The sequence below is a fragment of the Calonectris borealis genome, chromosome 5 (assembly GCF_964195595.1).
Source record: "Calonectris borealis chromosome 5, bCalBor7.hap1.2, whole genome shotgun sequence".
NCBI lineage: Eukaryota > Metazoa > Chordata > Aves > Procellariiformes > Procellariidae > Calonectris > Calonectris borealis.
Genome location: NC_134316.1, coordinates 38100614 through 38172290, shown reverse-complemented (window position 1 = coordinate 38172290; position 71677 = coordinate 38100614). Strand labels below are relative to the sequence as shown.

The following is a 71677-nucleotide window of genomic DNA, read 5'->3' as shown; positions in this document are numbered from 1 at the left end:
GGCAAACAACTAGTGAAAAGATGCAGGTAGATGAGTCGATGTCCGTGCTGCCCCCCCCCGCTGACAGCAGTCCTGTAACCCAGCTGGCAATTCCTAGGTGCGGACGTTGCTGCGCAGTTCTTGTGTCCCTTTTTTGTCATCCATGAATATTGACACTGTGACACCCAACTCCTTTCTTTCCAAGGGAGTAAAATATGGTGCTGTCGTGTTCCCTGAGGCTGGCGGATAGTTGTATGAAAATTAAGGCAACTGGATATGCCCTGAGGAGTTGTGCACAAGCAAATCAGGCGTCCCCGGGGAACAATCCACCTATATTTCACTGTTTGTGTTGATCTCCTCCCACCTGCTGGATGACAGAGGGAGAGAAAATGATCTGCAGAAAATTCTTACAGTGTCAGAACAGCTCCTCTGAGACTTTTGCCCATGTTGATATCTGGGTATCCAAAGGTAATAATTTGGAAAAAAGTACAGGTTCCCAGGCTGAGTAACAAACACAAACTCTGTCACTGAAGGGAGCTAATACAGGTTTCTCTGTGACACTGAATAATTTCCAACAATCTTATCTGGAAGCAACCTCCACCAGCTAGCCCTTATTCAGACCCCAGAGCTGGCTAAGCATACGGTCTTTTAGCTCGATCATCTGAGGCAAATGTAATAGCTCTGCAGAGCTGTCTGTCATCCACACAGAGCAGGAGGTCAAGGGGTGCACTGATGTACGCTTCATACCTGCACCCTGCATGCCATTGAGTTTGAAAGACCAAAACATGCTGGAATTATCTCAACAAATTTCAGTCCCTGCCTCCAGGGCTTTATGGGCACTGGGATCTGAAAAATGAAGCTTTGCTGGATATCACATTTCAGGACCAAGACCAATCCAATTTACAGTGGCTCCGATATCCACTCAAACTTGCAGCCTTAGGTTTATCTCAGCAAAGCTTTTTGAGCAAAGTTTTTTTTCAGGTTGCTTTATACTTACCTACCGTGGTTGGAATGTGTCATATGATACTGGAGTTTTTCCTTTAAAATAGGCACCAAACCCATTTCAAGAAAGGGTTCTTTTGTTCACTTTAAAAGATATAAAGACTTCTTTTAAAGAATGTGAACACGTTGGTTGCACAACTTCACAATGCACAGAAAATTATGGAATTCTATATAACAGTAGAATATTAGAACTCAAAGCAAATAGACCTATTTGGGGTCATCATACAGTCTTCATTGTTGTGAATGATGTTGTCTAGGGGAGCAGAGTCGTGGGATGGAAATTAGGTCAAAGTTTCAAGGATAGTAAGTGTAAAAAGTTTGTAAAAAAGATTTTACAAAAGATTGTAAAAAGTTCTCTTGAAAAGCTGAAAAGAAAAATCGCTTGGCCTTGTCACTCTGTGTATCTTCAGACAGCTTCAGATAGGAAACTTTCCTTGAATCCAGGGACTTTCCTGTAAGGTGAGGAAAATATTTATAGTAACATAAAAAAAAGACCAAATGCAAAACCACATGTGTGAATGATCATCATTAGCCATTGGTATTTATGGTGGGCAGAGCTGCATGTGTCATCTTGTTTATTTTTTTATTCTAGGGAGGTACATGGGTCTTGATGCTTTCTGCAAGTCATTCTTCAGGCCTGCATTAAAAAAAAAAGCCAGCCCTATACATTCAGATGGTCACACTGTTATGCCAATGTTTTTAAGATTTCTGTGTAAGGTCTCTTATTACTTCCTCTTTGATGTTTGTGTGTCTGTCTATATGTTCATGAACAGTTCCTAACAATGGATCAAATAAGCAGTCCTATAACTGATGGTGGAAGTTTTATCATCAGAAAATACACTGTTGCCGTGAGACATGCAACTGCAGCTATTTGAGATATAAGGTCAGGTATGCCAAGACCTCACTTCTTTTTGAGGAGTTGTATAGTCTTAAACAGAGCTACTTTTGGTACGGAAAGTCTTGGGAGGCTTTGAAAGTGTTGATGCAAATGCAGAAGATGGCTTATTTGTATGTGTGAGAGTTGCTCTATTTCATACATGGTCACTGACTCCCCAGTGAGTAAATGATACACATTTTTCTCTCCAGCTGAGTGTCAAATTGGAATGAATTATACCACCTGACCACTTATACACAAGTTTTATGTCTAGCGTGCACCATTTGTGTTGAATTTATGACACTGCTGAATTTTCCAGAACTTCTTACAGCAGTTTTGTGTGCTTACACTGGGCTATGTTTGGTTAATAGTCTTTAATTTCTTGAGTGTGACTTTTTTTACTCATACAGAGTGGCTCAGATTTAACATACAGGACTACTTTACACTTCAAAAAAAAAATCACATTTCACAGAAAGAGTCTTGAACTGCATTGGGCTTGATATGAAATGTTCCTCTCCTCTGTAGCCCCAGAATAGAAGCAGCTTGGCATTCTGAGACTGGTACAAAGTGGTATTGTTAAACAGAAGCTAATTAGGATGGGATTTCATGTTGCTAAGAGCTAAGTCTTTGGTATGCAACAGAGCCAAACAGCAAGGGCAAAGTGTAACTATTTAAGGCTGAAGTTTGCTATTTAAAGGAAAATGTTCATCTTTGCCCAAACGTTAGCTGCAGTCAGGAAAGTGTTTCTGTACCAACGACAAGATGACGGGCTGTCACGATTCCACTCAGTCAGTCCAGATCAAATGTGCTCAGGATATAAGCCAAGAGATTATTTTTTCCAACATGCCAGCATCAAAAGCACCATCTGTGATCGATTTTATGATAATGGAGTAAACAGCTACTGGAAATTCAGGGCAGTTCCCAGAGATTTTGGTCTCTGGGAGGAATGAATATGAGGTTGCAGGGGTAGCACAGCTGCTGCTACCCAAAACCTGCTCTTATGTTTGAAAGACATGGCCCAGTCACAAACCCGTGTGAGCATAACCTCTTGCAAGCAGGGGGATTTTGCCTGATCCTGTGCAGGAAAATTGGTGGAAGATGTCCTGAATCTTCTCTCCTTTTGTGCCTACATGCTTACAATTCACAGAGTATTTTTTATGACAGCAGGCTTACCTTAAATATAAATCTAGTCTGTCTAAGCCCAGATGGGGCACTGATTTCAGACAAGACTATGGAAATCTGGAATCAGTATTCTGCATTTCTGTATGGCTGCAAAGTGCTTTGCAGAGGGAATGTAAAGCTAGCAGTACAGGCTCAAAAGCTCTCCTAGTTTTAAAAGCAAAAGCAACCCTTTTTTGCATTAATGGTGGCATTACTTTTGCTCATTAGAAGAATCACATTATAATTTTGATCCAGCAGAAAAATATTTTGTTAAAGTTCTTAATTTATAAAAGGCTTAATATAAGGCTTTTGATTTCTGTGATGTCTTCTGAGATGCTAAATAATCTTTGGGCAAACATGGTAATGACTCTAATGTTAATTTGTCCTTATGAGAAAAAATCAAGGCTGAGAGGAGACAAGAGGCTTGAATTTTGACCTGTTGTAAGGGTGGGAGTGGGTCCAGCTTTAACAAAAATCAGAAAAAAGTCTTAAGGTCCTTAGTGGATTTGCACCAAAGAGAAAACTGGTTCTTTGAACTAATGCCTGAACTGAACACAGTTAAGGTATGCAACCGTTGCCCTAGGAACACCTTTTCCAACTCCCCTGCACAGTCCCATATGTTTTGCCTGGTAAAACAATCCAATGCTTATTGATTTTTAGGAATAACTGCCCAGGTGCCCCCTGAGTCAGGATTATATGATAGCATGTGCATCCACTGTCTCAGAGACATGGTGTGGGGCTGAGTCTCAGCACCCCTCCAACAGAAAGCCCATAACGAATCTATGGCCATTCATACCCCCTTTCCCCTCTGACTCCTCAGAGCTGTACCACCACGATGATCCCTAGGAACAGCCTGGGTGTAGCTCACATTTGTCTGATCCAAGGTTTCTATTTATTTCAGCTGAAGAAAAATCTCTATTAGCTGTAATTAGCAGAGGGCCTAAACAGTGCAAATGCACAGTTGTGTTTATGTCTGTCAGAGGCAATGACTGACTTTCCCGCTGGGAAGTTTGTTTCCCTGATAAGACAGGACTTGCTAAACTGTAAAGAGACAAATTGAGAGTCGCCGAGTGTTTAGGCCAGGACCTGGACGCAATGCCAAGGAAGCAGAAGGCCTCACCTCGTTACCCTTCCCTTTGTGAGCCAGCTCAGGCTTCATGGCTTATGAGGACACTTCATTGGATGCAATTAAGTGTTGCGCGGTGGAACTTTTCTGTTTAAAACGAGGCCTCCATAGAGCTTCGTGCTGTGAAATCTTTCCGAAAATATTCCCAGATAAATCCTTCATGCTTGTAGGAATTTGAAAACCAATTTAAAAGAGTGTGGGTTAGCGATGTTATGCTTCAGAAGAATGACAGAGGGCTGAGCCTGGCAACCAACCCCTCCAGAAGGTGTGTCCCACTGACTCTGCACCCAATTGTCCCTATATGTAGCCCATTTGCCCATCGGAAAATGTACACACAGAAAAGTTAAACCAGGCAAAGGCATCGCCCGTTCTTAGGACACCGTTTTTGGGGAGTTTCCTCCACATCTCCAAGCCTCGAACAAAACACCCGAGGGAGAAACCCGCCCGCCGCGCCGCCGCCAGCCACCAGGTGGCGCCAGAGCACAGCGCCGGGGGGCGGCGGGGCGCGGCGCGCGCGGCCGCCGGCCGTTACCAACCGCCGGGGCGGGCGGGCGGCCTCGGCCTGCCTGGGCCGCGCGCGTCCGCGCTGAAGTCCTCCGGCAATAAAGAACATCAGAACGGCCTTGTGTATTTTTTCATATTATTGTGATTTTATATAATACATTTATTACTGTGACATATTAGACATTATGCAATTATACAGATAATATGTATGCATGGGTAGGTACACTATTACATCTATATGCATACATAAATATATAGTATTATCAGTGTATTTTATAAAAACTACAAATGTAAAGACATTTCTGACCAAAAGAAAACCCCAAAGGGAAAGGTGGAATTGAAACACCCCCATTTAAATACCCGGAGAAAGCCCCTGCTGGTGGGGCAGGGTTGCCCATGGCTGCCTAGGGAGGGTGACCGAGCAGCCAGGGAGGTGGCTGAAGTCTCTCCAGCGCAGAGGGGGCCCGGGGCGCCCGCTCACCCCCTCGGTGGCTCCCCAGCTGAGCTTCCCATACTTCTTGTCCTCCTCCTCCCTCCGCTCCAGAAAAAAGCCCCAGGGTTTCATTCACCCGCTGTCACCACCATCGTGACGCCAAGTGCAAATCCCCCTCCTTCTCTTGCTCCTCGGCTGGGGTTTCCAGAATGGCCGGAGAACTCGCGCTTCCCAGCCGACTGAGCATTTGCAGGCTGAGTTCTGACCTCCTACTGTGTGCAATTAACACTCATTAAACAAATAATTAAAAATTAGCCATGACATCCTTTGCAGAAGGTCCTAACTCAGTTTTGTGTTGGAGCTGCTCGAGCTGTTTTAATTAGCTATCCGTCTAGTGCTGTTCTGCGTCCTGGCAAGGGTTTCTGAGGGCGCGAGGAGACACAGTACATCTCTACACCAGGACTGAGGTTACATGGCTGCCCTAGGGCAGGGGAGGCAACCACTGACAGAGAGAGAGGCCGGGCAGCGACCTCAGCTTCAGAAGCTCCTTTGAGGGCTCACAGGACTCTGGGCAAGGGAGCACAGCATGAGGAAATGGGTGGGAGTCTCTCGTATGGCAGCCGTCAGCGCAATGAAATCCAAGCGCCATTGAAATCTACAGCCAAAGTGACAGATTTCTCTTACAAGGATTTTTGCTTCAGGCAGTGCCTAGAGTGAAAGACAAGTTCTAGATCAATCCCTGAGCCTCCCAGGGAGTGCTCACTGATAGGAAATTAGAAAATCAAAAAAATTTAAGATGACATTTTCAAAATTGGCACCTTTTTCTGGTCACCCTGTTGCAGGCGCCCTGAGACTGGTTTTCAGAGATACCCAACCCTTGAATTTCCCGGCATCTTTGAAAGCGAGCCAAGAACATTTTGCCCAGAGGCGGAGGCACTCAAAATTAGGTTTCCTTTTTAAGATGCTCGTTGGCTGTGTTTGAAAGCCATCTTATCCTTTATCAATTTTACCCCTCCCCTCCTCCAGAATTTTCTGGAAATCTTAAACTGCATCGCAAAAATTACGCAGATCAGAAAAGCCACCCTCCGCCCATTCCCTCCATGTCCTTTCATCCTGGCAGCTGTGCTGCTTGGCAATTGTTGCTGCATGCAAGGGGGTGGGTGGGTATCAGGCAGGCAGGCACCTCCAAACTGCATGGGGAGGAGTGGTGAATGACGCTTGCCGCTTTGGTAATGGAGAAGAGGGCAGGGTGAGACATTCAGGGCAGTGGGTAAAGTCTTAGTGACACTAAGATAAGTGTCACTAAGACACTTAGTGATACTGTGGTGGAAAGACTGTGAATTTGTTCCTTGCACATGGATAGTTTCCCTCTATGACCAAGATAAAAGGTTTGAGATTTTGCCGATGTGCTTTCAGATGTGACGGAAGAGAGGCAGTGTGCACGTTATCTCTGCATGTCACACCTCTGTGTGCGCTTGCATGCTGGGCCACATGGTGGCACACCCTGGGTTCCTCATCAGCGCTTCCGTCTAACCCCATCCAGTCGAAGTACTATCCGACACGCTTGCTTAGGCTGCCCGCTGACATCATTTGCCAGTGCTGTCTATTAAAACCAATTTGCAATATCATTTGAACCTGCCTATGGCAGCTTGTAACACCTACAAGTGGGACTTACTGCTTTTTGCTGCTACTAGCCCTTTGGGAACGGTACAGCAATGCTCTCCTTGCCAACTTGGCGGAGGGGAAACCCAAGGACTGACCCCGGCACTCAGTTAACAGTATAAAAGCGGGGTTGTCCCCCTCTCCCCAGCCACAGGCACTATCACATCCTATTATTTGTCTTCCAAAAGAGATCTGTGCTTTTTCTGCTGTTTTTGTGGATCACCATGGAAACTGGCAGGAACAGAGGCATGCCAGGGAGGCTCAGCAACTGCTGCTCTCAGAGTACTTTGGGGATCTTACCTGCGGAGAGACGGAGCCCCCTCCAAGGCTGCTCACCTGCAGGTGACCCCTCCTGGGAGAAGCAGGCAGAGGGATCTCTGTGGGGGCTCTCGACATTTCCACCCCCCATGTGGGAGTGAAATAATTCCTCCCTTTACGCAATGCCTTGACAAGCCTGAAAGATCCCAGAGCAGAGATCACAAACATCTGGGAGCTGTGTGCCTGGCTCCGGTGTGAGACCAGGAAAGGAGCCAAAAACCTCTCCAGCTAACGTAGCCTCCTTCCTGCACTCCCATGGAGGACAGCCCACCTGCTGGTTCCAGAAATGGAGGCTCTGTGAGTAGGAGTCCTACGGCAGGGATCCGTCTTCTTCTCCACACCCCATCCTGACATCTGGCAGCTGTAGGCCTGACTTCAGTGCAAGACTGGGAAGGCAGCCAAAACCCATCCCACAGACTAGCCCCATCTCTTACTAGTATTTTCTCTCCTCCACTCCCAGCCAGAACAGGCCACCCTCCCAGTTGTGGAGAGGCAGGGATCCTCCATCAGAGCACAGCATTTTGTGCAGCCTCTCCTGCTCTGACCACAGTGCTGCCCCAGGTGCCCATGCCGAAGTTCCCAGATCAGCACCCAAACAGAGGGCAAGCTGGGACCTACTTTACTGAAAGTATTGTTTTAACAATTCTGGAATGGAATTTCCCCCCAGCTCTACCATAGGGGTACAGCAGGGACAAGGACAACCCCTTCTCCTAGCCTACCCAAACCTCTCCCATCCAACAACTCTTTTCACAGCTCTAGTGGGGATCAGACATGAGTTCGCTCCCCATGATCCCTTGTGGTCTGAGGTTTTTTGCTGAGAAACTGTTTGCAGTGATGGGTGGATGCAAAACTATAATCAACAATAGCAGTAGTAGAGGTCTATGCTATACCGTGGAGCTCCTCTGGCAACCTGCAGCATACAATATTGCCTCCTCAGTGCTCACTCCTAGTAAATATGTCCCTCAGACTGGGCTGAGATGACCAGTCTGTCCATATAGCTGTCACTGCTGCTGCTTGTCAGAGGGTAGCAAGTTTTTATTTCTATTACTTGGCCTGAATTCAAACCAGTAATCTATAATCTGTTCCCTGCTCCCCACATGTTTGCATCTCTTTCCCTGGTGCAGCTTTTTGCACAGTGCTTCCAGAACCAGCTCTGTAAATAGGTATTTGCCTGGCATTTCACAGGAAACCTAAGGAAGCAAAATGACCATAGGCTGCTGCCTGTTTTGCCTGTGCTACACTCCTGGAGGCCAGACCTGCTGCTGCTGTTCAAGGAGGGGTCGAGGGATACGGACTCTCCCTTGCAGCAGCAGAACTGTGGCCATCCCTCACATGACTGGGGCTGCAGGAGCAGCAGGTCCAGCTCTCCAGGGCTCTCTCCCTGAATCCTTTCAGCACCTTGTCCGAGCTCCACCCCTCCTCTTTCTATGCCGCCTTTTCCTCGGCAGGAGCAGCCAGGCCCCTCATCCTTAGGGCAGCAACATTTGGTTTTGCAAGTGCTGTTGAGCCAGCTCTGTCTGCATAGTTGCAGCATCTGGACTCGATACAGTTTACCTGTGAGATACGTCATGTATGGCATCACTTGCACAGCAGTTACCGCTGTAGCCTTGTGGACTCAGAAAAAGATTCAAAGCGTGCTGTGGTATGTGGAAACCTTATGGGCTGCATACCAGCCAATGTCAGACACAGAAAGACCACACAAAACAAATACGCTTGCAAGGACTGTTTTCCTCCTCCTCAGCCTGGAGACTCCCACATGCTGTCCTCCTTTCTTCTCCCCTCTGGAACAGGGGTTTAACAGGCACACACAAGCATGCTGATAACAACCCCAAATTTACTTTTTAAGCTCCAGTTGCCTAATCTATGATCTAGATAAATCTATAAGAAAACAAGCACTAGAAAACGCTAATTATAGTGAGAGATGTTAAATCTGTGTATTTTGTAGAAGAGAATTTTTTTGTCACAGACTACTTTAATGACAGTTGATGGCTTCTTAATCTAGCAGAAAAAGACCTAATGCAATCTGGTACTTGGAAGCTGAAATTGGAGAAATCCAGAGATAAAACATGGTGTAAGCTATTAATACAGAGAATAATACTGGTGTTACCAGGATGACTCCCTAAGGAAAATGGGAATTCTCCATTGTTTTGCTCTGTGCCAGTCAAGACTATATACAAAACATATGCTCTCGCTCAAGTTCTGGCTTGAATAGTACATATGAGTGTCTTTATGTCGTGTGTGTGAAATGTGATGAGATGACCATAACACGATCAAAACCAGCTGACAAAGTACTGGAGGGCAATGCTTTCCTGGCCCTCCCACTGGGTCCTCCCACGAGCAACTGGTTTATGCACTGAGGTGATCCACAGCTGCCAGTCTCTTATTTACTGTTGCATGAACTTGTCATTGCTGACTAGAAGAGAAGCAAGGCAGGGATTTGCAGGTCTGTGTTGTGTCTGTCGGCACACTGCATGCCCAGGAGAAACAGAGTAAGGGAACTAGGCACAAAGGCAATTTTCAACATCTTTAAGCCTCTAACATAGGTGGAATTTAAAGAACTACGATATGAAGCCTAAGTTCCCTGTGGAGAGAGACAAGTACCTCAAACAGGTGTTTCAAGGCATTGTCTTGGTTTTGTGCCAGATTTTTCTCACATAGGATTGAGCCTTCAGGGGGCTCTGACACATGGACTTGGTCTGGCTGGTGTCCTTGCCCCTTTGGTAAGTTTTCAGCAGCACTGTCTCTGGAACGTAATGCTTTCTCCCACCTGCAGAACTATGATAACTTTGCTTATTAGAGACAGCGTTTCTTCTAGTCTCATCTTCTGACACCTTGTTCTCGTGTATCTTTTCGTCCTTCTATTTAGGTATCTTGGATATGGTGCTCTTAACAAAGCAGCCTTTGCTTGTGTTGCGATAACGATAGTCTAACAGTGCCAAGCTAGTTCTCTTGGATCTGCCAAAGAGTTTGTTTTGTCAATAAGATATTTGCTGTTTATAGTAAATTTTATTTTTTGCTGAATGATTTGTCTGCAAATTGTGAAGACCTGATATAGAGTGCTTGAGCAGACATATTAAAGATAACTGCCAAGGGAAATCACTTGGGAACTGTGAGATACTACTGGCTGTTCTTACAACCTTCTCCCTCTGAAGTCAAAACTATTTTTCTATTTGCATTATTTAATAGAAGCCACATTTTTAATTAAAAATTTTTAAATAATAATTTTGTTAAATAATTTAACAGAAGCAACAGAAGACACAAGGAGGCACAACTTTGCACAATATATGCATTAAAGAAATGGCAGCACATAGTTGTGTGAGTGCTGATGTGGTTCTGAGCCTCCAGGGGTTAAAGCAAGGTGCGTGCAGGCAATTCTTGGGGAGGTACTTTGTATAAAGTTCAGTGGCTGAGGAATGTCCTGGCAGTCAAGCTTCATTGCCTGGGAAAAACACAAGGCCAGATAGACATTTCAGTTAGTGATACAATCCTGTTGGCTTTGCTGGTGCAAATGAGAGAACTTGACCAGTGCCTTTAAAGGAAGAATAAAAATACCTCATAAAATTCAGATTAAGAAATATTGTGGTTGCATGCTGTGGCTGAAAGGAGTTAGGAATAGGATGGGGAGCATGAAGGGAATAGCTCCTTTTCCCATTTTGCTTTTGGCCAGCCTCAGTTCAGGAGGGGACTCTAAAGCATGAAGCTACCTTTTGCCCTCTGAAATACCTACAGGGAGCCACAAATCCTGTTGGTTCTCGTTACTTATTACAATTCCTTGATCATTGGGAGTAACGATTAATACAGGCACACACACAACATACAGATTGTAGGCAATTGGAGTCCCTTCCACTGGGAATTGCTGGAGAAATCTTGTTGGGTGACACTGTCACAACAGCCAGCTCCATCTCTGCCTGTATTCCTGTCTGTCCCTGCTCAGCTGGCTGAATGGGAGAGCTCCTCGCCAGATGCCTGTTTCTTTTCAGTTCTTTGCCTGTCTCCATTTGGCTCTCTGGCCATCTCTGCATAGTGCTATCCTGCTCTCTGCCTGAACCACTCCGCAATACATGCTTTGTCTTTTAGCTAGAAAGGAACAGGCAGCTTCATTCAGCCAAGTTCCCATGAAACTGGAAACGGATGAGAAATCTAAAGCGAAACAATCTTTAAGGAACTGCAAGGTCCACAGAGTCTTTGGAAATCTGACTACTTATTTGGATAATAAGGTATAGATTTCAGAGTCTGCCCTTAGTCACTCCAGTGTCCAAATCTTGACCTTATGTTTTTAGTTATATTTCAATATTTTACTCACTTAATCACATCACATCAGTCGTCTTATTAGTGTGTCGTAAGTGATGTGCTACCCATTGTTTCTCTGCTGAGACACCAGTGCAAGCACACTATCATGTGAGGAAGGAGTTTACAACAAAAGTTTAATAAACAGCAGATCTTGGACCAGACAATATCTGTGAGCCAGATAACCACACTTAAGATTTTGTTTAACCATGCCTAGTGAATAGTGTTGCTTACAGTACTAAGAGATAATTTTGTTCAGTTCTTCTGCCTCCTTCCTCCATAGATTGTTTTAAGCCTCTTTATTTCAGACTGCCCCGTTTTGCGTGGGCAGTCTCAACAAGAGCCAAAGCACTGTTTCAGAGCATTCATGGATCTCATAATCACTCAGTCTTTTTGGTGCAGCCCTTACCCAACAAGCCGCACTCACCTTCTAGAGGAGATGAGCCCACCTTTCATGGCGGCAAAGCAGGCCATGTCAAAGGCACATGCAAATCGGCCAGAGAGATACACGTCAGCATGACTGTCATTATCCCCACTGAGAGCTTCATGGAGAAATTTTTAAAGTATCTTTGACGAAAGTAATGTGCCTGATGATGGAGTAAGTAACAAGTAGTTGCTAAACCTGAACCAGAATGAATGGCCTTTCGCTTTGAAACACTCTGGTCTAAGGCCCAAAGCCCTGGGGACGTTTGGTCGGGCGGCCCCTCTGTCTCCCGTCCCTTTCGCTTCCATGTGCCCGCCCGGCGCAGCTCAATGTTAGGAGACAGCGCGGGCGCAGCCAGCCCGGGGGTGGCAGCGAGAGGGCAGCAGCGGGCAGCGGCACAAGGCTGCGCGCGCAGGCTCGCGCCCGGCGGCCAGCCTTCCTCGGCAGCGAGGTTGCCAGCTGTTTGAGTAACGCGGGTAATAGGTATTCATGTAAGTCAATATATATTCATATAAGGGAATGCTGCATGTAAAGTATCTCAGTAAGCGGTGGCCCTGTCCCTGAATAAAATATTTTGTGTGCTGGCAGCTATCATTAGAAATGCTTGAAGCCCCAGACCTGTTTGTTTGAGCCGTTTCACGTGAGAGATGGCCCAAGTATGTGGGCAGGATGGTGTCCGCTGGTCAGGAGAGCCATTATTACACTAATTTGGTTTTCATCTCTATCCCGGCACCAAACCCGTGCCCTGGGGCTGCCTGCTGCCTACAACCGGTGAAGGGTGCTCCAGCTGGAGCCAGGGGTGCTCCACCAGCCCCTCAGGGCTGCGGCGGGAGATGAGGGCAGCATGGCGCTGTGGATGCCAGCTCCTGCCAGGCTGCTCCTCAGAAAACACCGCTGTGCCTCAGGGCCGGGGATGGTTTGGGAACCTCAGCTCCGAAGCCTGGGAGATGACTGCAAGGGGGATCCCAGGCGACAAAGGCCCGACACTAACGCTCGCCCGTTTGGCAGGCCCGAGGAAGAAGCCTGTAGGTGCCAGGAGCTCTGCCCAGAGGGTCCTCCAGCGCCGTTCGGTTTGTGCCCAAAGGCGCTTGCCAGAACAAGATGGCTGCCCGGCGCAGGAGGAGCAGGAGCGCTCCCGCCTGAGGGGGCAGCGGGCAGGCGCTGCGGGCGGCCGCGGGGAGCCCGGCCCGGGCTTCCCCGTCAGGACCGGCCCGTTCTCCGCGCTCGGCCTCAGTGGAAGCCCCCGAGGGTGCAGGATGGGCGGGGAGGGGGATGTCTCCACCAGGGGCAGAGCGCGGCTGTGGCTCCTCTCCTCCCGCTCTGCCCCGGCACCCGGGGCAGGGCGCTGCCCGCCCCACCTGCCGCGCTGCCGAGCCCGAGAAGGGGTTAAAAGCCCGGGGCGGGTGATGTCAGTTCCTGCGCTCCTCGGGAGGGCTGGCTCTGATATTTGAGCCGGGCTCTCCCGCTCGAAGGAAAACGGAGAGAGAATGGGAAAGTGCTGAATGGGACAGAAGCCGTGCCGGGCACCTGCCTGCCACTCGGCGCCGCGCAGCCGCCTGCGGCGAGGGCCGGCACCGCCGCGCTCCCCGCGGCCGCGCGGGCTCAGGAGCCTCCGGACGCCGCCGGCTGCGCCTGTCAGTGCCCCGCTCCGCCGGGGCGAGACCCCCGCGCCGGCCAAGGTGAGCGCGGGCGGGGAGGCGCGGCGGCGGCCCGGGCCCCCTCCTCGCTGCCGGGGGAGGTGTCTGCCGGCCGCGAGCCCTCGGGCGGGGAGAGGGCGGTCGGGGGCTTTGGAGGGCTGGTCTGTGCGGGGTTGGCTATCATAGCCTTTCTCCCCTGTTTTCTTTCTTCAAGGTGACGGTAAGGGGACTGACTGGAGCGTTCTAGGGGTGACGTTGTGTCATCTCTGTTAACTGAGGTTGCTGCTTAAAATGAGTAGGTTTGCCTTCGGGTTTGGGACTTTGGTCTCTGAAGCTGCATGGAGGAGCTGGGCGGGAGGAACGGCGACAGGAGGGGGAAAATGCAGCCCAAGAGTAAATATATGCAAGTGCTGCGGTCTCTCCCGTCTTCCTGGTCAGCCTAGGTGTGCGGAGCAAGACCTCTGGAGGCAGAACGGCAAAACCAGGAGCCTCTTCCTGCCTTCTGGCACTTTTACTAGTCAAGCCACCTGCACTGATGGAGAGGGAAATTTTTTTTTTTTTCTTTTGGCCCTCGCCAAACCTTGCTCTTCCCACAGCTTATCACGTTATTTTTTTTCCCCATGCTCTGTGCATCCTAGACCACACTCGTGAATGGGAAATGACCACGTGGCTGAACAATTCCAATGGCCTCAGGGTTAAAAAGCTGAGGGGTGAAACTAGTTGTGAAGTGGAAAATGAGGTGACTGGGGGCAGGAAATTGATTAATAGTGTGGGGTTTCCACACTGACTTTTGACCATCACCCATACTGCTGACCCTCTTGGTGTTGATGCAGTGACATGGGAGGAAATCTCTCTCCCTTCATGTGTTACATCTATCACGTTTCTACTGATTCCTTTTGTAGTAGGATGGTAGCTGAAAGTTAGACCAGTATTCAGCTCCGGTGTTCAGGCAGGGTCTGGTGCATTTTACTGGCAGGTGCTAAGAACTGCACTCCTTCTGTGCTGACTGAATCCCCTATAACAGCCTGGGTAAACCGATACCTGAGCTGAGGAAACACTCATGTTTGAAATACAGAAATACTGTTTCACTTGTCTGCATTGTTTGCACTGAATGAACAAAGCTGCAAACACTTTACTTACATTTATATCTGCACCTGAAAGTCTTCATGTTGATTAATTGCTTTTTATTCTCAGAAGGCTTTTCAGGTGGAAATATACAAAGTCTCTGAAGTGTTTTGAATTCTAGTCTGGATCCACCAACATCTGGGACATCAGCTGATTCTGGTCTAAAACCAAAAAAAGCCCATGACATTCTGGTATAAATTTTAGCTTCATCAGAATTGCAACTGGATATGGGCACTCTAAGTAAATATATTCATATTTATTTTGGATATAGCATTTAGTGTCAGAACTGTCTCCGATGTTGATCAAAACTTACAGATATAGTCAAAACTAGAAGTCTCATGTCTGCATTTAACAGTTGTTTCAGTCATTTCCCACCCCCCCATGAAGTTCTGAGGACTTTGTAGCTCCTGTTATCTTCACTAGAAGTTGTTTGATACTTAACACTGAAAATCAAGCTGTTCTTTAAGAAGCATCTGTATGCATTTAAGAATGAAGTTTTGAAAATCTCAGCTTGTTTGAACGAAGTGGCTGCCTCCTATTTTCCAAGTTCCTAAAGTAAGAATACTGCACCTGAAAGTATCTGGTTCCCAACTTCTTCATATGCCAAAGGGAAAAAAGAACCAGTTTTATATAACCATATACATATGGTTTATATAACATATAAATTCTTTATCTGATATGAAAAGTACCAATGTCTGGGGGAGGAATCAAAGAATTTAGTGGATTAAGATGGTTAAGAATTACAAAAAAATGGTGTATGAAATGGCAGGTCCAGTAGCAAGGATTTAAAGTCAGTCTGTCAAAGTAAAGTTGATATTGTGATTCATAAAGTACAGATGAACTGCTTACATGTAGGTGAATGGGGGAGAAGAAATGATGCATGTAAATGAGAATTCGGAATAAATTTGAAGTTATAAATAAAGTTGTAATTTAGGGGTAAATGTGAGACACTGTGATACAATATCTTTCTCTGAAAAAGGGGAAGGTTTTTCCTAGAGAGAGGAAAAGCAGTAATTCTGATCTCTGGCCTTCAGAAATCATTTGATACAGTGACACATGGGGAAGTTATTACCTTAAGTGGGGGAGATGGGGATTGATAGAAGAATGATAAGAGAGACAAAGAAATGACAAAAGAGAATGTGACAACACCGTGCTGAAGGGGGGGCTGTTAGAAGGTAGGTATTTTACTGGAAGAGTTGACTGACCTAGGGGATTAGTAAGGATATGATAAACTCTAATGACACAACATAAAATCGCACATTAGAAGTAGTAATAAAGTGGGCACAAAACCTGGGAGAGCACTACTTAGAAACAGCAGAGGAGGAAAAGATCTGGATCTCTTCAACCATAGGGTAACCATGGGCCTGTTAAATTTTGCAATGGACTGTAGTACAGAGATCCTTGATCTTGTGGAGATCTGGCACAGACCTGTGCTTCATTAATCTGTTCCAGTATCATTGTAATGGGCCCCCTGCACTCCCACATCTGGCATTTGCAAAAGCAAGGCCAGCTGAGATTCCTCTGCTCCAGTTGTGTTGGCTTGTCTGTGAATGTCAACCACCAGTGTAATGTGGCTGTAAAAAAGGCAAATGCAATCAGGTGAGGTATTCCCTGGGAAAGTGGAAAGTACTACATGCCTTTACACAGTGCTTTGGTGAGGCTGCACATTGCCTTCCAGATGCAGTTGTGGTCACCCATGTCTGTGAAGGGGAGTGAGAGAAATAAAACCCAACTCTTTTATATGATGTGCACTAAAGCTGGAACAGGTGCAGAGGGAGAGTGGTGAGCTTTTCTTATCAGACTAAAAGAGCCCCTTATCTCTAGCCTTGCAAAATGAGGTCTTTAAGGAGAAGCTTTTGATATCTATAAATATACCAAGAGGTAAATATGAGGGAGGGAAAAACTAGCTAAGCTGAAGGGCAATATTCTACAAGAATGAACAGCTACGAGCTGGTTATGATTACATTTATGCTGGTAATTAGAAGGTGGCTCATTAGAGGGGTGAGGTTCTAGAACAACAGGAATAGTGGGAGCAAAACTGCCTGCACGGTTCTAGGGAAGGGCTGCAGTCATTTATGAAAGGGATTGTATGATGCAGTTGTCTACAGTGAGAAGGAATGAGACTTAATGATTCAGGACATCTATCCCAGTCTTACACTTCCTATTCAGAACAGGGTATTTTAGTTCAAGAAGTTATTTACTTCAGAAGTTATGGACTATCTGAGGAAATTACTTTTGCTCTGGCATAAGCTGTGTGGTAAATCAGACTCATTTTACTTTGTGCCATTAGAGGTTATCCCATTAATTCATATGTCTTCTTTGGACTTAAACTCTATCAATAAAGACTAAAAATCTCTTTATGCCTATATGAAATTTCATTTGAGAGTTGAAGTATTATGTCCAGAACAGAGTTAGCTGTAAACAAACCTACGGTGTTGTAGGATTCTTCCATGACTAGTGCACTCTTCTGGCTTCAGAAGGACCGATTGCACTAACTTAGAGGGAAACCCCACAATTTGAAGTATGCCAAAAGTACCCTGGTTAAATGCCTGGCAAGGAGCTATGCTAGAGATTAGATCGATGTGCTGGACTGGCCTGTGGAAAAAGATGGCTTCTCTATTTCGGTAAAGCCGTGGGTGAGCTGCTTGTAGAATGCTGGTCTTCCTTCCTATCGCAGAGTGTTTTCAGTGATGCGGTACCAAACATGAGTGTGCCTTTTCCTTGTTTTACTTAAACCTACCTTCTGACCTGGAATAGTATTTCCCAAATAATTGGAAAGGCAGGCAATTCTGCCTGGAAAGTCTGGAAGACTTTCTATTACTGAACAAAGCAACCTGTATATAAAATAACTTACAGCTAATATAACAGCAGGGATATAGCTGGATAGAGTGGCTTGCTGTATTATTTATACTTAGAGTAGCTTGGATCTCAGGTCTCTTACATGCAAAATATGAGTGAGATGTCCCAGCAAGTGGGTACAACTAGAGGGACATCTTAAGATTTCCCACCCTGCAAAGGCAGATGTAAAGGCAATGAGGCTGAGTGACTTCACCGCTCTCTCCCAAGTCTTGTCCTGTTTCTTTGGTCCCAGTTCAGCAAAGCACCAAGTTTGCCTGTGAGCAGGTGAGAAGTCCCTTTAATAAGCATGGATTTCAGTGTTTTGATGAACTAGTAACAGGTCTGGCTTTGTAAACATTTGTTATTGTAGGGTTATACAGCTGGCTGCTGCACACACTGAGCTGTTATTATAACCTGCTTGTGAGTGCTCACAAATGCCTGAATTTGATTAAGGACACTCATATCTTTTAAAATAAGCACAAAGTATCTGAAATGTCTAAACAATCACTGAGTAAGAAAATAAAACAACTTCAAAACCAACAGCTGTTTCCACTTCGTGGAATTGTGTATATCTCTCGATGTCTAGAAAGACTTCAGTAGACCTCCATGTTTTGTCTTCAGCCCTAGCTTATTCCTGGGATCTCTTTATGTTTTGACAGAGTGATTGTTTAGATACTGTGGTACAGCTACTCTTTCACTCTTCTTCTAGACTGACTGTATCAAGTAGTTAGGGATTGGGAACACTGTTGCTTCGTACATCACATCCTCTTAACACAGTCTGTATGAGATAAGGCACTGGTGCCCCAAGTTAATCACGGGTGTGTGACCTGAGTTACCTTTAAGAGTCACTTTTAGTGACTTGAGAGTTTATAGCCATACTGGTACAAAAGAGGCAGGAGTAAAAATACTCCTAGTCTGTAAGGTAGATGCTGAGCAAGGCTGTAAGGGTGGCAGTAAGACTGTGGAATATACAGTATGATGCATTAGTAAATTATTTACTCACTCTAAAGGTAAAAGTTTATCTGAATATTTATCTGTTATCCATTAAAAGTGAGCTCTGGCAGAGGGCAATATCAATAACTTGGGATAGTACCATTTCATCTTCTGCTTGCAGAAGAAATGGCCTTTGTTACCAGTCCTGCAAGATGGGCCAAGGAAGAGTAGGCACAATAGGTGAAAAGTTTACTGGTCTAAAATACATATTTTTCCCTCCTCTTCTGTAGGATTTTTAAATCACCTCAGACGACATCCCAAGTGGATGATTAACTTCACAATGGCAGAACTCACTGTGGAGAATGGCAGCTGTATGGACTGGCAAAAGCGATGCCTTGCGTTGGAGTCCCAGCTCTTCAAATTCCGCTTACAGGCAAGCAAGATCCGAGAACTGTTAGCTGAGAAGGTGAGGCAGTGGTGGCTTCTGCTTCACACTGAGTTATGGCATGAAAGCAAAAAATCCCTAAATGCTGAGCCATCCAATAAAACTGTTACTTGCAGTGGGGAATCTTTCTTGATTACAGTATGTCGTTGCAGTCTGCTTATCACTTGAGATACAGAGATGGGCCTGTCAGAGTGGTGTAAAGTGGCATTAATGAAAATAAGAATTTGGCCTTGTTGACTGGAAAATCGCTAGGTATTCAGATTCTACTGGAAAACACTCTGCCAGCAAGATTCTGGATATCTGAAGTGACTGAGGCAGCTGCAGAGCAAAGATGGATATTTTGGATAAGAACAGCAGGATTAGGACTTGGCTGGCAATAGAAAAGCTTACAGGAGTGCAAATCATGCTGTAATACTAAAAGGCTGGACAGGGGTACATGTACTGCCATAGTGTTAGAATAACACTGCATATCCTGTCAAAACATTCTGGGGATACTGAAGAGCAGGACTGAGATACTTTGAGATCTGGATGTTAGAAACTTGCATGGCATCTGTCTGGTTTTTAGAGGCATCTCCTACTAATCTCTTTCAAGTGCACTAAGTGAACTCATTTGCAATCCTAGGGGAGAGGACTGGCAAAGATTTGAGGGTTTTGTTGGTTGTTGTTTTTTTTTTTTGTTTGTTTCTAACATGATGTGGATTTTTGGTGTTTTTTCTTTACCTTAAATCAAGTTATTTTTCAATTTGAATTAAAGCTTTTTCACTAACCTCTAATTTGCATAAAATCCAAGTTCGTAGGTTGCTGTGGGGTTCCTTCTTTGTTTCAAAATGTGGCTTACATTATCACAGTCCAGTCCAAGATTGCTCAGATGTTCAATGACTATTGGAAAGTGAGAACAGTTTCTTTCAGTCAGTTTGCTAATGAAGTTGAAATCTTTACAACTGACTGCAGTTTACTGCAAATGCTTTTAAGCTGTACCTGATGACAGATATGTTCTAAACTTGCTTTTGCTCCATTTTCTATTATGTAACTTTTATGTATATATTCTTGTTTCTTGGTTTTGGGTGTTAAAACATCCAAATGACATCTACTTCAGAGTGGAGCAATTTTCATCCTTGCTTTCACTGTAATTACGTTTCCGCTAATGCCATATACTACATGAGAAATTCATTCCACCCTTCATATTTTAAGACATTATGCAATTCTAAGCATCCTCTTCATCTTTTCATGGTAGCTTCTGAGATGGACCTTAGTGATTACTTATCTTGGAACACATTGAAAGTGGTCATAAAGTCCATTTAGATAAAGGCACATTAAAAAAACCATGTAGAGATGTGGCGCAGGTCTGGTAAAGACAACCGGTACTCATGTGCAATACTCTATGCTTGCTGCAGTATGGAATCTGTGGCTTCGTGCTTTGTTAATTCCTGCTTTGAGAAACTTCCTGACTACCCCCACACAAAACAAAGAAACCCACCTATCAAACTTTCTTTTTGGAGAAGAGACTTGCCACAGATATTTTGGCTCTCTCTTTAGGGAGGTTTGTGGGCCATGGCAGAGAATGAAATTGTCATCTGCTTCAGGGGGCTCCTCAAGGAAGCGGCCTGACTGCCATTAATCCCGCCTTTCAGTCAAAGCGATGTTCCCTTTGTTAAGATTAAGGAGCAGCTTGGTTCAGTGATCAGGTTACTCTGTAACTACTTGTACAGTGCCGTTGTAGGCTTACTTGAAGGGTCAAAGAGCTAGCAGGTTTGCAATTCCCTACTCTGAATGTCATGTGGGAAGGGGAGAGCCTCAGGGACTGTGGAGCAGCTCCAGCAGACTCTCCTGACGCAGGTGGACTCGAGGCACCAGAGCAGCTGCTCAGCACACAATGCCCATGCTGAACACTGCTGTTGGGAAGTCTCCCGTGCCTCAGGTTGCCAGCTGCTCTGCAACAACTTGCTCAGAGACCCTCCTTCCCCCCTCCTCAGGTGCCACAGGGCTCCCCAGCAGTCATAGCAACTGGGGCTTCTGTCCATGCTGCATCCCTCTCGCCGTCAGATGGGCAGTGGTGCAGAACTGAAGGAGGCGCATGCTTTATGCATAGTGATGCCAACTCCATGGATTTTTATCATATATTTTGTAACAACTGTGATTTCCCCCCCCCCTTCCCTTTACAGTTCTATCTGTGAGAATGAAGAGATTTGGACTTATTTGAAAAAGTACTGCATTTTCAAAAACGTTGGGGGTGGGGAGATCTTGAAAAATGTGAAATGGGCACAGTTTGAAGCTGTGTTGCCAACCAGTGGTGAGCATTGCCCCTGAGATCCTTTGATACGGTTTGTAGCAACAGGAAAATTAACTAAAAAAAAAAAAGTGGTTTTGCCAGTGAAAGCGAAGAGCAATGTTAACAGGGGTATGATACTTGCTCATCAGATAGGTTGTCTCAGGGGTCTGGAAGCTGCTGACTGACAAGCTTGGAAACGTGATCCCCCACATTTTAAATCAGTCTCTATAATCAAGTTTATGATTTTAAGGCAGATTTTACTATTTTAACTCACAAAAAACCCAACCACTCATGCCTGGCATTGGTAGTACAATGTGCGCTAACAGTTTAAATACTTCAGATTTTTAAAATCCGCTTAGATTGAATAATCTAGATCGCTGTTCAGAACATGAGGAATTTAAAACCCAGTGGTTTAACTGCCAGTGCCCTAGTTCACATGGTGTGAACTTCCACGTTGGTAGCCCGGTCTCAGCAGCGCCGCCCAAGCTGCGCAGAGCCTGGCTGCGGGTCGGCGCAGCAGAGGGACCCCAGCCCCTGGCCTCCAAGACAAAGCTCTGCCGTCTTGCTGGATCCCCGCAGCGCATGAGACCTCTGGGTTCTGCCTTGTTGTGGACATCAGCAGGGGTCTGGTCTCTTTGGAAACAGGCAGTTGTTTCCACTCTGACTTTCTCGTACACACAGAAAGAAAGGGATACTCCTCTGTTGGTGAGTGACATAGCAGGCCGTTGCCTTGGCAGCAAGATGACCTGGTTAGGAGTGAGCTCTGGAAGAGAACAGGAGGAAAATGAGGCTGAGACATGCAGGAACTTTTCACTCCCCATCAGGGAGGGAAAGCCTGTGTGAATGGTTGATAGGAGGATCTTTTGCAGCTTTTAGAAGGGCCATCTGGGTAGCTTTTAACCTGCTTCTGTCTTACTTCAATAAACAATGAACATTTGGAAAAAGCCTCTTTTGTCTCATGCAAGCATGGCTATACAACTGGGCCTGTTTCTCTCCATACAAGCTGTCTGGGCTAATGTTTGGGAGAGGAGTTACTTGAATTTGGCTTGGTCACTAAGTTTTTTATGTGACCTGGGTCAAGTTACTTTGTAGCATTTGTCAAATTATAAAGCATTTTGAATGAAAGGACCTATGTAAATACCAAGCATTATTATTAATTCATTGAGGGATTTGAAAGAGCCTTACAAGCATTAAATCTGAATGCGCCCCAGTGAGACAGCTGACACCGGGGATGGGTGAAGTAATCATTTTGCATACATGAGAAACACAGCAGTTATTTAATAGTTCATAGTAGGACAACCCAACAATGTAGTACAGGAAGTTAAGAAAAGTACAAGTTCATTTAAGGCTACGGAGGGAATTAGGGTGACAAAAGTAATTGATTTGACTGGAACTTAGCCAGGTCAACCTGCTTGCACAAGAAGTTTCATAACTCTTTAGTGATCAGGAACGGTCCTAACATACATTCTCTGTCCTGATCAGGAACCAGGACTGCTAGCAATGCGAAGCAAACTGTCGTGAGGCTGGAACAACAAGGAGTTTTCAGTCAGAACAGTGCTGTCTTCTTAAAATAACCTGAGACTTTCATGAAGATCGCCTGCCTTGTGGAAGATCAAATTATTAGTCTAAGAGCATAGCCTTTGGGAAAAGGCCCAGAGATTCTTCTAAAGTCTGTGCTGTGAATGTAGACCCTGTCAATTCATCAGAAAACTAGCAAAGGCCATTGACTCTGAAGCTACTGTCATAAACGGTCTCTTTTTCGCAAGGTGTATTATGTCTCTAGTTAGCATCTGTCTTTCACCAATATATTTTGCTGCTACCTGTCTGTGGCGATGACTACCCAGAGATTAACAGATAAATGCATGGGTAGATCACTGTTCCTAATGGACACAGACTCGTGTCATAACCCAGACCATTGCTGTCAATGTTAGATTGCCTTGAGCTCAGTCTCTACCAAGACGGTCAGAGGAGCTTTGGCTGTCTGTGCAATCTTCTGTGGCATGTCTCTGTTCCTCTGCCAAAGAAATGTCCTTGATTTGGATATTAAGCTCCGTACACTGATATTCTTGATTGCTCCACTGAAAACGCAAACCTGAAAGGTATCATGCTAAATGTGGCACTTTCTGATCTTCCCAGTTTGAATTTGTTATGGCATGCCTTTTTTAATTATATGACCATTGAGGTGTCTACATATATGTACCTTTCTGATATGTTTGTCAATAGGTGTCAGTCTGCTCTTATGATCAATGTGTATGTGTGAAAAGGAGAGTTGTCTTGTTGCCCTCTGAAGGAAGGGAAATAAAAACACAGGAATGCTGACATCTCCATTCTGGGTGATCAACCCAAAAGGAATAAGTCCCATTTTCAGAAGTATTGGTTTGGTCCTCGTAGTGACCAACTTGAATACTTGGCTCCAGTGCCTTATCAAGAATCATAAAATGCATTGGAGAGAAAAGGAGCTCAGTTCCCCTTATAGTTTGTTTTCTGCTTGAAGCATGATTCTTTTAACCTTCTGAAGCTGCTTCTGTGTCATTCCTTCATTAGTAAAACACAAATAGACATGTTGGAAACTCTGTGAAGCATTCCTCAAATTTTGCAGCTTTGTGGATGAAACTTGGTGTCACTGACTTTATATTACTGGGCTTAAATCTGAGACCTATTGAAGTAGGGCAGGTGGTGGAAGATGACCTTGCAAGCACTGAATGAGATCCTAAGTTGCTATTAAAAAAAAAAACAAAGGCTGGGCTTTAGTCGTAAGTTGTTAGAGGAACACCAGGTACATCTGCATTTCACTGAGAATGGAGTGATTTATATACATTTAGAATAAAATTCAGTGTCCTTTGACTGCAACAGCACCAATGCTTAGATAAAGAATCACAGAATTGTCCATTTGCAAAGCTCTTTAAAATGAATAGAAGCATAGGAAAATTAAGATCATTGTTAATCTTGTGAGTTATGAGCCTGTGATGCTTTTGAAGCCAAAGCAAAGTATTCATTGGTTATAATGTGGCATCGTAGAGAACCTGCTGTGAGCTTTCCAAGATGTATTCATTTTTATTTACCATTGTGAATGAATCCTAGCTGAAATAAAAATGGGAAAGAATGGTGTACTGTAGACAGGCTTCTTGCAGGGACAGCCCATGGTGTGTGAATTGTAGAGACGGGGTCAAGACTTTGGGACTATTCCCTTGACCCATGTAATGAATGATGAAGCTCACTAATGAGAAAACAGTTCCGGTAAATTCAAAGTAGGGCAGAAGACTGGAAAAGGTCAAAGGCTTTTTTTTTTCCTGATCAAAGCTGTCCAGTTAACCCAAAAGATTCCAAAAATCTGTAGACCTGCACAAGAAATGGAAGATTCCTGAGTAAAACAGGTGGATTTCCAGGTGATGTTAATTTCTTTTCTTTCTTTCCCCCTCTCCCCTCCTTCCCTTCTGGCTCTGAAGATGCAGGAATTGGAACAGAGAGTGATAGAAGCAGAGCAAAGAGCTGAGGATGCAGAGAAACAGGTAAGAGATTCTCTTATGGTTGCTCTGGTACAAGCCAAGCAGGAACTTACTCTAAATTCCGTCCAGTCTAGCATACAGACAGCACTCTGCAGTGCTGTGCTCTGCTAGGGAAACATTGATTTACAGTGGTGAACGGGTTTTCTGGTCTGCTTCCCGGTCTTTGAGCCTGAGCTACTAAATACTTTCAACCCTAAGTGAAAACCAGCACCTTATGTCTGCCTCTCAGCCTCACAGCCTTTACCCCCTCATCCATGATAGGCATGCTTGGTTATGGAAAAGGAAGGGGTTGTTGTACCTCAGGAATAGAGTGCAGAGATAGAGCTGCCAGGCAGGTCCTCAGAAAACAAATACTGAAGAGTACTGGTAAGGATTTCTCTACAAGTAGAGAAGTTTCTGTGAAAGAAGTAAGGGTGTGTCTGCAAAACCTATCAGTTGTTTTGGACTTTCTTTTTAGTAATTACTGCTCTGGCTCGGAAGCCCATGGAGAAAAGCAGTAAGAGCTGGATTCATTGCATATTACTGTAACCATCTAAAAATTAGGCGTATTGTCTAAGCTAGTCCTTCTATGCTTCTTGAATAATAGAGAAGGAGAGAGAGAGAGACTTCAGCTTGTGAACAGGCTATAAAGAATAATGGACCTTTGGGAAGCAGACTGTTGTACAGTCTGTGCTGTAAGGAGTATTGTAAAAAACAAAAGAGCCAGGAAGGGCCAGATGGTGTAAGCTCCTGCATCACTGCAGACCACTGCTGAAGGGAAGGTTTGAAGTGAACCAGCTCCTTCCAGCTGGACAAGAGCTGCAGGACTGAGCATTGAGTCAGAGATTAAATCGCAGAACTAAGAGCTGGGCAAGATAGCCAAGAATGGCTGTCAAAGAGGACTTCAGTAGTGAAGGACTGAATAGGCAGTGTTATAAGCAGTGGGAAACACATTGCCTAGGAATCAAGAACTTTAAGCACCTGGTATTCTGTCTGCAGAACATACTATTCCATGCCAGTTCAATATTGACGGCAAGATTTTTTTCTGACCAGCTTAAATATAGGAAAGATGCTATGTCTAGTCACCATGCTGTTGGCCTTTATGCTAGATCAGCAATTGCCAGCCAAGAACAAGAGTTGTTCTTGAGAGTGGTAGCGCAAAGTCCACACCCAACCAAGGCAAAGGTAACATTGTCACTGTGACAGCACCAGCAGGAAACATAGTTATGGCCAATGAAGAAGGTTTCACACTAGCAGACACCTCAATGACAGGAGTAGATAGGGTAAGATGCAATGACAGCAAGGGAGCAGATGGAGAGCCAGTCAAATCCAGGTCAGAGAACGGGCTAGAAAGGGAGAATTTGGCTGGTAAGGTGTAGGAGAAATGAGGGTTGTCTTCACTCACCTGCCACCAGCACAAATGAGGGTTGCCTTCACTCACCTGCCACCAGCAGTTCTGGAGCCATGTGTTGGCAGGTCCTAAAGACTAGCAACCCTCAAAGTTGTAGAGTCTGCCTTTCCAGCAGCCGTATCCACATCCAGAGATAAGTGTTCCTAGAGAAATACTTCATTGCTGCCTGACAGCCTGAAGAAGTGACAGCCTAAGGAGTAGGACCATTGCCTTTCACTAACAAGTATATTCACCGTGAATGAGAAGCAGCTGACAAATGAGAGGGCTCCACATCAAGTGTAAAATCTCTTGTTATCTTTCTCTCCAGGAGTCTGGTGGGTTGGATTTGTTAATTCAATGGGCTCCCTGTAGCTGCCAACCTCAATTAAGGAAATCACATGTTTGTAGTCCCCTCTCTGAGCCTCTAGTGCAGAGTCAGCATTTGGGCATCAGACAGAAAGGAGGGGCCATTTCTTTTTACTATAATCACCCTAAACTCCAATGAAAACACATCCGACTCAGCAGGCTTAGTTTTCTGGCTCGGATGTTGGGCGCCTACCTTTCTGATTCGGTATGAGGAAGAGGCAGTTTGCTTCTCTGCCTAATGCAGGCAGACAGGAGGACAAAACAGAGCTTCTGCAAGTATGAAGTGTAGGCTGTTCAACAGAGCATGAGTAACTCTTGCACAGTGAAGTGCTCAGATCAATGCCCGCATTCTGCCTTCCTGGTTCCAAACTCATGCCAAATTAATGGTATCTGGAGTTGGTTTCTTTGCAGATTCATTCTCTCTGGGATGTGTTGGAACCAGATATTTGCCATCATCAAATGCTGCAATTAGCAGGTTTGAGTTAAGTTGGCGGAAATACATTCACCTTTAGAAGTGAAGTCTTATAATCCTTCGCAACAGGAGGAGGTAATGATAAAACAGACTGGCATATCAAGAGACCTAGGTTTGGAAGAAAGCAAAGAGGTTTTAAAAATTTGTTAAAAACCTGAAAGGCTTCAGCAGCAGCTAGATTTTAGTGCATTAAACTTTGTCTGTAGTGAAGGAGCATTACATTAGTGCTTCTCCTGCTGAGATGAACAAGCGTTGGCACTGACAGGAGCTCAAAGATAGGCAAAGCTTCTGAAATACCTATCATGGTAACTCCGTAGCAAGTCTGGAGAAAACATTTGTCAGAAAGACAGAAGTTGCCAAAACATTGTCTAAGCTGGGGATAAGAGGAGGAAGGAACTCCATAGTACATTTCCCCATAGAAATCTTGATCTGAAGCAAATGGCCAGGGTTTTGTGGTGTATGCCTTGGTAGTGAATGGGGTAAAAAGCTGACCTCAGTATTGCAAAGGAGGAAAATATGGTATACCTTGCCTGTATGTCTATGTAGACTATAGAGCCTGTATGATCACTTCGACTAATAATGTGCAAATTTTTCACAATCCACAACGTGTTTGTCTGTTCATGGTTCAGTTTGCATTTGTTACCGCTTCAGCATTACAAATGAATGGACAATGTTCTTTTCACATATGTGTATATAAACTAAGTGTGACTTGAAGGTTTTTTTTTTTAGTTCCTTTCCCGACTTCGAAAATATGAAACCCACAAATGCCCTCAGTTAGGGTAAACTAAACAAGCAGCTCTTTCATTTGCATTGTTTTGTTTTTTTATCTCCCTCTGATTGTCATTACAGGTCAAAGTTATGGAAGAGAAGATAAAACTAGCCAGCGTGAAGACCGGTGAATCAGACAGCATTCTGCACAGGAAATACCAAGAGCTGATGGGCACAGTGCAAGGAAAGGAGGATCTGATCAACAGATTGGAGACACAGCTAGCAAAACAGGTAAAGATATTTTCCACAGGGAGACCTGTAGCTTTCATGAGTTGGAGGGACTCTGTATGTTTCAAAGGTACGGATTGTGTCTCCGTTACATATTAGCCTTTCAGATGCCTTCAGATCAGCTGTAAAATGATGCCCTGCTCAGTGCAAGATCCTCTCCTTCCTTTCTTTTTTCAGACAAAAACATCCATTCAGCCTCAGTAGCCCTTGTCTCTTCATTATAGGAAATTGGTCAATGTTCTTCAAGAACTTCCTTATGTTAGTGTTGAGTCAGCGTTGAGACTAAATTGTAATGCTAGAGTCTGGTCTCTGTATTTCTCTGTCTTCCTAACATACAGATTCTCTACAAAATCATTATGTAGCCCATCTCTGACTTGGTATATGCTGCTTCTTGGGAAAGGACTTCTCCCAGTCTTCAGCAATCCTTTAGCATAGTTCATCTCTTGTCAGATGTCCTTATTATAAAAGAGCAGCTGTTTCCCAGTATGGATAGTTCTTAGTCTTTTCCATTCTCAGTTAGTGGAAGGAAAGAGCTACATCTACAGCAGGGCCTGTATTTTGGCTCTAGTAAAGGCCTTGCCCTCTAGTTTTTATAACATGAGGAATGAGGTGTTCTTATATGTTGCTAAGTAAATTACTTTTAAATGGAAATAGCTCATTAGAATTTTACACAAAAAAAATACTTTGCCACAGGAGTTACATTTTACATTTAACTAATTGTCACCTATTTCAAGAGCAAAATAGATTGGTAAGCTGCCTGAATTTCCTCAGACCAAGTGTAGTGTGGAGGTCAGGCATCAGGGCTTTGTAATGCTCTGGGTTTCAGGTCACTTCCCCAGGCCAGCTTGCCTAGGCAGAATGTAGATGAAGTTTCTGCATTTTGAAAGAGAAAGAAGGTGTTCGGAAGGAGCTACAATAGTGATCGAGGTCTGGAAGCAGCTCTTGCAATCAAAGATGGAAGAAAGTTTGATTTATCCAAAAATGCGAGGTGTGATTTAATTAAAATCAACAAACACAAGTGGGAAAAATATTCTGTTAGTAGAAATCTTTTTATTCTAGCAACAAGAGGCAAAATGAGATTGTAGAAATGAAAGCCGAAGCTTGACAATTTCAGACAAGAAACACTATCAGGCACCTGTTAAGTTTCAGGATGGGATGGGACGGTGGCAGCGCTGGAAAGTCACTAAGGGTCTCTGGTCACTAAGGCATCCTATTTGTTTTCACTGGGATGGGGAAAGCTGTGGAGTTCAGAGCGTTAATAAGAGAACACTGAGGTCATGTCTGGACCACACAATAGCATGGGACACAAAGAATGTCTAATTGCTTCTGGATCTTAAAGCACAATAACTGCATCTACGGGTGCTGTGCCTGAGTGAATTGGTTCTGCTTAGAGGCAGGGCTTACTAAGCTCTGTGACAATGCTATTGTCATGTCACTATCCTACTTTAAGGACCCTAAATAAAATCTTGGCATTGCACTTCACCGTGTAGCATAGCAATATTCTGAATCTTTTACCCCTTGGTCTCCGATCTGAGGCAAGTCCAGGTCATTAAGGATTCAAAGGCATTACCCATGTGATGGATATCCAGAGGACTATGGTACATCCACTATATGTGCCAGATCACTTCAGACCAATAGGCACGTCTAATATTCTGACTCTAGCAAAGGCTGGTACCTGATGATTAGGAACACACACAGCTATATTCAGGGAGAAAAACAAAATAAATCCTCCTCTTGAAGCATCAGATTTGATTATTTTTATTTCATTATGCTCAACTACAAATGTTACTGCTACCCATAATGTAGCCGAGGTCTATTTTAAAGTCAGCAAACATATTTGAATAAAAGCTTTTAAATGTGCAGTTGTAGTGATGAATAGCATGTGATGATTAAAAGCGATGTGAAGATGTGGGGAATTTCCTGCAGTCTACTGTGTGTTTATATGGTATTCATTAAGTGAGCTTACACTCTTCAGTGTGAAAAATTTAAAAAGGGGGGTGGGGAGGGAAGCACTGACATTATTATCATAATTACTGGTATTTGTTCACATCAGAAAAAAAAAATCGAGCAGGGAAATCACCAACTGCTACCAGAAGGTATTACCTTTGTCCATTTAATTAGAGAAACCAGGGCTGAATGTGCCATACAGAGTATATTCCCCCTCCCTCTCTCAGAACTGATTTCTCCTGTAGTTGTTTAAATCATTATGTAGATAGGAGACTTTTCAGTGACATTGCTTCTGGTGAAGCCACACAGGAGATGAACAGAAGGCTTAAGGTGATCGTAGCCATCCAGCATCTTTCAAAGGAAATTCCCAGAAAAGGAAAAAAAATGTAGCTGAGAAAACACAGCTGCAAAAATGATGTTGTAGCAATATTGCCCAAGCAGATACTTGGGGAAAAATGTTCATTGTGCAAATCAACAGTATTCCCATAACACCTTTGTGTGGACTAGAACCTGTTTTAATGGATATGTAAACATATAACCACTTACACCATCTCAAAACCTCATAGCAGGTCTTAGTGTTTCAAGGTCAAGTTTTGGAGCTTTTTTAATCCTGGGTCTGCAATCTTTTTTTTTTTTTTTTTAAATTTACTTTCTCAATGAGAATATTGTGTCTGTATTAAACACGTTGGTATTAGTTTCTATCTCATGCACCTTTAAAGTCTATACACCTGTGCTTGCAGCAATTGAATCCCTTTTGCTTGGAAGAATTACACTGTTTTATAAATCACTTACAGGCACTGCTTAATTCTTATCAACTTCAGCCAACAGTGTGTGTGTGTGTGTGTAGGCTGGGGGAACACTACAGATGCTCAATAGCAAACAGCAACATTGCAAAAGCATCTAAAACAGGAAAATTTGCAGACTTTACTAAAAAGAAACTGTGGTAGGTGGGCAATCATTATCTGAGCTGGATATTGCTCTTCCACCACAAACTCTTGAAACAACCCCCCGAATTTGACTCCAGGGACCATGTAAGACAACTTAGAGATTGATTTTTCAGAGGCCGGCTAAATAATAATATCCAAATAGCAGTCTTAAATCTTATGTATGGAATGGGAGCTTCAATGTTTAAGTCACTCCTGATGCAGTAACTTACTAAGAACAGTTAGTTGTACTCTCCTAATGCATCTAATCTTTTTTTGGCACAGAAACAGTTGAGGACTGAGGAAGCCAAAATTGTTCAAGAGAAAGCTGCCAAGATCAAAGAGTGGGTAACATTTAAGCTGAGAGAGGTGAGTCTTTCGCTTGCTGCCAGGTTTCAAGGCCTATGACTAGGTACAGTGGCTGCACTGCCAGTGGGCTCCTGTGTAGGACAATAGTCTGAGGACAGTCTATCTGCCATAGAGGCTTTCTGCTTGTTGGCCCTACACACACTCAGTTGCAGAGCTAGGGTCATCCCTCTTACTGAGGGCTATTTACTGCTTTAGGCAAACTATAAATGACTGTGAAGTCACTAATGCCTGAAAGCAGTCTCTGAAGAAGATTTACTGGTCACAGGTGGCTTTCACCTAGCTTTCCTCTGCCTCTCCCTTTTTTCTCTGGGTGCAGTTTCTGTCTCTTTTTCTGACAAAGCAGCTGTGACACAAACACGTCCTTTGCTCTTCCTTAATTTGCCATCTCTGACTAATGCTGTTTTCTAACTGTGCAGCATTTTCTCATGTCTAACTTCTCCCTTCTATCCATCCTATGGACTTATGCCTCTATCTGGGCCTAATTCGATACCCTCTAGAAAAACTGAGATAGCAATGGGTCAGCATGCGGTTTTAAAGACGCAGTAATAGTTTACAACTGCGAGTGGGGCTATCTGGTCTTTCCCTTTTATTCCAAGCTAAAGCCATAGATTTCCCGTTTTATGCTAGAAAGGGAATTTGTTGGAGTTTGAAGAAGCAGTCTTTGTGGGCACTAATTGTGTTATGATGTGACTTTGTAATCTCATTAGATTGCCTAGATAATTCACCGAGCTGCAGTGCTACTTCTCTTTCATTCTCCTGTATGAGATAATTTAAGGTGCATCTACATTACTAACTGGTGCAGCGCAAAGGAGGAAGCACAGGGGTTAACTTGGTGTGACCTGCTGTGAATCCAGGACCATACATTCACACTGTGGCTTTACTGGCAATGAGGTTCATGCCAGATGCTGATTCTAGGTGCATACCACACACCGCTGCCAACTGAAGGACTTTGCATCTGTGTTGCAAATGGGTTGCTCTAGACAGCACCATGGGTGCAATTTCAACTTTGATTCCATCAAGAGGGAAGCTTCCTTGGGTGCACCACTGCTGTGTTTAAGAATGCGTGCTGAGACACTTCAAGCAAAGACATAAGGCAAATTTGCAAAAGGCAAAGAATCACTCGTGCACTAATTGCAAATGTAAATGCACCCTTAATGTTTGGGTTTTTTTCTTTGGTCCCCTGGATCCAGGTGATCTCCTTTTACCACATACAGGGTGAGAGGGAAAAATGCTCCTTCTGGGTAAAAGCTTTTTTGATTGTCTCTTTCATGACAGTTATTTCTGGAACAGGAGTAAATGATAAACAATAGCAGGGAAGGAAATTAAAAGACCTATTTGAGACGTGCGAATAGTATATACACAGGCTATTTGAGAAAGCACAGCAAAGTGTTTAAGTGGGTTGTCCAGTAGAGAGGCTGAGGAGAAAGATTTCAAGGTGACTGGTAGACTCACCCATCCTTTTTTTCTTTTCCTGTTCAGACACTTGAATGTAATAAAGATGAAGACATGTTCTGTATAGTGGAACACACGCACACACAGTTTTGCATTATTTTTCAGTTTTTATTATTGTTGTTTCATAGCTTGAGCTAGAAAATTACCACCTGAAAAACTGTAATCAGAGGCTGACGGAGCAAATTGAAGCCCTTCAGGATACATTGCAAGGTAAATGTATTCACCTGGCATTGTAGCCTAGTAACCATCACAAGAGTGGAAGTCAGCATTCCTGGGTTGTATTCTTAACTTTGTCAGAAATTAGCACTTGTGACAGTGAGCAAGCAAGTAGAATTGCTCTGTTCCTCAGTGGATCCATTTTTAAGATGGGAATAACATTGCTTACCTGCCTTAAAAACTCTTAATTGGTTTCCCACCAGCGATTGAACACAGACGCCTTTTTTTTTCCCAGAGTCTGCTTTTGCCATTAAAATAAGCCACTGAGCTCCTGAATTAGAAGCACTCATTGAAATACATAGCAAAACTCTCCATTCACTTCAGTGGTGCAGGGTAGAAGTCCCTGAGGTATTTCACTTTACCTCCACATGCGAATTACCCTCATCCCCACAGAACCTCAGCTGGCATGTGAGCTGAGTAAGTGAGGACTGAATGGGCCAAGGCAGAAGCTGTCTGGTCTGCCTTTAGAAGCTGGGTTCCTTCGTGCTGTCAGGTTGGGTTGGAGAAAGCTGCTTACGGTGCTTGTACTTTTGTGGTTCTTGTTTGGTGGTAGATGGAGAACTTTGGTCTCCAGGGCTTGAAATCAGCACCTTTCATCACAACACATTTTGAAGAGGAAATTCTCTCTTAACCATTTCCTTCTTATTTTTTTTGATGAGCTTGGTTTGGTCACAGTAAGATGAGCTAGTTTCCAGAACTTCACTGGGCACGCAGACAGGGGGCATTTCTTTCCTGCAGAAGTCTTTCTGGCATTCCTATCACTCCACAGCAAGGGAATAAGGCAAAATTCCTTCTAAATCCCACCACGTTTCTAGCTAAATGCTTTATGACTGGGTTTTTCTCATTCCCTCTGGCTCTGGCTGTTTACAAAAAAAGAATGGCTGGTAAGCTGCGTTAATAATCTGGTATTAAGTGTTCCCTGGATCCCAACTCTCTGGGCAGTAAACAGCTCTGTCCTCTCCTCTTATCCCCCACTAGTCTCACTGTGCCAGGCTGAATTCAGAGGCCTCTGCAGAGTCAAATGTCTTCTTGCTTGCCATGCTACAGCTTCCTCTGCTTCATCTCCTGTCACATCTAGGAAGCTGCAAAAATGTCAATAATATTTAAAATGAATGGCCTCTTTTCAGTCTACACTAATGATTTACCTCGGGGCAGGGAAAAATGTGTGCCAGGATTTGTGTGTGCCAGCGTTATGCGTTAGGAATAGCTTTGTTAGCATTGTTCCTTGTGACTCAAGTGCCAAGGTCAGGCTCTCATGGTTGTCTTTTTCTCAGCTGTGTTTCCAAGAGCGGGTTTCATCCTCTCCACAATCAACAGTGATCTATTCTGCAGTTTGCCCTTCCCTCTGTTACTTTGTGTCTTCAGTTTGTTTCTACTTCCTTGTAAGTCCCATTAGTGGTTAAGCAATGCCTGTAGAGTTTGATGTTCAGGGAGCATTTGCAGCGTTAGCTGTGCAGGGTCACACCCACCCATATTAATGCAATTTCCAAAGCATCTTATGACTTGGTTCTTTTCAGTTAGGCAATATATAAATGCCAAGGTCAATCAAAATCATAAAGTGAAGTAACATCCTCTGCCACTCCAAATTTTATCCACACTTTCTCGTATCCTAAAGCTGCTATTCAGCAGAACCTGTAGAACTGAGATAGTCTTTAAATCTAGTATTTATGGAAAGGAAGAAAGTAGAAGAATTATAAAGTATAGGTACTAAATAGACAAAGAACAATGGAGGCAATCTAGGATCTATTATGTCATCTTCAAATACAGCAACTGAAAGAGCAGAGAAAAAATAAAGAAAAGGAAGTTTTTACAGCAAAAACATGTAAGTAACTGTTATAAAACTTGTTGACAAAAAGCACTGCTTGGGTCATATAGCACAAAAGGATAGCAAAAAGCTCCAGGGAAATTCTTGAAAAGAGAGTAACCTCACTGATTGGTGTGATGGTTAAGAAGGTCTCCATACATATGCTGGAAGCCTCACCTAGCTCCCAGGAATGGGAGGAACTATACCAGTTTATTTGATGGCTTAAATCACTGTGGTTCCATTGAAGTCAAAAGCCATGCTAAGCAGTGTTCTGGCCACTTAGGTGGTTTTTGATGAAGTATTGTGTGGATAAGTGCACTTTCTTCTCATGGCTGTTTTAAGAGAAGAAATGAGATGTAATCGTGGATAGGTAAGAGTAAAAACTGCTATATTGGGTTAGACTGAAAGGTTGCCTAGCCCAGTATCCTGTCTCCTGGTTGGCTGTGGATGTTTCAAGAAAGAGCATAGAAAATATTGCAAGTAGAGCTATTTTTCTCTCCATGTACCCTGCCAGCTTCTGCTGTCAGTGTTTTAGGAAGCTCCTAGGCCAGAACTTGTCTAAACTGTTATTTGTACCACTGATAAATTACTTTTTCTGGCCTATCTTTTGGACACCGCAGCATTCTATTTCCTTTTTTGTTTGGGGAAAAAAAAAAAACAACCCTTCCTTCTGTAAATTTCAACACACTGCCTGATAATTTCATTAGGCACCCCTTAATTCCGCTTTTGTAAGAAACAGCAATTAATCATTTCCTGTTCATCTTTTCTGTACTATTCCTAATTACAAATATATAGCATTTCTCTTATAGCTGTGCCCAGCCATCTCCTTTCCATTCTGTATAGTCCTAACCAGGCCAGGGTGCTATTGAAGTACAACTGACATGAACAACTTACACTAGCAAGTAGCATTTTAGACAGTAAAGCGTTTGAATGCCCTAACCATATGTTCTCCTCCGTTGTAGATATGACCAGCATTCCTCCCTTCGAATCTCTTTGGAGCTGTAATTCTCTGAAGCCCAGAGCATCACAGGCCTCTCTTGCTGAGAAGGTAGACCAGAAATCTGTGCTCCTTGCACCTGGTTTCAGACAGGTGTGTCAGACAGGACCTGCCAAACATGTCCTCTCTACAGCAAACATAGTCCTTGCCAATGACACCTTTACTGAGGATGGAGAGGATAAATCTCTGCTTTCCCAGAGCACGCTGAAGCTCATGTCTGGCCCATCAAGCTGGAATGTCTCCACAGAGAAAGATGTATTCCCAGCCATAAGTTCTGAACACCGGTTAGGGTGCTCTGATCCCGCATCACTGGACCCTCCAGCTGAGGCCACAAGAATCCTTGAGGCTCTGACTTTCCAGTCATCTTTGGAAGGAAACCTTAGTGCTGTGAGCACCTTGCAAGAAGTGGCTTTAGACGGCACCCGCTTGTCTGATGATCTGAGTGACAGGTTCCGCTCGCACCGGCTGGCCTCCTCTTCTTCAGCAGAAATAATGAGCATGCTTGAGGGCCATCTCCAAACTGCTGAGCAACCCCTGGTTGTGTCAACATCAGCTGTTACAGCACATTCCTTCTGTCCAGGGAGGGAATGTGGCCTTGGCAGTAGTATGACCTTTCCAAAAATACGAATTCCCAATACACCAAGAGACAGTATCCAACTAGCCAAGAGACATTACAGCCAACCACAGCCAGGGGCTAATTCTTTCCATCATGTAATGAGCTTAGAGGCTAGCATCTTCCAGCCCATAACAGACTCTCCAGTCTGCCATGGGCAAGTGAAGGAGACAGACATTGATGATGATGGGGTACTGGAGAAGATGGAGACAGAACGTGGCCTGGTGAGGGAAGAAGCTGGAGCATGTGAGGAAATCAACCACTTATCTCCAGGGCAAAAAGAAGCTGTGAGTTCTGAGGCTGGCGTACTTGACCCAGGAGGTAAACCTCCCACACCACCGCTGCACAGATTCCCATCATGGGTAAGAAATGCAAGGACAATAGTCTGAGAAGTGCTGCTTATCTTTGAGTAGTTAGGCTACAACAGCTCTTGGTCTCAAGCAATTGTTTCCTGTGGACGTCAGTCACATTTCTGAACCACCTAGTCTGACGGTTCCAGATCATGGCGCATGCTGGTTCCACTGATAATTTTTTTGTTCTTTTCTCTTTATAAGGGAAAAAAAAATCCATGGAAGAAAATAGTACTCAAGAAACATAGGAATAAAAATGAAAGTCAAGAGGTGTTGCATTGTGGTTTATCCTTATGGGTCATTAAAAATTAATCCTTTGTTCTGTTGTCATGTGTTTAAGATAGAAAAGTGAGTCATAAATGCAAATGAATGGACCAGACCAGATAGTTTCAGGGTCAGAAAAAGCTGTGAATACCAGAATAGATACATGGATTAGATCTCAGCATTCCTATCTCATGCTATACTTCTGCTATCAGGAAAACTATGTGAAAATCATTGGTAAAGTGAATATACATGTCCTATTGCTTACTTCACGAGAGAGGTGTCTGTTATTATCACTTTCAGTTACTTGTGAGTTCAGATGGTTGGATTGTTTGCTAATGTGTCAATCTAACTGATAAACTTAGTGGAAATCAATGTAGTATCAAAAGAGATAATTCCATTGTTTTTAGTTTGCTTTTTTAAAGGCATAGGCAAACAAGTGGTTTATTGAAGGTGCAAAATCAAGAACTCATTGTTAATCCTCATGTTTTATAAATTTTTTTCTATGAAAACTTAACATTATTTCTGATCTTTGGCTGTGTTTTTTATGATACCAATTTAAACCCTAGTATAATGACAGCTGTTTTTCCAAAGGAATCTCTTTTCATTCAGTCCGTAATATGGAACTGTGCTGGGGATGAAGCTGGATAGTATAGTAAAAGAAACTGCAGTTTCCAAGATGTATGTTTTATTTTCTGCAGAAGTCAGAAAGGTGTCATGAACAGTGTACTCACTTGGAAGAAGGGAAATACGTCTCAGAGATTGGCTACTGTTCCTTTCTCTGATCTAGAGTTCTCATGTAAGGTTCCTCTAGTTCCTTAAGCTAAATTTTTCACAGGTGATAATCAGCTCCACACACACCTTCAGAATGTCTAACTTGAGTTTGGCAAGTAAATTTGATTGGAGAAGCACTGAGCACTTCTCTGCTGCAACTGTGTTCAGTTGTTTTCATTACAAACAATGTTATATAATGCCAAATTCTCAAAAAGTTAGGTCTTGGACACCTTGAAATGGGTACTCCAAAGATGTTGGATACTTCAAAGAACCTATGTCTGAGTTCCTCTTCTAGAAGAACCCCCTCCCAGGGTTTTTGTAAAATTTTTTATTAATGTTTATGAAGCATTGTAGTATTATAGTCAGGAACACCACAGGAAAAATCCATTATTTTGTCTACAGACCAGAGTCAAGTAAGTGTATCCAAGTAGGGCAAATTTAAGTATATCAAACACTAAAGCATGAATAGAATATTAAATAGCAGCTTAATCAGTAAGAAATGTCCATTATGTGCCTTGAATAGGAAGTGTCTGGGGAAAAAAATGCACATAATATTTCATTAGAGACTAAATCACAATGCATATACCTACAGAAAATACTAATTCTGTAATTTCTTTTTTTGGTGTACTTGACTTTGCAGTCTTAGGTATCTTCATGTATATGTATTATGTGTGTTATCTGATAGTGATTGGTTGTATGCTTTAAGGAGCAGCAAGAGGATTCTTAGCTTTGATTTTTATCCATTTTGGACTGATTGATGTCTTAGTTATAATATTGCATTTAGTTACAGGTTTAGGTTCTCCCCTTGGAATTTTTATCAATTTTTGAAGTACTTGGAGATCCTTTGAACTGAAAGCTCCATATGTTGTTATAACTGAGACACAGGCTTATCGAGATCATTCCAGCCATTTCTTTCATTCCCTTATCAGAGAATGGGAATCCTTTGCAGGTGGTGACTCAATAAATTGTCCTGTTTTAGGGCTGTTCTTGATTCATTTTAATGCATTGTTCATAAAGTGGAAAAACCAGCTTTTTCCAAGCTGTGATGTAGTTATTTATTGATAATTACATGTAGGTGTTCCAGTCTGTGTCATTTATAAGCCAAGTATGTTGTGATTCAGGGAATTGCACACAGATGCACATTTCCACTAATGGTCGTTCACCCAACATCTGGTGGAATAGAGCAATCTTTCTTAGAGGGCCCCTCCTTCATGCCCAAAGGTGTTATTGTGATGTGATTCTGTGACACAAGCATTTCTTTTTGCGGGAATCATGTTTTTGTCTGACCTTTGCTGTTCACGGTATTATTGTTCCAGGAGAGTCGAATCTATGCTGTGGCCAAGTCTGGCATGAGGTTGTCTGAAGTGGCCACCTTGAATGATACTTCCAGCTGCTGTAAGTTCCAGACGAGATCCATCCTTAGAGGCAGTTTACAGTGACAGTGTGGGACCTGAGCTTCTGGCTGTTCACATTTCTTCATTTCCGTGCCTGTTTTTGAAGTAAATTTGATTTCACAAATAGCCACGATAAAGAAAGGAAGGGAGGAGGATACATCTGATCTCGGGGATGGTTGGTGCTGGGCTATTTGAGCCCCTACATTCAGTGACATCCTCAGGGACTCCATTATCTCCTTCATCACTTTCACCGACGCTGTTCTGCCTCTGCATGTCTCTGACCTGCTTTTAGTCTTGTGATTCACCATCATCTTCCCCTGTTACGGCTTCTACCTGTTTGGACATGGTGCACTGGATTGCCCTTGTACCAATGGGGAGCACAGGGTGGGTAAGATGTCTTACAGGCTAAATGGAGGGAGCATTGCAGCTGTCTCTGGGAGCTGTATGTAATTAATAACACATCCCCTGGCCTTTCTCAGGCCAAACTGTCCAGGATGACAGTCATCCATTATTTGTAGCCTTCCAAGAGCCTGCATCGGTTCTTACATGCATACATGTACCTCTCCATTAAAACCTCCTCCTTTTCAACAGTTTGTATTACTTGCTCTCTCTCTGAATTTTCGCAGTTTCCAATTTCTCGCGTTCAACTTCTGGGCCATTTACCTGTCTCATCTACAGAAACGTCACAGTGCCAGTCTACACTACGCTGAAGGGGGTAAGGAGTTACCTCACTTTTCCTCTTATGAAAAGCATGGTCCAGGGCTGCCAGTAATTTGACAGAGAACGGGCTGAAGCTGTGCAGTGAAGGAAAGAAAATTAGAGAATGCCAGGAAGTACTGGACGCCAAAAGAATGCAGAAGGAGTAACAGATGATAAACGTATTTAGGAATACAGAACATTACAGCAAGTTTTGGTCCAGGAAGCTGCAGTGTGCACTATGAGGCTGTAGAAACCTAGGGGGTGGTAGTGGGTGTAGCCTAGAGAATGAAATGGAAGAGGGCTCTCCAGAGCTTATGGGGGACACACAGGGCTTTTGGAACAGTAGGAGGATGTAACCAGAGGAGACCCAAACAGATCAGACTAGAGAGTCCAGCTTGGAAGTTCTCAGACTAGAAAGGGGGAGGAAATGAGGAGCCCTGGGACAGTGGGCAAGGCAGAGTGAAAATGAAGGGCCTGCATTGATTGCTCTGTCTCCTTATTGAGCAGGGATTGTCCTGGGGAAACTCTTCCTTCACACGCTGACCATACAGGTCTGTTTTCCAGAAAGCCACACAGATCAGCAACGTGCCTTTCTTAGATGAGTCTTCAGGCTCTGATGATGACTGTGGCTCCCATGCCAGCTTCAGGACTTCTACTGCTGGATCCGAGAACAGGAAAGCTAGCATACCAGGCAGCCCTCGTGCAGTGAAGAGAGGTAAAGTGGGAGTATTGCTGCTGAGCAACATGAACTCTGTCCTCACAGGTGAGACAAGATGTCCTGAAGAGCATCATCAGTGACAGGCAAATGCTCAGCCTTCGTGATGCTAATAAGGAGTTCTCCCAGAATGTGTGCAGACGTCAACAGCTACTCAATAGAAACCTGTCCTCTTAGATGGGTTTTTACTGCTGCTAGATTTCCATCCAGGCAATTGCTAAGCTAAGACTGTGGAAAGGATTGATCTCCCAAATTCATCACAGATCCAGTGAAGCCATCCATACTTTTTGTTTGACTTCTCCTTGTTAGCAAGCTCATACCGACACATTAAAGAGAATGTTTTTTGTCTCTGTCACTGGCTGATAATTTCTTGACCAGTAAGCAAATCTCTCCTGTCTTTGAGAGGCATCAGGTAATTTGGGTTCTGGCTAGGACAATTAATTTTTCTTGACTGCTGGGAAGGTTAAACTGGATCCTTGAGTGGAATTTTCATTACAATTGATAGTCAATAAAATAGAATCCTGTTTCATGTAGCCTTAACTTCTATTGTGATGCATTGGCTGATGTGTCTGTGCATTGCCATGGACCAGTGGTGGAAGATTCACAGAAAGCAAAGCCCTATTGCTGGTGAGGGAGCCTTTTCTTTAGTTTGAATGAGAGGGGCTTGAGGCTTTATAATGGATGTTTCCAAGCTGAAAACAGCATGTCTGTGCTTTAGATAACAAGCCTGTTTATTTTTTATATTTTTTTTTTTTAATTATTTTTTTTTTAATCTCTGTTCATTCGGCAACAAATTTATTTCACTGTCAGTATCCAAAACTCACTCTCACTACTTGTCTTCCTAGGAAAAAAAAAAAAGGTCTCAGAAGTCTGGTTAGTGGGTTTTGAGTTTCTGAAGTCTGATCTGATTTGTTGTTCTTGAACAAAAAGCCTTAATGGTGAACTCAAAAACTTTTTTCAGAGTGTACAGTATTCAGTGCATGTTTCTGTCTAGCTGTGATCCTCATTCTTTGCTTTATTTTGAACAGGTGTATCTATGTCCTCACTGAGCTCCGAGAGTGACTATGCCATCCCTCCTGATGCCTACTCCTTGGATGGTGACTATTCAGAGCCAGAACATAAGCTACAGCGAACATCTTCCTATTCCACTGATGGTGCAATCTGCACTGTAAGTCTTGCTACCTCACAGTTGTGAAGGGATGCAAACAGAGCCTTGGCCTTGAAAGAGAAAAAGCATAACTACAGTATATTGAGTTATCCTGTGCAAAGTGATGTTCTAACAGACTGGGCTGTTGGTCCAGCTGGTTTGTATCAAAAGATACTATCTGATGCTTCAGAAGAAGGTGCAATTTCTGTTACATGGTTAGATAAAAGTATAAGCATCCAGGGCTCTATTCTTTCCTGATGACTGGTACTGGTTTCCTGTAATGATGGCCTTACACTTTTGTGACAAAACAAGCTTGGAAATTCAGAGGAAGGAAGGAAGGAGAAAGGATAGAATATTTTGGCCTAGAAAAAAAACTCAAACACAGGCAGCATTAAACTGTGTATTCTTGAATGTAAGAGATGAAGCAGATGAGGAACAGGAGTTATAATCATGGCTTAGAGCCAGCCTTCACTTTTTTTTGGAAAATCACTGCTATGGTAGGAAGACAAATAAGTTTTCAGTGTATCAAACAACCAACAAAATGATCTTCAGATGCCTTCTTTACTAAAACAACACAACGTGGTATTTGCAGCTACACAGATAATCTAGGACTCTCTCCAAGTTGAGCAGAGAGCACTGACCTTGGATGGCTGCTACTCCCATCCGGCAGAGTAAAGCAGAAAATGATGGAGATGCAGCAAATGTCTGAGCTTGACTTCAGCACCCTTTCATTTGTATTTTGAGAGGTGCAAGATAACCTTCTCTCCCCCTTGCTCTTTGGCCTCCAGGAACCCATGGAAAAATCAGGTTACTTGCTGAAAATGGGCAGCCAGGTGAAGATGTGGAAGAGACGATGGTTTGTTCTAAGAAACAGACAAATCATGTACTACAAGTCTCCGGTGAGTCACTGGGATACATTTACTCCTGTGTGGAGGCACAGGGGAACGTTGCTGCAGAGCTGGTTCCAGGCTGATACCACTGGCAGAGTGGGCAGCCATGGGCAAGCTTCCCCCAAAATGTCCTGCCAAAGAGCTTTATGTCTGACCCACAGGTTCAACCATGGGTCTCTGCTTGGGCAGGGAAGCTCCTTGTGGTGGCAGTTTCCAGGAGATGAAAGGTTGTTCACAAGGACAGAAGCTTGACACCTACTGGTTAATTTTGTACAGATGACGAAAAGCAGAAGGCATACCATGGCCCAGCTTTGGACGTGTTTAAGATGAAAATAAAGGAAAAATAAATTGCAATACCAGGAGGGTGCAGATACATACTCATCAGTCAGCATACAGGGCTCTGAGGAAAACTACAACTTTCAGGGGGAAGAAAGCTGGATTCTTTCATTTTTCACCCTCCCACATGGACATGGAAGTATTAGAAAACTAGGGTAAAATTGAAAATAAGCTTTCATGCAAAATGCCGTCTTACAATGATCAATGAAACAATATTGAGAAAGCATGTTTGTGCATTCAAACCTTTCCAAATACTTTTTATAACTCACAACTGTTTCAAACAAAATTATATTATTTTAAAAATTCTAGCAGTATGCACTCAAAACTTGTATATACAGTAAAATACATTTATTGTTGGCCTTCATTATTCTGCTGTACTTAGCTACATTACAGAGAATTATATTTAGGCATATTCACCTTCCATACTTTTTTCTTCTGGACACAGTAATTTCCTCCATACCTGCATAATTACACAGTATTTCTGTGTATATAAACATCTTTGCTTACAAGTCAGGAATATTGAGAAGATTTATTTTCAACTTTTTTGTTTTTTCAGTTGTTATCATAGTCTGACAAGACAAAAATACACCTTAGGACACAATGCATCTTTATTTCTGATACTAGGTTTATCCATCAGATTTCACAAGCAAATTATACATATATATTATATATATACATACATATAAAAAATAATTTCATAAACATGCAGAATTTAGACTGTTGTTTGGAAAGGATTTCTGGAAGACCCTAGTCCAACTGACACATTGAAGAGGGACTGTCACCAGCTGTAGATCAAACCACCCAAAGCTTTGTCTAGCTGAATCTTGAAAACTTCCAAAGGTGGAAATTCAGCCACTTTTGGGGTACCTGTTTGGTGTTGTATTGCCTTCCCAGTGAGAAAGGAGTTTTTTTATCTGTTTGTTCATTTTTCCCTAATGTCCAATCTGAACTGTGTAAGACAGTATTTGTCGCCATTACCCTTGTTATGTTGTCTGCCACTACTGACGAGACTTAGTTCATCATTGCAATGGGATCATACTGTCTCATATCAACCTGGCAACCTTCAGCTGTCCTTTCCAGCTCATGAATGCAGACTCCAACCTGCACATGCATATTATACTGTATTTAAGTTCTCTAAGACCCATCTGAGTGTTTTTCCTACTAAAAAATTGTTTGTTTTTCTTTCCTCAGAGTGATGTTATCCGCAAACCACAAGGGCAGATGGAGCTGAATTCCTCGTGCCAAATTGTCAGAGGTGAAGGGTCCCAAACATTCCAAGTAAGCATTGCTTTTTCATCCTGCAGATATCCACACACTCGGTGGCTGGGTGAGAGAGCACTTATTTCAGGCTGAATGGTACCGTATGTCTCAATTGATATAAGCTAACTTTATCTGGCCCTTGTGTTTCCTGGCACAAGCCAGGTGGTTAATTTAATAAATAATGAGGAAAGAGCTAAATTGTAACACAAATACAGCTTTTTGAAATTGAAAGAAATTCTCCTTTATTTTTGGTTTGGTTTGCACCGTAGCACTTTCCTTTTTTGCAGTTAGGACTGAGAGCTTGAAATCTGTGGGGAAAAGTGATTCTTATAACAATTAAAACGAGATAGTACCCACGATCTCCTCTTTCTGAAAGACTCCTCTCCCAAGATCTCCAGCCTAACTTTACATGTCTGGAGGATCGGAAAAAACATCTGAAGTGTTGAATTCCTGTTAGAATTTGACTTCCAAAGTATTAGAAGTTAGCCCATCACTGGGTTCAGTTTTAAGTCATTATTGTTAGAGGACTTCATTATAAAGGTGGCATTAAAGTTTCTCTCATGGCCTGACCTGTGAGCTACCTTCTGCCCTTATGGACCTGAAGTTGCTAAGGCTTAATACGATTAAATTCATAGCATCTTTTCTCTCAGAGTCACAAGCTATTGAAGGCAGCATGCAATAACCCCCGATTTATGTAGTCGCCTTTAAAATGAAAAATTAGCAGCAGCACTGAGAAACAAGAAAGGATGAGAGAGAAGACAAAGCCACAATATCCAACAGAAACAGCAAGAGAGCTCATGAGAATTTGATTCATCTGAGTTTCAGTTCTTTCATTTGGGCTTTGAGGATTAGCACCTTTTTTCTTACCCCAAAAAAATTCCTCCTGAACCACCAAAAAAAATCTGTATGGGATAATGAAACTCAGCTGCTGAAGAACAGATTTGTAGGTGTGTAGATTTATACTTACTGCTTTTCCTTCCAGCTCATGACAGAAAAGAGAACCTACTTCCTGACAGCAGACTCTCCCAACATCCTGGAGGAATGGATTCACGTCCTACAGAGTATCCTGAGAGTGCAAGTGACCAGTCCTGTTGGTGTTCCTCATAGTGATGCTAAACCTACTGTGAAAGGTTGGCTCACCAAGGTAAAATACTATTTCTTATTTTATTCAGTTTAGTTCAGTATTGACAGTGTACCAACTTCTTGGCTTGCACCGTAAATGTCAGCAAGAAATTAGTATTTTAATACTCCCTAGAAGAGTGGGGAAAGAAAGAAAAGTGGCAGTAGATTTCTGCATTTCAGAGAGAGGAACATTTGTATAAATGATAAGGAATGGGACAAACATGGCTACTGAGAGATACTGACTTTGTCAAATAGTAAGTAATAACAAATATCTAGCTTATGTAGAATTCACAGCATGTCATAATAAAAAAAAAAACAAAACCCAACAGAAAACGCTGTTAAATGTCACATTTAATTGGTCTTAACTTGGTGATATAGGAGACTTTCAAAGAAATAGCTTGTATGGTTCTAGGTTAGCATTTATTTCCATCATAACAGACTGCATGCATATTAGTAGAAAGTACAATGGCTGAAAATTCTTATGCTTTATGCCATTTCCATAGGTTAGTTTTGCATACCAAGCTACCATGAATTTTTTAATATAATTCTGGTCAGCATCTAAAGATGGCTGAAGACAACCTGCATCTGAAGCTTGTTCATCTGAAATAGGAAAACAGCTCCCTAGACTACAAGTTGACGGGTCTTTTCCTGCTGAGATGAAATGATTCATTTTTATAATCTTAAAAAGGTTATTCTTAATATGGTATTTCAAGATACAGAAATGATGGGTTGTTGTGAATGAGTAAAATACTTCACAAAATCTTAGACTCATTTCCATGAGCACTTATGTTCCCTCTACTTAAGTGGGATGTACTTACCTGCTTTTGGAAGTAGTGCCCTGTATGTTTTGAGAGAAGCTCATATTAGCATAGAACAAATAATATATGCAAGGTTTTAAGGGAGAGTCGAATTGAAAGTTGAAATCCTAGAAAATCGTTCCAGCCACACTGCTGATGTTAAAAACATGTATTTCTTTGTCCTCCTTATAGGTCAAGCATGGTCACTCTAAGCTGGTCTGGTGTGCACTGATTGGAAAAACTTTCTACTACTATCGAAATCATGAAGATAAGGTAATTCCTTTCCCCCTTTTGTTCCTGAACCCCTCCTTTCCCGTTTCTCAGGATGCTTTCTTTTCTTTTACTGCTTCTGTCTCTCATGCTTCAAGCTCTTCCTTGGTTGTACTTCTCCCCTTCTAACAGCATCTGCTCCACAAAGAGAATGAATATTTTCTCTGATTTTTTTTTTTTTTTAAAAAGCTAAAATGACAAGAGACTTAAAAGGCAAGTTAACTGCTCTTTCTTGTTTCTTGCTTTCTCCATTTGGTCTTGTGAAGGCTTTAGAACGGACTTTTATACAGCAGTTGATATATTCTGCATACTGTCATAAAAATAAGTAGCAACAACAATATAGGAAGAGGGAGGTAATTTAATCAGCGTAACGTACTTCCATTTCTGGAAGCTTGGCCCAATGGTCCATTACTTTGTCTTGGTGACAAAGTTTTAGAATATCAAGGAATACTGTGATTCGTACTTGGGATTGACCTCCAGAGTTAGCACAGCAGATACCCTCTGCTTGTCTGAATCTACCTATTTATGTAATTTTAAAAGTACTTATTTTCCAGTAGCAGGCAGAAAGTCTGACCAGGATCAGAAAGCAGTGGCTCAAGATACTGAGCAACTGACCATCAGAAAACACATCCTGCCTTGCACAACCAATGATGTAAACACTGACAAGTGTAATGGGAAGAAAACAGAACCTTATGGGAAAGGCCATCTTTTTATTTGCATATTCTCATTCTGACCTGTAGATGCTCTCCCAAGAAAAATAATAAAAGTAGTAACACAGTTTGTAAGTACTTCAGTTGATGAAAGAGAAGACATTCTATAGAAATGCAAGATTATATAATTACATTAGTTAAACACTGAATTGTAGTTTATTCCTTACATTTTACAGAACTGCTAACATTTTGACCTGGGCTTTCTTTCCCAGTGTTCCCTGTCCATAGTGGGAGATTAGCTATACTTATCTAACTTGCTTCCTCTCCTTATAGTGTCCCCTAGGGCATCTGTCTTTGCGTGAGTCCAAAGTGGAAGAAGTAGACCGTTCCTGCGACTCTGACGAAGATTATGAAGCCACTGGTGGAGGTCTTCTCTCATCCCACTGTACACTGGTGATTCACCCACAGGACCAGAGTCCCACATACTTACTCATTCGCACCAAACAGGAGAAGGTATAAAAGGCAGTCTTTTTGGAGAGCAAACAAATGGGGCATACAGACTGAACCTGTTTGTAGAAAACAAGGTCTGAATTGACCCTCATCTGAATTGTTCTCATCCTTATGCCTAGAATACCTGGCTGTACCATCTGACCGTAGCGGCTGGTAGCAGTAATGCCACAGTGGGCACATCATATGAACAACTCATTGGAAAACTATTGGATGCAGAGGGAGACCCTAGTAAGTAGAAACCACAAACTTTTTTCCATGGTAGCAAAGCATAAGGAAGGGTAATTTCAATTCTCAGTTTTAATCCAGCCAAAGGTGAGGGAAGGGGATTCTCAGCAGAACAGGATATGATATAGTGTCCTTCTCCCATAGTTCCACAGTAGCATCTCCAGAGAGGATACAGGCATTGTAGTGAAACTAGATAAGTCCGTCACATCATCACATCATTTATCAAAGCATCTGAAACTTCTGTAATGTTAATTCAAATTAAAATAAAGAACTGGAGCTTTAATTTTTCCTCTTATTGTTGGTCCTGATTTTCCTTTCCTTGGGAAATGGGAATCTTGACCATACAAATGCATGCTCTCTCTAAATATACTCACACACGCTTGCCTTCACATCTGTTCCTCTGTCTGCATGTATAAACCCTCAGACATACATCCACGCTTGTCTGTTCCTCCTCATCTTTGATACTTGCTCATTCATGTATGTTTATGCACCATGTTCTCACATGTATATTAACATATGCGTTCATGCTTAATACTCTTTTCCTGCACACTCACATATTCCTAGACCTATATGTGAACCTTGCTTACTGTTGAATAGTGACTTGCACTAACAAAGACCCCCATTGCAGGCGGCTGCCCTGGCAGAGTTTGTGTCTCTTATTTGAACACACAGCTGAGCAGTTTCTCACCAGAATCCAGCTGATGAGAAGCTCTGACATACCAGGATTGAGGGTGGCAATTCTTCTTTCTGCTGATGGCTAATGCTGCTGGTGACTCCTTGTTCATGGCAGGCTTTGCTGAAATCAATGAAGTGGCACCAAAGATAAATGTGGCCTAGAGCAGTGCTACTTCCTCGGGTGCTTTGCCAGTTCAGCAAGGCTCCTTTTCAATGTGGGCACTGTTATCTCTCTTTCTGACACTGTATGTTTTTGCCCGTCTAATACCTCAGATTCTCCTCTGTGGAAACATCCTATGTTGTGCTACAGTAAAGATGGGTTACACACATCCCTCACCACTCTGCCATCGGAGGCTCTACAGACTGAAGCTCTGAAACTTTTTAAGGTATTTAAAGGGACATTGCATGGTTTTCTGTTACTTTTCTCTGTTGCTGGGGCAACAACATCGTTTGGTCATGTTGTTTGTCACAATATTTACTGATACCACTGGTTGCTTTAGACAGGCCTGATGGGTCATTTAATTACAATAGGACAGTCAGATATTAGGTGTCATATATTCTCTGGAAGTTTAACTTTTGCTTGTAGGGAATCTGGGTTTACGAGCAATGTCCCCCACAGGCTTTATGCTTCAAAGTTAGCCTTATCTTCCTCTTTCCAACAGTTGGATTGAAGGAAACGGAAGCAATTTACTGGCAAACTCAGTTGTATCAGTAAGACCAATAGTGAAGCCATTGGAGATTTGATTCTTCAACTCTACCAGTGTAAGATCAGCAGTAAGACTGGACAGTCTTAGCAAGGTAAAGCACAGGCATGGAAGGCAGGAACCACGCTTTCCCCTTGATTCTCTTGCTGACTTGTGAGCTCCTCAGGTTTGAGGAGGTTGAGTGAATTTTCTAGTTGCCGCAACTAAAGAGGGGAGGGATAGGAGTTAAGTATTTATTCTCCTCCCGTCTTTCAGGGTTGTTTAGAAGAATTCATTAATTGTCTGTAATACATCTGGGGAACCTGTCCTGGAAAGTACCAGAGAATAGTCGCTGTATTCATGGCATTGACTAACTTCCACCCTTTTACAGTCCTGTCAGCTGTTCATCAATGTCCCTGTGGAGGCACCCTCTATAGATTACCATGTGTCACTTGCCCAGACAGCACTGCAGGTCTGCTTGACACATACTGAGCTGCAGAATGAAATTTACTGTCAGCTAGTTAAACAGACCAGCTGCCGACAGCCCCAGAACCACTCAGTCATTCAGGTCAGTTCCTCTTTTGTCACTTCCACTCTGAAAATAGTTTCTATTTCATTCCATGTTTTTAATAATTAGCAATGGGACTGGTTGTCATAAAATTGTGCAAATGCTAAAGGTGTGCTGGAGAAAAGAGAATCTCGGCACTGATGTGCGAAGAAAAACATTGAGAATGTAACTACTTGCAAAATAAATTTTAGTTTCAATTTAACCATTTACCAGTTGCACATGGTCTATTCAGACCATACTCAAAATCAAAATTAATAGCTTGTGTTGGCTAGCTATAATTGCCACATGGTATTAATTTTGTTTTCCATTTTAGTTTATCAACAGCATGCAAATCATGAATATTACTATCAAGCACGAGATCTGATTTTTGCACTATAATTATTGGGAGATCAAATTAATAAGTTACAACATGAATGTAGATACTTGATTATAATATTCCCAGCTCAAATGAGAAAATAAAATCTGGTTGAAGAATAATGGGTCTAATTTGAAACAAAATTCCCCAGTGTATTCTTTGTTATGATTTGCAGTTGCAAATAGGAAAAAAGTATTAATTTAAGTCTTAATAATTCACTCGGCTTTGGTTACGTTAATCAATATTTTCAAAAGTGGCCAAACATTTAGAACACCTCTTCTTAGAGTCCAGGCTGAGATATTGAAGAGCAGCCTGTCCTCTGATCATCACTTTCCTTTGAAGCATCTTGAACTACATGCCGAAAAACGGTCACTCCCAAAAGCACTGGTCACTATCCAACATTTTGGTTACAGTATTCTATGAAAGACAACAGGCAAGAAGTACAGAACAAGAATGATGTCCAGTTTTATGTTCACAGTGCTGGCAACTCCTGGCTTTGTGCGCTCCTCTATTCCTGCCTCAACATCACTTCCTCTGGTACATCAAACAGCACTTGCAGCGACATGCAGACCCCAGGTAAAGACTGCAACAGCATTTTCTTCTGCAAAGCTGACTGCCTTTTGCATCCACTTACTGATAAAGATGGAAGCAATTCTGTGACTCACACTTGCAAAAATAAGTTGAGGGAGGGAACAGAAGGTTCAAGCTGCCCTGCTTCATCATTCACGTTAATTTGTCACTTATATTAAGATAGTTCACAAAACTAAGTGACCTTTACTAGCAAAAGAACTTTTTGCAGATATAACTGGAGCTATATAGGGAGGTTTTTTTGCTGATGTAGCTACTTTCTTTTATTGATATAAAGACAGACCAAAGTAATTATTTAAAATGAATTATAGAATTTTAGGTGATTATATTCTGCTGTTAGGTTAGTAGGCATACTGACAGAACAAAACTGAGGCAGAGAACAACTCAGGGAACCATAAAAAGTTAGGAAAATATTAACAAACCTGAAATATATACTAGCACTGTTTTCTGTTAGTGTGTAACACTTTCCTCTATAAGAAAACAGTGCAAGATCTACTGTAGCAGCAGTAAGTTGTTCTCCAGTGTTCATGCCTCACATTTGCTATTTCTTCTCAGAAGCAAAAATACAGATATCGGGCACTCCTCGATGTTCAGGCTCTCTCTCCATTGGCTAAGGCAACGTTGGGGATCTTCTGGTATTAGAAACCATCTCTTCAGACTTGTGCATTGCAGCTCCCAAACTGGCCCATTCAACTCAATAGTGGAGCTGCTCTACTGTTAGGGACTACTGAATTTCATAAGGATGTGCTGGGCTTTGTGAAACTGATTTAATGCATCTGTTTCAAGCATTACTGTGCTGATGGTCTGCCATGTTCTTAGCCCCAAAGTACGTTTATCAACAAATAAACTTTAAGCAGAAGCAAAGAGGAAATGTATTTATTCAATCCAGCTATGAAACAATTATTAGGGCAAGAAACACAGAAATTACAGCAAACTGTGCTTATATTCATCTGTAGTTTAGATTAGATTTAGAGCAGCTGCTAAATGAGACTTAGCTTAGCTCCTTCTGCCTAGCTTTAGGAATACTTACGTCTCTTTAGGTGGAGCAGGTATGGCTGTCTCTTGAGCAGCTAAATACATATGCTTTCCCTGTTTCAGACAGCAAACAAGACACTAGAATGTTTACCCTGCATAATGCCTATGGTCTAGATTTACACTAGATCTTCATTCTAGGTATTGTTTTTCATGAAAGGTGACCTTAAAGTACATATTCAATCTCTGAGAGGAAGGAAAGTGGGGCACAGTTCTAGGTTAGAAGACACAGGGCTCAGGAGCGTTTGGAAGCCAGACACAACACTTTTTTGTTGAAGCAAGACTCTCCATTTGAAAATTGTTCAAACGTGTTACTGGGGAGGTGAGCAATATATTGCTACAGTGAAAAGCCAGAGCTCCTGACTTCCATGTTGCTTGCAGGGATTTAACTGGGGATTTAATCATGTACTGAGCTCCTGAAGGCATCTTGAATGGAATTAGTTTCCTCTGCAAAGTGATAGGACAGTTATAAATCCATACAAATCCTTCAATTTCAGAACTTATTCAGTATATACATTCTTAACATTTTTGCAAAAGGAGTAATTGACTGTTCCTGTCTGGCTTTAGAGACACACACAACCTTTTGGTGCTGTTCAATGGAGCACTCTCCTCAGTAGACAGTAAACTGATCATATTAGTAACTGTCCCTATACTGTATTGAACTATCACCAAATCCGAGCCTGCTTTGAATCTCTGTCGAGTCTCTTGATTGGCAGATAGGCTTAATACACGGAAACTTATTATTTGTATAACCATGTAAATTGATAAACACAATTTATGTAATCCTGTAAGTGAGACTAATGCATTACAACTTTTAATACTTATCAGGACTTGACATGATAGTAACTAAATTCTGCTGGCATGACAGCGAGTTTGAGGGTGAATTGGTCTTGGTTTAAAGGATACTATGATGGCAACAGAGGATATTCCTGTACTATGTCCAGTCCATCTAGGAGCAGGGAATACTCTTGCGCTTCCCAGAGAGTCTATTGTCTACCTTAATTTTACAGATCCTTAGAGCTCACGTTTGTGTTGTAGCTTTTCACTTGAGCTGTTAGTCTGTTGAGATGAACTAGGATATCTGCACAGAGGTGTATCTTTGCTTGAGTAAAAGCCTGAGGGAGGAATGCCTCTAGTCATGGCATAGGAAATGGAAGAGGACATGGCATTTAAAGCATGTTTGTGGCTTATCTCCACCTCTTTGCCTAGGAGTGAAATAGGCAAGTATGCCATCTACTGCCAGAGATCAGTAGACCGCACTGTGCAGACTGGCGAGCGGGAAGCCAAGCCCTCCCGGATGGAGATTGTGTCCATTCTGCTGAGAAATCCCTACCACCACTCACTCCCCTTCAGCATTCCAGTGCACTTCATGAACGGAACCTACCAGGTGAGCCACCGCAGCTGCCTTCTTCCGGGCACTAGAGGACTGCACCATAACCTGCCTCCTTCATGTGGGTGGGTGGCACCATGGTGTTTATACATTCAGATAATGGGAGATGGATGCTATTTCTCCTCCTTGCCATTTTAGCCATTTTTCCTGAGAAAATGAAAGGAATCCAGCCCCAGCTCTACAGATCTTAAGAAGAAAAGGTAGCTGGGGAAAAGGGAGAGATGTCATAAGTGCCTCAGTACTAGAAATGCAATGTGAAAGGAGACAATATGCAAGTGCAGTTATGGAGCTGGCAGTCAATCATGAGACACCAATCTGTAGGAAACCAGGCTTCATTAGTTGTGATAACCATCAATGTCATGTTTCTTGAAAGTTATCCTCAATTAGTTCCTCTTTCATTGCAGGTTGTAGGTTTTGATGGTTCCTCAACAGTTGATGAATTCATCCAGCGACTGAACCAGGAGACAGGAATGAGGAAGCCATCCCACATGGGATTTTCTCTGTTCACAGATGATCCTTCTGGCAGGAATTTGGAACATTGTCTGCAGGGCAACATGAAGGTTTTTTTTTTTTCCCTCTGCTACATTCGGCATACATCTTTGAAGAGCTGCTAAATGGCTAATAAATTTTTCTTAATGCAGCAAGATCAAATACACTTGGATATTGTCTATCTAGATTACTATTCAGAGATGAGATATTAATTCCTGCACGTGAGTCACAACAACCCCATGCAATGCTGCAGGCTTGGGGAAGAGTGTCTGGAAAGCTGCCCAGCAGAAAAGGACCTGGGGATGTTGGTTGACAGCTGGCTGAACATGAGCCGGCAGTGTGCCCCAGTGGCCAAGAAGGCCAATAGCATCCTGGCCTGTATCAGAAATAGTGTGGCCAGCAGGAGCAGGGAGGTGATCGTGCCCCTGTACTTGGCACTGGTGAGGCCGCACCTCGAATGCTGTGTTTGGTTTTGGGCCCCTCACTACAAGAAGGACATTGAGGTGCTGCAGCGTGTCCAGAGAAAGGCAATGAAGCTGGTGAAGGGCCTGGAGCACAAGTCTTACGAGGAGCAGCTGAGGGAACTGGGGTAGTTTAACCTGGAGAAAAGGAGGCTGAGGGGAGACCTTATCACTCTCTACAACTACCTGGAAGGAGGTTGTAGTGAGGTGGGTGTTGGTCTCTTCTCCCAAGTAACAAGCGATAGGACGAGAGGAAATGGCCTCAAGTTGCGCCAGGGGAGGTTTAGATTGGATATTAGGAAAAATTTCTTCACTGAAAGGGTTATCAAGCATTGGAACAGGCTGCCCAGGGAAGTAGTGGAGTCACCATCCCTGGAAGTATTTAAAAGACATGTAGACGTGGTGCTTAGGGGCATGGTTTAGTGGTGGACTTGGCAGTGTTAGATTTACGGTTGGACTTGATGATCTTAAAGGTCTTTTCCAAACTAAATGATTCTATGATTCTATAATTAGCTCAGTCTAGTCTGAGATACTAGTTAAGACAAAGCACGTTCTGTTTTAATACATGATAAATTGGTCAATTTTTAAAAAGTCTTTAACTGAGATTTTAGCACATCTTAAAGTTTAATTTGTCTTGACTACAAAATTAAAACATGACTGAGCTAGCTAGCATGATCAGATATCACAACTAACATCAAATGTGACACTCCTAATTGAGACAAATTTATGTTAGGCTGTGAGTCTCTTGGCATGTCTATATAAATCTCATCTATTGGATTATGAAGTATCTCTTTGCTATCTCCAGATAACTCAGGCTTTCATTGTTGATGAGTGTACTTAGGGGAGAAAGCTGTACTGAGTATGCCTTCACTTTGAAAAAGAGAGGAGTGCCTCAGATCAAGGGAAAAGGAAAGCAGATAAAGTATTAATATCCATGTCTTTCATATGGAGATTTTTACCCATGTTGCAGGAGGATGACTGCCTTAAGTGAGCAGGCTAGCGGCCATGAATGAGACACATTAGATTTTGGTACAAATCTGGGACAATAATTTGTCGTACAGCATTGGTGGAGGAATAGTGGTAGGGGCAACTTTGAAGAGGCCCCGATACCTATAAGGAACATAAACATTCAGTTTTACACTGCGTAACATTTCACATTGGGCAACGGACGGAGAAAATGCCAATAACTTTAAATTAGACGGTTTGAAGAGGAAACTACCGCAGACAGCGCCAAATTATATACTTCGCTTTCATGGCCTGATATAGATCAGATAATCTGGAGCTTTGCTGTTAATTGAACCACCATTTGGAGAGATGAGATATTAAAGTAAACGAAGGAGTTGAGACAAAGGCATCACTTTTACTGGTTATTAACTGGTTATTATTTACTTGCCAAGGCAACCTCAATAGCTTCTTAAGAGAGAATTAGGGTATCTGATTATGTATTTCATGTGGCTTCTTATGTTCACATTCCTTTTATTGAGATGCTATTAAAAGAGAAGTAGGGGCCTTTACTAGACCACTTGTAGAAGGACTGGAATAACCAAGAGAAGCTGAATGGAACCAAAGAGATTAACCATGCTATTACTAAAAATATGTCTGAGTTAAAGTTGCAATCTAGGACCAAATGTTCCCAAAGTTTGGACATCCGCATCCAAAGGTTTGGTTTAGCCAAGCATGTAGACAGCTGCTATTCAGAAGATATGTTAGTGCTTTAGTTTGTCTCAAGAGGGCACTTTTGAAGCGAACCTACCAATCATTCCTATTAACCATGCTTTGATTCACATTAAGGAGCAACCTAAGAGAGCTTAAAATGGATTCTTTTTATGTGAAACATGAAGATGTGATCCAACACAGTAGTGGGCTTTCAGGCCATTTCATCAGACTAAAGCTAGTCCAAAAGGAAACCCTTTGAAACTCATATAGTGTGGGCATAGAGTCTTAGGAGCAGGTGTTTCACTGTGCAGATCTGCTTCTCCTGGGCCTTGCTACTTGCCAACATTGCCATAGCCACAGAGTTGCTACCAGGCCAGAATTCACTTACAGGTGTCTCCCTGCAGATTAGAGCTGGAGTTTTTAGTTGAAACGCTTTAATTTTTACATACTGTGTAATAGAAAAAATAATTGTTTTGCCGCTTTCGGTTGTGTTTATGCTGATCCAGTCTATTTCTTTATCTTCTGTGTTCTACGATACTTTTTTCACTTACTTTCCCCTCAAGCTTTGACTGTACATTTCACCTCAGTTTGTCTCTCCTCTCTCCATGATATTTTTTAAAGATCTGTGATGTCATTTCTAAATGGGAACAAGCCTTAAAAGAATTGCATCCCGGGAAATATGAAGGTGGTACAAGAATTGTGAAGTTGACCTATAAGAACAGGTACTGTGCTTTGTTGGTTGGCCTCACTCCTGCTGTTAATTAAACATATCTAGACTGGATATATCTCTGTAGATGGCCAGTTATTTATAGTACTGTTAGTGCCAAAACTATTTTAGCTAAGATGCGTTCAAATCCTACATGAGATGTGATCACTTTTGTGTGTGGTACATGTGTAAAAGAGGGTATATGGCCTAGAGGTAAAACCCAAAACACTTTGCAGTAGCAGAATAGACTTAAAATGGGTTAAGAACTAGCTGTAGTAGAATAAGACATACTTGGCACAATTTCATTTGCCTAGATCCTAAAACATAATTAAATAATGCATGTTAGGTGAGAGGAAGAGAGACTTGGGGGAAAAATCACCAGTGAAAACGAATATGCTGAAACTTGCAATTAAGCGAAGAATCACAAAGATGAAAAAGATACAAGAACAATGTTCTAAATGGCACAAACTGTAGAGGAGACATGTAGTAGCAGTGCCCAGACTCTATAAAAGAAAGAAACGTTAAAAGTTAGATGACAAGAGATAGTAGAGAATGAAAATATGAGACAAAGATCTAAACCAAAAACTGGAACAAGTTCATCATTTATAATACAGACAGGAATTCTGAATTACAATGAGTGGAGAGCTGTATATGAGAACAAGGAATGGCTTTCTGCATGTGAATTCTGTTTGCAGGCAAAACAAAGGCCACCCTAAAACAAAGAAGAGACAAAGTTCTGTATTGAACATACAAAGATTTTGTTGACTGTCATGGTGGAAACAAATTTCTGTGAACTTTGTTAGTTGGTATAATAGAGGTGGAAGCAGAAGTTACTGCTTTTGACCCAGAAGGCAGTATATGTTTCAGGAGTGAAACTTTGCAGTATTATTTTATTGGACTGGAATGTGCCTAGACTGCACAGCAAGGATGTTTTGATAAGGTCTTTCCAAGGCTGGGCTGTTCTAACACCAAGGACTCTGATAAGACATGTGTAAGGTCACTATGGTCCTAATGGTGGTGTTAATCTTAGATTGACATAAAAATAAACAAACTGATCCACTGGAATGAATATCTTGTGTCATATTGTGGAAAATATAGTCATAGATGCAGCTGTAAATTAATATTTGAATCAGATGGTGTGGGCTGTAAATGGGTGTGCATGAGGAATGGTTCTGGGAAGCGTTCCCCAAGCTGGTGTCATCAGCCCCCATTAGTCACCTTGCTATCCCAGGTCAAAGAAGTTGCAAGTGTGAAGGGAATAAAAAATAGTAGGAAGCTTTGATTTACAAGAATGCTTCTTCAATTTTTTAAATAAAGCCTGCAAATTGGGTTTCTTATTTCCTGCTGAAGCAAACTGAAGACTTTTTCAATAACAATATCAATGTAAGTGGTCAAAACAAAGCTGGCAAAAATAACAAGTCTACGAGGCTGTCATGTAGAAGTTTATACGTGTAGAGCAGAGGCAGTTCTGTATTCTGTGATAAGCAGAGAAGGCTATATCTTAAATATTGCCTGTCTGTGCTCGATGGGGACAGATGGACACTGATTTACCTGTGTTTAGTAAGGCTGTCTTGAAGTGGCTGGCACTTAGAATTCAAATGGCTTCCAAAGCTAGAAAGCATGTTTTGAGCCTCCTTGCCTAGATCTTGTTCATAAGGGAAGCACCTCAGCTTCCAAATCTCTGACCAGTACCCCTGCAATACACAAAGTTCACTTTGGAGAAGGAGGGGAAAAAAAACCCCACTTTTATTTTTACTCACCTTGATTAAAGTTTCCACCTCTACTTTCAATTCACAATCTTCTCTGCTTTTTAGGCTATATTTTCGGAGCCAGGCCAAAGGTGAGACAGACCGGGAGCGGTTGCTACTGGCCTTCCAAGTCAGCAATGAAATAGCCAATGGAAGGTTTCCTGTTAATAAGGAATTAGCTCTGGAAATGGTGGCTCTGATGGCTCAGGTGAGTATGGCTATGGGTAGAAATCCTCCCTTTTGTCTTCCAGCAACTTCAGCTGTACACTGAATATCTTTGACTAAGCAGCTATCTTTTACATCAAAAGTGGTTTTTCTTATCAAACATACAGTCTGAGGTGTACCATGCCAAAACACATTATACCAGCATACATATATTGTTAGAACACCTTTTGCTATAGGTAAATTTGCTATAGGAGTGCCTTTCGTTTCCTTCTGAAGAAAAATATTGGAAAAAACAGTGAGGCAGGACTATCCCCAGAACTGCTCCAAGTAGTGCCTTAGTAGAGACATGGAAATAGTATCACTACTAGAATTCCATTTAATAGTAAAAACTTTCCCTGTTGCACTGCCAATAGCCCCTTACTCAGGAAGAGCATCTTGTAGGATTCTCCATTAGACCTCCAGGCTTGCATTTAGCATTTTACCACATAAAACACACAGTATGGGTTGTTGGCATGATAAGCAGGATAATAGTTTCTCACTGAGCTGAAACTGATTGTTGCATTTGTTAAAGCAATGTAAACTGAGATGAAGAAGCTGGGAACATTGTCCAAACTATTCACAAATAGGCTGTTCTTTTAATTGGCCACTGAAAATAAACCCCAAAAGCTTGGCAGTTATACAGAAGTGTCTCCCTACAGCAAGTAGCTGGCCAAGATCTTGTTTCACTTTCTTAGATCAGTAAAGAATTCCTTGGGCAGTCACGTCCTCAGTTGTTGCTCTGTTGTATGCATTTACAGTGGTAAATGCTGTAGACAAAATTCCCCAGCCTAATGGTGTCTTTTTGCATGACTAATAAACACAGTAGTTATCAGTATGGGAATTCACGGAATGTTCTACTGCACTAAAAACCCCATAGTTCTGTTGCACTATAAACTATAACATTGTCTTAGGTGGAATATGGGGATTTGGATCGACCAGGATCTTCAAGTCCTGGGGGAACATCACAATCGAAAATGCAGCATCTTCTCCACCAGGTCTTAGATAAATTCTACCCCAAACGCTACAAGCAAAACATTACTCCTGAACAGCTCAGGTAAATTGTTTGCTCTACTATACTTTTCACTGAAAGCAAATTTTACTTGCAGAATTCTGTCTTTATATTTAAGAAGTTTCAAGAAGCCCTGTCAATATTATTTGATGTAGAAACTTAAACAAAACACAGGTGTCAGGAAAAGGTTCCTTTAAAAGAAAACAGCAGTTAACTCATATAGAAAGAGCCAAATCGCTAACTAATTTTCCCCTCACAAGAAGTTTAAGCCTTTCACTTCTGAATTAGGCATCTCAGTTCCAACAAACTCTAACGTAAGCCTAAAAGGAATTGTTTCTGAATTTTTGTTCTACCCTTCCCCCAAGTGTCAATTGAATCCAGATGCCTAACAGTTGCAATGAGCCATAAAGCCAGCACATATGGGCTGCTTCAGGCCATGCAGTAATTCTGGTAGGACATATTTTGGCAGGGCCTTTTGATGTTCTGACTTGGAAATTCTCACACAATGCAGAGATCTCAAGTACTCAAGTACAGAATTCAGATGCTGCCATGGATCTCTCCAAAGCTGCTTAGGGATGCAGTGGTGGAACTAACAGGATTACCTCCTTTGTGGAAGTAAATTCCATCTGTATGTAGCCAGGTAGCTGCCAAACCATCCCTAGTGAGCCAAATCAAGAGTGAGTTAATATATATTGCCACTCCATATAGAGCATACTACAGACAAGTTAAGATGAAGGTGAGAGTATAATTGAATGTGAAGAGAAGTTGGGCATTTTACTGTGACAGCTGCCTGAGTGTTTGTAGTTACAGTTGTTCAATATATACACCAGTGAGCAACCTATATGTGACTGGGATTCCTGGGCATTACAGTATAACTAGTAGTAAAATAATTGTGGAAGTAGAGAAAATGCTAAAATAAACTCAGGTTTACAACTCTCATAACTGACAGTGCTAACAGCCCTGTCTGTAGTGCTGTGTAGAACAGCCCTTTTGGAATGAGAGGTACATCTATTAACCGTTATAATTTTACTCACCTTTCCTTGGAAGACATTAATAAATAGTGCTGTCTTGTGTCTTGGATTCTGAAAGGCAACTGGCTGACAGGCTGGCGACGAAGTGGATGGTGCTGCAGGGATGCTCTCCACCAGAATGCGTTCGAATTTATTTGACGGTGGCCCGGAAATGGCCTCTCTTTGGAACCAAAATATTTGCTGCTAAGGTAACTGGAGCACACTTTTTCCTGTTCCTGAGAGTGAACTATCTGAGCAGACATATACCTATGATCTCTGGTAACACGGGTTGAAAATGCTTCCACTTCAGGAAGGGGAAAAACTGAACAATATTCTGTTCTGAACAAACAGCTCTGTTTGGTACCACATAGGCTTAGAAAGAAGGAAGAGAAACATGTTCTAAACACTAGGGGTTGCTAGCGTTCAGTAAATAAATACTGAAGATTCCCTGGCTGCCTCAGTTGCTCATAATACAGGGTGCTAACTCTCCTTACAAACCCTGCCAAACTTTCTCAGGCAGGAATTTCCCTGGTCATCAAGGCTGCAATGATAGTTCAAAAAACACTATTTACATACCACTGGGAGGGGTGGAAGGGAAGAGTCCCCCATAAATCACACCTGACAGCTGATGCTAGCTAAAAGGAAAATGGGTATTTCAGTCCTGTTCTCTGCTTGACACAGAGTTGGCTGCTTTCCTTGCCACACGAAAGGGGGCAAGCACTGCTATGTCCTGTTGCAGAAAAAGAAAAACTAAAGAACATATTGGGTAAGCTGCCAGCTCACAGGCATCAGCGGGCGAGCAAAGAACAGCTGGAGGGAGTTGTTCTCCCTGTAGCTTGTATCATCCCTCAGCCCATCCCAGGCTAGAGCTCTGTACCTATTACCCATGCCCAAACTAATTAATGTCTCAGCACATAGTGGCTGCCTGAGAAATCTTGTTTTGGCATTAACCATCTTCTGCAACCCAGCAGAAACCTCCTCTATTGAAAGCTTGAGATAGGTCTTGTTCATAGTTACATGTCTCTTGCTTTGAAGTCAAAGCTGCTATAGTTATGGAATAAAGTCTAAGGATGAAAGGGACCTCTTGAGTAAATATACAAGAAGTTTTCAAAAAGACAATTATTTCCACTGTCAGCAGCAAAAGCAGAAGAGGTTACTGGTATTTGAAGTTATGACACTGAAGAATCAGAATATAGAATAGTTCCACCCAGAGTTTAAATAATGTTGATATTTCTGATGATTAACATACTTTATAACTTTTCAGTAGTTAAACAGCAAAGCCTATGGCATTAGCCACATAATAGCAGATTCCCAGGAAAGATTCATGTCATTAGCCATAACAACACATAACTCATCTTTAACAGATAATTGATGCACATTTGTCAAAATCTGTAAGAAAGAAAATTGCATTGATGTAATGGTACTGGGTGCACTGGTATTCTAGAAACCAACAGGCTTCGCTGCCTGACTAGTTGATGGGAGTAGTGTAAGAACCAGAGCAGAGCGGAACTGCCATTTTATTGCTCTGCCCTAGCATTTCCTTCCATTTTAACTACACTGATGGAATTTAATTAATCTCAAAGCCTTCGTTATCATTACATCTCTTGTGCCACTAGTCCCAAAATTCTATGTAAATTTGAAAATGTTATTCGAGATTTTGAGAGAAGTCCTCTTAAAAATCAAACCAGATCAGACCAGTAAGCCTATAGGATTCTCTCTCATCTTCACTTTATCCTTAAAACCCAAGATTTATGTCAGAAACATCTTTGTGTGGTGGTCAAGAGATATCTAAATTAATAATTTTCTTTCTCTCTAGCCTATTTTGCCTTCCTCACTGGAAGACTGTCCTGTCTGGATAGCTGTAAATGAAGATGGTATCAGCATACTGGATTATAACACTATGGTATGGTGAGGAACACTGTTTAAGAAAAATAACTTACCTCCCACAGAAAGACATTCCCCTGAGTCCACTTAAAGTCACTAAAAGTTTGTCTTTAACTTCAAATGGATCCAGAAGTTAATTTGTAGAAGTCAGAGATGAGGGAAGTCAGTGCTATGTTAGAACACTACATAAACAAAGGAAAATTACAGCTACAGTGTAAGGTAAGGTTTCATGAAACAGCTAACTGCCTCTTTGATGGGCAGCAAACATGCTCATACATCTTGCAAAATCTCAGTGGTGTGTGCTTTATACCATCATCTGGGATATAACAAAGTTTGGACTATTGCTCTGAAGCAGTGAGGCATCAAGCAAGTTAGGAGAAAACTAGAAATGCAATTCTCATTTAAGATTTCCCTGCCAGATGTTACCTATAGAGCCAATTACCTGTACTGCCTATTACTGCTGGAGATCTGGCATTCTTGCAGTAAGTAGCAAATATATTAGGTTAAGGTGGCCGTTTTTTTCTTTTACAGAATTATGACTCTTTCAAACTCTCTGTTGTCTGCAGCACTTAAAGGTCTCTTATTCATACTCCTCTGTGCTGACCTTTGGAGGCTGTCGAGATGACTTCATGATTGTAGTCAGTCAAATGAAAGAAAGGAGTTCTGGAAAAAACAGCACTGAAAAACTCCTTTTCACAATGGCAATTCCAAAGGTAATTACAAAATGAACAGTGAGTTTCTTTCCAGCTGGCAGCTTCACAGCTGCGCATTTTGTACAAGCCCTGGGGACTGGTACTCGTGGCTGCTGCACTAGTTATATACATTCAATAAATCCCTTGTAAGCTGGAACCTTTAATCAAGAGACTTATTCTACCTAACTCTTAAAGACAGACCTTCATTTCAAAACCAAACAATTCCATGTGAGAAAGCCATTTGCAAAAGTTATGCAGTCAATAGGTTCTAAAAATCAAAGGGCACTCTTACCTCTAGTTGACTTACAGTTAATAATTTTCTTTTTTCCCCTAGATTGTTGAAGCAACACTTCTTATTGCTAGCTATATTAACTACCGTTCGACACCTTCACTCCTATCTTCTACACAGCCCTCCCGAAGCAAAACACCTGCTAACAACCTCTGGGAGACTGAAAGTCGGTGCTTTATTCCTTCGGTGCCCCGAAGCACTAAAGGGCCCACCCTGCTTTGAGGGCTCATTCCAAATGACTTCAGGGATTTTGTTTGGTTTTTTTGTTTGGTTTTGTGGGGTTTTTGTTTGTTGTGTGGTGGTGTGTGTTTTTTTTTTCTTTTGCACTGCTCTGTACTGAATTGCAGACTGCTATGATTTTGCTGGTTACACACCTTACTTTAATGTGGGCTCTGATTCTTTTTCCGTAATAATAGACAAAGTTCCTTAGTGTGGGTAGAGGCAGTGTCCTTTCTCTTTAAAAAATGCTGATTTTGAGGACTGTGCAGGAGTTTCCTTTCCATGCCACACTCCATCCAAAATACCATGCCTCAGGTCATTTGCCTGCACAGTGCTCCAGTCACATTGTATCTGCCCTCTTTCCTTGCACCCATTCTTCTTCCATCTCCTGATCTTACTGCTTTGCTTACAAGCACATCCCTTTTCTTTGATCCCTTCCATTTTCAGCTTTGCACCTGCCTTTAGATCACCGCACACCCTGCGTCTGGAATCTCAGACCAGCTCTTAAAACTCCTAGTGACGTCTTTTCCTCATCATAACTCCTTTCAATTACTGTCATTATTTCCAATAATCTTCTGTTTGCATCAATCCCTAACTTGCTCACTTTATACCTGAATTAGACTGCAACCTCTGCAAGGCAGATTTGAGTGGTATATAGGCTTGAATCTGACTGGAGTGCGCTGAGCGCACAGTCCTAACAAAAGAAAAAACAAGTGGTAATGGATACTGTGGCATGCGGCATGAACCCTGTACAAGGATGCATCCTGTTGAATACTGCCTGTATTAGGAGCTGCATATCACTGCATCATAAGCTAGATATACACTGAAAAGGCTATTACCAGAGTGTAAAGATGAACATGACATAGTCTGATCAGGTAGTTTAGACATAACTTCAGCTTCATGCTCTGGTTGTGAATAGCCATCATATTGAAGTTTTTACCAGTGTTTAAATTCAATGTTGCCACTCCCAGAACAACTATTAAGATAGTCTTTTTGCAGAGACTATAATAGCTTTTATGCAACTGCTTAACACAACCAAGCGGACAATTTAATTTTCCCTAGAGCTAGAATGACTCCTCCCTGAAACTGATGCTAAAATTGAAAGACAGAAACTTTCCAAGTCCTTGGTCCAGACATGAAGGAGAGAAAGAAGACACTGTTGAGAAGGAAGAACTGACAAGAATAATTCCGATGCAAGTCAAGGGTAATTTCAGACCTGAAATAGGGAGTATCAAATAAGAGTTCAGTGGTACTCAAGAATATTTTCAACTTTAAATAAGGTGGAAACCTAGTCTCCTCGCATGTTGAGGACTCAGAACGACTGGGACTGGAACAGTGTCAGATGATGCCCTAGCTCCTACAGGACTGACACGTTTTGGGAGTTGGCGCTGTTCTATGCAATAGATGAACATTAGATCTCTGCTGCAGGGCTGAATGTGTCACGTGCTCCACCATCAGACAAGCGCTTTCAAGGACTCGTTCTGTTAATCGCTGTTGTAAATGTTTTGGGATGTGTTTGAAACTGCACATAATCTCAGACAAAGGAAGACAAGACAAGCAAGTTTTGTACTTTTTCTAGTCTTTCAGCAACTGGAACAGATCTTCCCAAACCAGCTCTGCCATTCTAACTTGACAGAAGCTGCTCCTTCAAACTCCTGCTCCTTCATGCTACCATAGCAAGGAGGAGGTAGTCAGCAAATGTGTACTCAAGTATTGTTCTTCTGACTTTCCTAAAGAATGGGTTTTTTTTTTTTGATCTGTTTCAAAGGGACTTCGTTATGATTGAGAAGGTTAATGGATTTTAAACAAATAAAAGAAAAATAGCAATTCTTCTTGAAAAATCTAAATCTACCTGGCTTGAGTTCAGCTATTTTGATAAGCATTCTAAAAAAAGCTAAGGAAAAATAACTGCACTTTCAAAAGTACCATGTGCAACTTCATAATAATTATGCATTCATGGGCAACTTTCCCAAATTAGAACAGTGTGAATCCAACCATTAGAAAGAGTTCAGCAATAGCAAACCAAAGCTATCTGCAGATGAACAAACCAACCATACCAGTGTTTTTACTCCCTAGTACCTGCCGCCAACCTTGAAACATCCAACTAATGCACACAGTGGTGCTGATACTTCAAGAAGTTTTTGTTTCACGCTTATGGTGGGTGCAAAGCCACAAATTAAAAGAGAAGAGCATGGGACAGACAAAAAATCATTCTAAGCAATCCCTTATCAGCATCTTTGTAACGTAAAAAAAAATGGTGGGTTGTGGAAACATAAGACAGGAAAAGATTGTATGATTTGCACATACTGTAATGTACCCACTTGTTATGAATTTAAGGACCATCCCTTGAAGTTACAGAAAAGGGTAGAAGCTTTCTGAGCCAAAAACAATTTTGAGAAGGTATTTAGTCTTTTTTTTTTTCCCCTGAGATACTTTTAAGTGACTATATATCCTGACAGAGTGGTCAGTAGTATGCATTTCCTCTTTCTCACACACACACACACACACACACAGAGTGATCTCAATATAGCTACATCGGTTTGAATAGAGAGAGCATTATATCTCCTCTCTCAATCACCTGTGCCTAACAATTCCTCCTGTATCTGAAGGTCTGTTTGGCAGCCTGCTTCTTGTATCCCACCAGTAACAAAGCTGCTTCGGAATAAGCTGAGCTGTCATCAGTGCTGGGGATGCTCAAGGCATAAAAGTCTCCAGTTCAGTTCAGAGGCTGTACTTACCTTACAGTGCTAACACTCATGTCCTTAGAGGGCAAACAGGAAGCAGAGATGTTGAAGAAGCAAGAGCTGTCCTGAAGCTCATTATTCTCTGCCATAACTGCACTTTAAATTGAGAAGCATGGCATATAGAACTTTTTATTCTTATTTCTTAAAAATATTCACCAATACTTGAGTATTTCAGGGACCACCCCACTCTGATGGATGCACATATACTTCCTATTTATAGCTTACCTGACTTCAAACAAACAAACGACCCTGTGTAGATACCTATTTTGTATGATTCTTTGGTAGAGAAAACAGTTTTTATTTTAATCAATGCTTTTGGCAATGACTATTGCTGCAGCATAGAATGAGATGACAAAAGCCTTTGTTTTCCTAACTGCTGTGTGTATGTAAAAGGCTGTCTGGGAGATACTGTGGGATTACTGTTTGTTCTTAATAAAATGCAGTTATCATGAATTAAACTGTATTATTCTCAGAATGAAAGAAACTATTTTAAAAGCCAGAATAGTTTCGATGTAAACACAAACAGACAAAGATTGTGTTTGATATCTAGGCACATACCTGGTGCAAACCTGCCCTAGTCTGATTCCTTGTTTCTCTCTGCTGATCTTCCCTCAGCTTTAGCAGATGACTAAAGTGCACTCCCATGGGCACAGGATATTCACTTCTTCAAAAGATGGCTAAAACAATCTTTCAGGCTTCCTCTTATGACACAGCTACTTGGTCATTTCTTCAATGCGCGTTCTCAGCACTTCATGGGATTTTTACAGCATGGTCAATGTTCCCAGCACACTCTTAAGCCCAAGACTCTGTCCACTCTCCTGAGACATAATTTATTTTCTGACGCGTTCACCCCACTGCTCAGTGAATCTTCCTGCTGCTATAGTGCTCCACAAGGGCCTGGACCATTTCTCTTCCCCATAAAGAAAGACAACCTGGCTGAACCGAGCCATACACAACTCAAGTATACCACACAGTTCTTCGTCAAAGGACCGCCGCTGTAGTCATTTACACAGTCACGCTCCCAGGGCGTGCTGCTGCTGTTAATAGCCAATTTCTGCCCCTGCGCCGACACCCGCCCTTCCCAGTTCTGCCTGGACTTGCAACCAAACAGTTTGCATCAGGGTGCAGCTTCACTAACTTCAGAGAGACCTACCAACTCATATTAGGGCAACACTGGAATTAAAAACCTGGCCAACCCCAACATTTAAAGTATTTATAAGAAATAAAACCATAAAAAATGAAGTAACCTAGACAATGTTACCCAAAAGCCAATGGCACATCCGCAAGCTGCTGCCTTTCACTTGGACAACCAGAATACTTCCTATGATACGAGCTAACTTGTGTCTTTCAAACTTCATGGCACCGTGAAAAAAAAAATCACCTTATCTCTACCATATTGTATGATGGTATGTTACCACATGTTTTATTTACAGGGTATGTAAACAAGCATAGTACAGCATTGTATGCAAATTAAGTATGACCCCTAGGCTCCTGCCAACTTGCTGGTTTAGCTCTTGTTTTGACATTTCAATTGTCTCAGTTACATTACTAAGGAGTCATGGAAAAAAAAGAGAGTAAAATACCAGTTAAAGGTTACAGTAGCTTTTAGCTCATCAACAAAGAAGAATTTCCCAACCTTAAGTTACTCCCGAGAGCACAGATCAATAAAACTTTATTCACATAGTCATTACCATAATTTTCAACAACACGTTTTCCTCACACTCTCAGAGCAATTGATGTGGCCCTTTTAATGCCACAGCTTTTCTATGTCCCGTGTCACCATGCCCCTGCCCCATTCAGCAATGGGTCCGTATTTTCCCTGTCTTCCGTTTGCTACTTATGTACTTGTAGAATCCCTTCTCATTGCCTTTGAAATCCCTCAACAGATTCAACTCCAGGTGGCTTTGGCTTTCCTAACCGCATCTCGGACAGTGTTGCTGTATTCCTCCAGGTTACCTGTCCCTGCTTCCACCTTCAGTATACTTCCTTTTCGTGTTCAAGTTTTGCCAGGAGCAACTTGTTCATCCATGCAGGCTTCCTGGCATTTTTGCTTGACTTCCTGCTCATTGGGATGTTCTTGAGCTTAGAGGAGGTGATCCTTGACTTATCAATCAGCTTTCTTGGACCCCTCTTCCCTCTAGGGCCTCATCCCATGGGATTCTTTCAGACAGATCCCTGAAGAGGTCAAAGTCTGCTCTCCTATGTTTATTTCATTAAACATAATTGAATGCAACAGTATATTTTAATTTTATGTTATTTTCTTTCTGAAATTCTCCTGTGGATCAGGAAGTTACCCTCCCAGCCCACACATCAACTTTGGTATTTAGAGTTGTATATGTTTTTTTCAAACAAAGGGTTGAATAGAAACAAAAAAATGCGTATTTTTGGCAGTCCAGCCAAGGTTAGATTATGAGCTTATCATAATTTTCAGATCCACAAAAGAGTAAACATTTGATGTATGTTCTTGCCTCCGTTTGCCCTATTTCCCTATAATTCTTCTCTGGAGAGGCAAGGGAAAATCTTTTCTGTCTGAGTCTAAAAAGTTCTGCTCACCTGTCTTCACAGCAGAGGATTTCAAGGTTCACTTCTGTGCTTAGCTGACATTTTCTGTAACAACTCTGAGTCTGTGCGGGCCTTCAGTCCTAACATCACTGTACTGCCACACCACTTTCTACTCATCTAATTAAAAAAAAGCCATGGGGCAGTTTTGCTTGCTTTTCCATGTCTCTCTCTGAGTCCTGCTGCAAGTTTGCTGCCTTGATTTTTTTTTACTATTTTATTCCACTTCATTGTGGAGCTGTCTTCCTCTGCTCCAGGATTTCTTGACAACTTTTGTACACTTCTATCAAGCAGTCCAGACGTGGCTTGGAGCTCTAGAATTTAAGTCAAACAACAGAGAATCAGGCTCTGAACTGGCTGTAAAAGAGCTGGAAAGCTTTAACTTCCCACTAGTGAGACTGTCAGGCAGAGAAAGGAATGTGGAGACAACTGACACAAAGACGACTATCAGAAGCATGCATGTATAAGGAATGCAACAGCAAGATATCTGTAGTTGATTAGCTTTCTCACATTAAGTCAACAGAGAATAGATTTCCCTTTTACATGTTCGTTGAGAAATAATCCATCAAACTCCAGGAGATGGTTGATGTAAGGTGGTGATATAGGAATGCAAAGCCATTCCATAAGCCATACCTGCTCTGTGATGAAAATGCCAGTCCCTAAAGCTGTCAGGTCAAAACATGCAGCACCGTTCTGCAGTTAGCCTGAATCTCTCACCAAATCAGAAATCCGCCCCTTTCTCAGCTCACAGTTCACAGTGACAACATGGAAGAACATCCACACCTCCCAGCCCATTAACCTATCTATTAGGCCATACTCCCTCTAGAGACCTACCGAACAGCAGATTTCCATACACTAATCCACCATCCTAGAAGACCTCCACCCTGAAAAATCTACCTTCAGGACAGGGAATTTAGACACCTGGCCCTTGGCCTCTGCTAGTACTGTCAACAAAAGGACAACGGAAGGTTAACTGAAAACATCAATTCGTTTCACACAAACAGCAATGGTGGTCAAAGTATAATGATTTTCCACCACTTCTAACCTGGACCAGATTAAAACCAGCAAGGAGGTGAAAGTTTCCCAGTCCCACAGTCCCTATGGTCCCATGACTTTTGAGCTCCCAAAACAGCATTACTGTGTAAAGTCCACCAAACGCCTCTCCTTGCAAGTGTTGCTTAAGAGAACAATAGGTCAATTCAGCGCAGAAGTGCTCCTGGGCTCAGTGACACGGTAAATTGTGTTTTTGAAGGCTGACATAACTTAGAGGAACCCAATGAAGGAGACACAATGAAGTTACTAATTACTGCTCCTTCAAAACTAAGTAACATACTAACTTGCACGTTAAAATGAGAATTACTGACAGGTAATGAATTGCAAACTGACATAGCTCTTTCTGTACCTCCTTTGCTGGTGGAGTCAACTCTACCAATACTAAGATATTTCCGTGAAAATAAAACTGTTCAGAGTTGAGCTAGAAAAAAAAGAGAAACTACACAAATGCCAGGCATCCTCTTTGAAGCTGGAAAGGAGCATGTATAACTAAAACCAGGTTCCTGATTGCAGCTCTCTGGAATTTTAGTTGTTGATTTCCAGCAAATCCATTTTTTTCCTTTGACTATGTGTGAAATACTTAATTTATATTATTGTTGGTAAATGTCTTTACAATCATGGGACTGAGTTAGCAGCAAGTATCAATGGAATAGTCTATTTATACCTGTAAGTATTTAGCTGAAGACTAACTGCATCCAGTCATAAACTGGATGTGGACTACAAAATGATAGTCACCAGCAGCAGGTGGATTAAGAAGGACAGAGAGGGCTATAGAGCTCAGCAGTCTAAGATGTGAGGTGCCTCTGTACTGCTCACCGCCACTCAAGGATCAGAGCATTGTTGCGTTAGGCATGTACACGCGGAAAGAAAATCCATTCCAAAAATGGGATTATGGACAGTCAGAAAAAGTTAGCAAGAGAAGAGAAAGGGGAGACAGGGTAATGGTAAAGCAAACAAGTTATTATACATTAAGCAAATTGCTCACAGCTTGTACTGTGATCTTTGTCAACAGGTGAGACAGGGGAAGTCATTCTAATGCCAAGAGGTTTTTATGAGCATTTTTGGCACACAGAGCTGAGAGAAAAATCAGCTGCAGCACAGTGCCACAGTTATGGTGGTAACACTGAGCATAAGACTTCACGAAAGCTGTACGAGTCCTCGATACCCTATGTGAGCCAAAGACTTCTAGTTCATGCAAACTCCTGGTTGGGTTCAGATTCACACAGCTCCCTGTTCTTTGAATGGAGGGCAAATAAAAAAACCATCCCCGGTACGTAGTTCTACGAGACTTCTAATACCACCCATTCCACAGTGCCACAAGACCCACCCTGAAGGCCCAGTGAGGGAAAGGCAACTGTAATCAGCTACCTGTAGTGGAATAAAGATATGCTTAGACAACTGGCGCACACACGCAGACCACAGATCTGGATTTCTCTACCATTTCAGTCAAACTCACCTGAAAGAGTGGCACAACCTCAGATACTCCCTGAGGATCTCCAGGGTCCTGGAGGAGGATGCACAGGTAGTAGATAACTTTTTGCTTCAAGACAAACAGACAAAATCATCGGAGTTTGAAAATGCTATCAAAGTGCCTGGAGTTATCACAGAAAGAAGATCTGTTTCAACTCATTGGGCTGAAGGCCAATCACCCCAGGCCACAGTCAAGTCTACAAATTTATATCTATAGCTTTCCTCCCTTCACACAACAAAAAAATAATTTTACCTGTGGTTTTTTCTATTAAATTTTTAACCTGAAAAGAACACACACATGCTGGAAGGGTAAGGTCTGCTTTTCTACAGGAGCTTTGTGGAAAACCCCAGCAATAGGAAAAATCATCTCTTGTGTTGTCTATCTTCTTATCTCCGTCTTGACTACTTATGAAATTTGGCATCAGGATTTGTAAGAACAGTACAACACAAAGAACTAAAACCACTATCTCAGTGTCAGTGGCATTATCTAAGGGATGGATTTGGCTTTTTGAGGTTATTTGTTTGGCTTGAGTTCTCCTTTAAAGGTGAGAGAACGGATAAGAGAATAAAGAGAGAAATCTGAAACAAAGCTCCTGATGTCAGTAAAGCTACGGATGGTGCTGTGTTTAATTGCTCTGGTAAATCACGCTCATGAAAATATACTGCATGTGAGTGTGCCCACAGATACACAAGAAGAAAGACTGTGTATGATTACCATATGGACGGCTTCATTGATAACCACATCC

The 71677-nt window shown here is 42.3% G+C and overlaps 2 protein-coding genes across 2 annotated transcripts in view; one reads left to right on the top strand and one right to left on the bottom strand.

The window, feature by feature from the left end:
- Nucleotides 1-18628: 18628 nt before the first annotated feature.
- PLEKHH1 (pleckstrin homology, MyTH4 and FERM domain containing H1) lies at nt 18629-64152 on the top strand. Its single transcript, XM_075151886.1, has 28 exons — nt 18629-18769; nt 24464-24526; nt 27580-27729; nt 30882-30965; nt 32546-32627; nt 35400-36409; nt 38749-38827; nt 39453-39541; nt 40090-40240; nt 41269-41408; nt 42176-42286; nt 43805-43891; nt 44856-45017; nt 45985-46065; nt 47046-47225; nt 47342-47450; nt 48396-48508; nt 49197-49373; nt 50207-50304; nt 52558-52735; nt 53143-53298; nt 55966-56066; nt 57865-58006; nt 58914-59056; nt 60101-60230; nt 61838-61924; nt 62472-62618; nt 62932-64152. The coding sequence occupies exons 1-28, from the start codon at nt 18629-18631 to the stop codon at nt 63106-63108; spliced, it is 4368 nt and encodes a 1455-aa protein (XP_075007987.1). The 3' UTR covers nt 63109-64152.
- A 3095-nt stretch (nt 64153-67247) lies between these two features.
- PIGH (phosphatidylinositol glycan anchor biosynthesis class H) overlaps nt 67248-71677 on the bottom strand; it is a 6924-nt gene continuing 2494 nt past the window's right edge. The window contains exons 2-4 of the mRNA XM_075151885.1: nt 71647-71677; nt 70918-71001; nt 67248-68722 (exon numbers count right to left, since the gene is read on the bottom strand). The exon at nt 71647-71677 is cut by the window's right edge and continues 179 nt beyond it. Of these exons, the coding sequence (XP_075007986.1) occupies nt 68636-68722; nt 70918-71001; nt 71647-71677 (202 nt within the window). The 3' untranslated portion in view covers nt 67248-68635. The remainder of the gene's footprint in view (nt 68723-70917; nt 71002-71646) is intronic.

Coding starts and splice junctions, on each gene's coding strand:
- PLEKHH1 (XM_075151886.1), top strand. CDS start 18,629: ATGATTAACTTCACAATGGCAGAACTCACTGTGGAGAATGGCAGCTGT. Junction 49,374..50,206: donor AGAACCACTCAGTCATTCAG/GTCAGTTCCTCT, acceptor TTATGTTCACAG/TGCTGGCAACTCCTGGCTTT. Junction 50,305..52,557: donor CAGCGACATGCAGACCCCAG/GTAAAGACTGCA, acceptor CTCTTTGCCTAG/GAGTGAAATAGGCAAGTATG.